General features: G+C 40.9%; 2 protein-coding genes across 2 annotated transcripts in view; one reads left to right on the top strand and one right to left on the bottom strand.

The window, feature by feature from the left end:
• Positions 1-1,788: 1,788 nt before the first annotated feature.
• On the bottom strand, positions 1,789-30,337 carry EFCAB2 (EF-hand calcium binding domain 2). The gene is made up of 7 exons (XM_041477259.1): positions 30,310-30,337; positions 12,377-12,461; positions 8,892-8,964; positions 4,773-4,852; positions 3,070-3,112; positions 2,903-2,969; positions 1,789-1,925 (listed from the first exon to the last, which is right to left on the bottom strand). Exons 1-7 carry the CDS (start codon positions 30,335-30,337, stop codon positions 1,789-1,791), a joined length of 513 nt encoding a protein of 170 aa, XP_041333193.1.
• A 17,642-nt stretch (positions 30,338-47,979) lies between these two features.
• The window catches only part of HNRNPU (heterogeneous nuclear ribonucleoprotein U), a 14,052-nt gene continuing 4,233 nt past the window's right edge, over positions 47,980-57,798 (top strand). Inside the window, exons 1-10 of the mRNA XM_041477163.1 lie at positions 47,980-48,947; positions 49,734-49,845; positions 49,967-50,040; positions 52,389-52,528; positions 54,127-54,226; positions 55,313-55,425; positions 55,821-56,084; positions 56,347-56,466; positions 57,072-57,200; positions 57,568-57,736. Of these exons, the coding sequence (XP_041333097.1) occupies positions 48,215-48,947; positions 49,734-49,845; positions 49,967-50,040; positions 52,389-52,528; positions 54,127-54,226; positions 55,313-55,425; positions 55,821-56,084; positions 56,347-56,466; positions 57,072-57,200; positions 57,568-57,736 (1,954 nt within the window). The 5' untranslated portion in view covers positions 47,980-48,214. The remainder of the gene's footprint in view (positions 48,948-49,733; positions 49,846-49,966; positions 50,041-52,388; positions 52,529-54,126; positions 54,227-55,312; positions 55,426-55,820; positions 56,085-56,346; positions 56,467-57,071; positions 57,201-57,567; positions 57,737-57,798) is intronic.

Raw genomic sequence — 57,798 nt, 5'->3', positions numbered from 1 at the left:
TCAACAGGAAGAAAGATTCATCTAGAGAAAATAATTTCAGCTTTGAAAGAGAGATTGAAGAAGACTAATACAAATGTATTTTCTTAATAGGCTTCTGTTGTTTTTGCTTCAATCTTAAAAACTTGTGTCTTCCCCCAGTGTAACACAAATGATAGCCTTTGTTTTTCCTTCTCACTGGCAATGAAGTTGGAACACACAGTAAATGTTTTAAACCAGAATGCATTGCTGAGTCTTAGGAGCAGCGCAACAGTGTTTCCCAGATGCAGCTTAGAACCTGGGCAAATGTTGTCTACCTGCATTCATTCTTCATTGTCCTGCTGTTTAAGCAAGTATCAGTGAAAGACAGCTTGGGTTAGAGAAGTAAAAACTGAATCAAAAAAATGGTCTCTTTCAGACTGCTTCCATCACCCCATTTAGATCATGCTAATCTCTTCTTTGTGAAGCACAGCAGGTCACTTTTAGCTGTGCATGAAAACAGTTTGTCTGAGCTTCCAGCCCAAAGGAAACAAATGGGTAGGACAAAAGACCTGTTATGAGGAGGGGTCCTAGGCTCTGTTCTCAGCACTGCCACTAGATAGGCATGACAGGGAGTGAGGCACTCAGTGCCCCTCTGTGTCAGTCTTCCCTAGATTTCATCAGCTGATGAAGGTTGTGGATGACACAGAGCTGGAATATGCAGATGGAACAAAGGAGGGGTAGAAAATAGTACAGGAGGAAAGCAAACTTGATAAAGAGTAGTAAAACAGAAATGGGGTGGAGTACAAAGTACAAGATGCTACTCTTGAGGAGCAAAACACAGAATCTCCTACAAACTGAGAAATCGTCAGCTGCTGGTCATGTGTTAGAAGATTATGTACAGCAAGAACTCAAGGGGAAAGAACTTGAACTCAAGTTAAAGAACAGCAGTACAGTAACAGAAAATTATCAACCAGGAAATAAGAAGAGCTGTGACGTCTGTGGTGGTCTGCTAGCAGGAAAAGCTGAGACATCTGTTCTACACTAATACCTTTCCAAAAATGGTCCTTCATCAGTTTATGAAAATCAAATTCTCATCCTGTGATCCTAAGTTTTGAAGAGTTGAAGTCACTGACTTTCAAACTGGTTACAAAAGGGGAACTGTTCCTTGCCTATAGTAACCAAAATGTTCTCAAGAATTAGGTTTACTATGGAAATGGTTGGAGTGTTCTCTGCACGTTTAAAATGAAAGTAAAATATCATGTCAGCAGATTAATAATATAAACTGGAACTAACTAGTCCAGTTCAATTGCCTATGGTAAACAAAACACAAATATTTGAAAAACACTAAGAATTATAGAAAGTTTATTTGATCTATTATTTCAAAAGGTGTAACCTACCTGGTTCCTTATTAGTTAAACATAGACAAGGACTACAGTTAAATATAAAAGCTTCATCTTATTATTAGTCACCTTAAGATACTCACTTACCTGCTTATTACATGTTTTCATAGGTCTCACTTTCTCTTAGTTTTTCAAAAGCAATCATAAAGTTATTTCTTAACTTCATTAACATTATTTTTCCTGCTATTTTCCAACAAAATTCCATTATTTCTTTTCCAGACCTTACACAGTATTTCTGTCAAGAGCACTTTTTCCAGGTGTGAATATATTTTTATATGTATATATATATACACACACAGAATCCAAGGAAACATAACTACACAGATTTCATTTTAATTATAAGCACCAAGTGACAAGCTGAGCTTTGTTATACATTAAAATACATATTTCAACTATCTGTCAAGCCATGGTGCTGTTACCAAAAGGCATCTCAGATATTAAAAGGGAAGGTCTTGGTTTCGTCTACTACCAGCTTTGTACGGTAATCTCTGTAGTGAAGAACATCTGTTTCTGGATCTAGAGCAGCGGCAAGCATGTCCTCCATTTCCTCCTGAGTAAAGGGCTCACCTGAAAGACAGCAAAGAATAACATTTTATCTCGGTAAGTATCCTGTCAAGGACTAGCAAATTCCGCTGCCTTTCCCTTGAAAGGATCTCCTTTTGATTCTCACACAGAGGAGAAAAGGAACAAAACTAAGTATCTTATTCCTTCCCTTTTGCCAATATAAGTCCTGCACACCAAGTGAGCCAGTCTAAAAGGAAGGAGACAGATGGTCTGGATCTATCTGATCTTCTAGTTCACAAACACCAAAACAGCCTGTTCCTCTCTGCCATGGATTTTGAAACAACCATTTTTGTCAATTTTTCTCCTGTGTAGATTAGAATTATTATCTCTCATTTGTCTATCCTTGCACTTCTATTCACATCATGAAAGACTTCTGTTTTTTTTCTTCAAAGCTGTTGATGGCCTACTTCATCTCTCAGAAAACCAGGTTACCATCTGATGCTAGGTGTTGCACAAAACCTGCACACCCTTTTGAACATGAGGCAGGTGGGCATGAGTCAGCCACACAAGAAAAGCAGGCTCTTCAAGAGATATTGAGGATTACAGAATGTACAACTTAAATCTCGTCTTTGAATCTCTTTGTTTGCAGGCGGCTCTAGAATTAAGATCAAGATAATGAAAGAATGAATGAGCACTGAAACCACTGAAACATCCGGAAATCTAAGCTGCAATTTTACAGGACAGCAAAAGAGTCACATACTTAGTGAGCACAGAATCACAAAATATCCAGACATGACTGAATTACAAATAAGGATAAGAATAAAAATCTCTATTCTATAATGTCTGCAAGCAGGCAGATAAATGCTCTTTCCCTGCATCACTGACCAGTGAAATGTCCTAGTCTGCAGCCACTCATCACAGCAACAGCATTGTTTGAAGACAATGTATCTACTCCTGCAGGTTTTGGCCTGCAGGTTAAGGTGCCATATACATATGTAATGCTTTTTACTTAAATACTGATATTACAAAAGTCATGTTACCTTCTTCAGTCAAATGTTTGACCAGGTCCTCTTTGGTAATATATCCGCATTTATTCTCATCCAAAGCCTTTAAAGAAAAAGAATAAATATTGTGGTTTTAAGCTTATTGTATCAAAAAGCAGCAACTTCTTCCCAGCAATTAGGTACTTGAATATTTTGTTACAGACCTCAAATGCATGTAGAATAACATCTTCTGGAATAGGTCGGAATCTGAAACCATGGAATCAGAAAAGTTAAGTTAGTGTTGGCCGGTGTTCTGAAAAAACGAAATATGAGTACTAAGGGAAAGGAAGGCTTATATTCCATGAGAATTTACTAAGTTTTGTCTATCAAACATTTAATTGCAGCCTGACCTTTTCGAACTGTCCATATTACATCTTTTGTAACATCTTACTCTTACATCTTTTGTTGTACTACTGCTTAATTTCCCTTGTGCTGAGGAGCCAGATGAATGTCCTCTGCATGCCTGGGCTGGCTTGGTGGGTTAGTAGGAATCAGCCACAGCTGAATCATTCTACAAAGCCAATGCACTGAACAGAAATGGACAAACCAAGAAAACAAAGTTTTGTCCAGGTAGGCTGGTAGCTAGGCAACAGATCACCTAGTGGGACTTGGGCAGCCTAATGAGCTGATGATGAGCAAAGTAGGCTGGTAGCTATAAAAGGTCTGTCACTAACAATTTCAGAGAGAGAGGAGAACTGGGCACGTGTGTGCATGCATATGCATGCTTGATTTCAGAGCAGGAAAGCAAGCTCAGTGCAGCAATGGAGACTCTCCATATCCCAGCAAGCTCTCAACAAACCCCCAGAATACTAAAGAGAAGGAGCTGAATCCAGGGAGGTTCTAACTGCTTGAGTGCTTTGTCTGGACCCGCCTCAGTCTTTTACTATCTAAAAATCAAATGTGCTAAGAAGAAGCCTTGGATTTTATGATCCAAATCTCATGTACCCTTGCTTAAGTGAACTATGGACACAGTGCCCCAAAAGATGAAGTGGGTCTTGACAAGCCTGCACTAGTCTGGGGAAAGCGTGCAGGGGTGTTTTTGTGTTTGTGTGTGTGTGTGTTTGAGTTTGCATGAAGGGGGTGTGGAGGAGGAGGAGGAGAAGAGCCCAGAGCAGCAAGGCATGATTTTGTGAAAGGGTGAACATCAGTGCAGAGCCACAGCTACTTCATGTGTAGAACACCCTCCTACCAAAGGCCCTCTGTGTGCAAAATAACTTCTCAGGATTGAACAAGACTGAGTTTCTCAAAAGCCTTAATGACCATCTTTAAAATGAAAGATAAACTCCTAGTAAATGATCTTGCTTTAGTACAAAATGTCAAAATAGCACAAGTCCCTGTGTACATGCAAAGACTTCTATGCACCTTTGTGACCACTTTTAGATGGGCAGTCTTTTAGAGCGCTAATTGTGTACATCCAGCTGTACCTGGCAGTCATTTTAAGACATGAATATGAAGCTTGTTTACACAACTTATTTAGAATACACTGTAACACTCAGTGCTTCTCAGTAACTGTAACTCATATGTTCAGAGAAAGCAATAGTTATGACATTAATTTGCATACAAAATATTTCAGAGGTACACAAAGCGTGTTGAATAGCAATTCTGATTCCAATTAAAAATACAAAAGCTACATACTATCACAATTATGATTATAAGCTGGTATTATTTATATCACCAATACTACATAATTTAATGTAGATGAACTAATTTTGAAACAAAATCTATATAGCTAATGTAAAATGAGTATAAAGGACAAAGAAGATCTATACTCCTTCCAGTTACATAAAATTTCTGTAGATATGTTTTTCAGAATCAACCCTATCAATCTGGAATAAACTACAGACACATAAAATTCACTTTCCATTACCTTCTATCAAGTAGAACTTTTGTCATCACTGGAAGAAATTTTTCCAGATGAACGAATCCACCCGGTTCTTCTACTTCTATCTAAAAAATAAAACTTAAGTGTGGCAAGGTATAGACTCATTAGCAAACTAACCCAAAAACCAGGAAATTGGGGTGGTCCCTGCATGAAAATTACAGCATTAAACTTTGAATATTTACATCAGGTCTTTGATATCACATGGCACCGTTACATCTGAGTGAAAGGCTTGTGATCAAATAGTAAGAGATTCAAGGAACAGCTACTATCCCAGGGAAATACAGGTCTGCTATTAGACACTTGCAGCAACTCAATATTGCCCTCTTGTGCTTCAAAACCATTCATGCAAAGGAACCAGACACTGAGGAACTGATCTTATCTGCCACAATAACTCAGCAGAGGTTTAAACATTCAGGCTCAAGCCACACTAGTAAAGTCTATCAAGATCTGGAGCTTTCCCAAGCAGTGTAATGTGAACACTCATTACAGTAAACCATGAGCATGTTCCCTTGGCATGATTTTGAACTGTGCCACCCAACATTTCCCCCAGCAGATACTGGCTTGGACCTTAAGGACTTTTCCCCAGCAGGATGCTTGGTGCAGCCACTCAGCATAAAGCATTTACCAGGGCGGGCATGAGCTGCTCTGTGCCTGCTGGCGTCAACACCCAAGGATGTTTCTGGGCATATTTAATTAGCTAGCTTGGATATAGCTCCAGTCAAGTGCACCTTAATGATGGAATTTGTTGCTTTCATGTTTCATGAAAGAAAGTTTAAGAGAGCTGTCAGGGGAAGGACCAGAGAGGCAGGCAGACTGAGTCAGGACCAAAACAGCCATAAGGCAGCCTATAAAATGCTACCCAAAAAAGGAAACAAATTAGTCCCAAAACATTGGGAACTTCTAGCAGCATTCTCACTGCATTCCTATACTTCCACAGGAGATAAGCAACATGGTAAAAACCGCTCTCTGTCATTGGGGTGCATCCCTTCCCTGAAAATTTTAAGTTTTGATCCCAAAAGTAGTCCTGTTAATTGAGCTTGCCTGTTCCTGTCTGTGTTGAAACTGGATGCATGCCTTGAGGTCTCACATGGCAGCAGCAACACCTTGCTAGGCCCCCTGAGACACAGCTGAGATTGAAAGAAAACTCAAACAGGCACTGATTTGAAATCTTCTAACTGAGCCAGGAAAAACTTGGTAAGGAATCTTCCTCCTGGGAGCTGGGTCAGAGCTGGGGCAGTTCCTGATACATCCAATTGCCTAAATGGAAAGCTGCAACTGCTGCAGCATGCTCTTTTCCAGTGTTATGGAAGGGGGCTGGGTGCTAAGAGAAGAGAGCCATCACGTCTTGCTGCTTTAGAGTGGAAACTGGCTTGAAAAAACACATTTTCCCTTCTATTTGGTGAGCCTAGCAGAAAAGATCTTCAGCAAGGAAATGAAGATGTTGTGTGCTTCATTCTAAACCAAATGGAACCTTTTACCATTACAGAATCACTTGTTTTGCTGCTTGCTTGATTGAAAAGATGTAACAAAATACCTGGAAAAACCTTGTCCTGGGAGGTGATCAGCAACCTCAGCTTCCTCTGATGTGGAACAAACAGTTTCCATTTCAGAGTCTCTATAGATCCAGCAACACCCTGAGTAGTTAAAATTAATCCTATTTCTAACACTTCTTACTCTTCCTCATGCTCACTCCTGTTCTACACCTCATTTCTCACTGATGTTTTTCTTTTTCTGTATTTCCTCCTCTTTTCACAGTAACAGTATTTGCTTGTTCAGACTCTGTGAGTTTCACTCAATTTCTCTCCTTTGGGCACATCCACAGCTCCCATAACAACTGTATTGTAGCATCTATTATGTTTTGTACTTCTGTTCTCCCAGCCATAACATTGGGGTACTTGAAACACTAAGAAACAAAAACATCTTCCAGAGTTACCAGGCAGAGCACTGTACCGAACTCCAGGCATTGTAGTAACCCTTAGGTAAGTTTCCACCATCTCTAGATTTAGCATTTAATCTTGTCTTTGTAAGTAGGCCTAGAGATACGATATTAAGTACAGAATTGAGTATAAGGCAATATAAGAAGCATTATATGATAATTTATAGAGATAACATAATTGTATGAATGCTGATTTTGCAGATATGAATAACGTGGTGGGAGCATGTGCTAGTTTAGCAATAAGGCTAATAGGAAGATGAGATGACAGAGACACAAGTAGTGAGAAACAGAAATTAATCACAGCTCACAATGGGCAACAATACTGGGGAAATAGCTCAGTTACAAACTGGCTAACAGACACAATTTTTACCTTATCTAGATTAAGATTAAATAGTATTACCACAGCAAATTATAGCTGCATCTTACATAAATTAAGATATGTTTGTGATTATCATAATATATGAAGGGTTCCACAAGAAGATAGTGTTCTTCTGGTACTAAATCTATGCCAAAGCTTCATTTACAGGCACCATGAAACATTATTTGCTATTTATTTTCCAGTGCAATGTTCTTTAAGGTTAACCATCACTCTGAATGTATTCTTTCTTGTTGCAGTATTTGTGTTTTAATATTCTTACAATCAGCATTTTCATACATGTTACACTGTTCTATCTCAAGGATCTTCTACCTTGTGGTTATATTGCACTGTACTTCTTATGTATTACTTAGCTCACATTTTTTGAGTAATATTGAAAATTGGGGGGAAAAAAAGTAAGTTGAATCTCTTCCAGAGGACGAGACAGGCCTTAAATTCTCCTGGTTCCCCTGGACTTGAACAGGGTTGTCAAAGCATCCCGGTTTCTCAAATCTGTGTCTTCAGTGAGGAGTTGCACTGCTCATTTGCTGTAAAGAAGAGTCACTGTGGGACACTAAAAAGTTCATCTATATTAAGCACCATAATTTCTCTTTCCATTTTGTCTTGTTTGTCAGTGGGAGCTGGGACAGTCTGGTTCTGAGAGTACAGAACCAGAGCAGACAGATTGCAGAATCATGTGAAAAGAGCTTTCTCCTCTAGTGATTCTTTGCACTTCCTCATGTGAAGCATCTGCATCATTTTCACAAGACTTAGTGCAAGACTTCCCACACTAAATTCAGATCTACAAGAGGCCAGACAAGTCTAGTGAGGAGAGACTATTACTGCAACTATCCAAATTATTGTTGGATCAGGAAGAAAACAGTATGAGACATCATTCCACATGGTATCCTGACCTACACAAGAATAGGAGAAAAATCCTTACCCCACCTCTCAGCTCTAGCACTGTTCACTCCTTAAAGCAGCATGCCTGTTTGCAAAGAGAATGTGAAGTCCTTTTCCCACTTCTTTGTCCCATTTATTAATCACACCATGCCAAGACAGCAGCACACCACTTTTCTATTACAAGCATGATGTAAGGAGACAAAAATTAGTGTAGGAAAAGACTGTGGAGAAATGTGATTAATTTCCTTACCTCACAACTGCCTACCACTGGGAGAATGAGAGCACCACTAGGTCGTGTGGTGTTTTATGTCCTGAAGCCTGATTTACAAGCTTAAGCAATCAAGTAAGAAAAGATTCTCACCTATAACTCAGAAATCTTAAGACTGAGAAAGACCTCATGAAGGACAGAATGTTGAAAGGTCTGCTATAAGATAGCAATAACAGGACCTAGTTCAAAAAATGGCAGGCTTTCCCTCTGGGTATTTTTGAAATGTGATGTGTAATACCTGCTCAAGAACTAATTTTTACTACCTAACCCTGCAATGTTTCCATGGCATGTCCAAAAGAATGAGATGGTTAGAGTTTGGATATCTGACCAAGGTTTAAAACATTATTTTTCATCAGTCAGTTTTTCCTCCATTTTCTATAAATGTCCCTCCACCTTGGCACAGTATCACAGTCCCCCTTTGGGTAAAAGAGTCCAAGACTCCTCATTTTAACCCATCAACATTGTTATGTCATCAGCCTAAAGATTTGCTTCAGGGCAACCTACCAGACTGTCTGCTGGAAACACTTCCATTACACTTCCAACATCTCGGAAAAGAGTTTAGGTTTCCCATTCAGCAAGACAGAAGGGCCAAACTTGTTCAAGTTGAAGACTGAAAAAAATACAGCAGATCTAAACATTTACCTTTGCAATCAGTTCCTGTACTTCTGCCTCATTTGGGAAGCAACCCAGTGACCTGACAATGCAACCAATCTCCCTGGAAGAGAAGAGAAGAGAAGAGAAGAGAAGAGAAGAGAAGAGAAGAGAAGAGAAGAGAAGAGAAGAGAAGAGAAGAGAAGAGAAGAGAAGAGAAGAGAAGAGGAAAAAGAAAGAAAGAAAGAAAGAAAGAAAGAAAGAAAGAAAGAAAGAAAGAAAGAAAGAAAGAAAACATCTTTATTAATAAGTCTGCAATACAAGACTGTTGAGAATACAGATACCATTCTGAGCTTGAATATAGGAGTGTGCACATAAAAGCACCAAAAAAAAAATCTATGTGGAATTTTAAAATGATGTCTCAGTAAGCAATGTCTACTTTTTCAGACATAAAATATTCTGAAGCTCCTTGAAATTGTTCTTGCAATTTCCCAAAAAATTCTTTACTATTGTGTTGCACTGTACTATGTGCAAGTTACTTTTACATTGCTGTTCTCTAATTGTAATGCTTATTTTCAGTAAAGTCTATATATATATGTAGTTAACAAATCACTTGGAATTCTACTGAGATGCAAAGTAACAAATAAAATGCATACTTCCATTAAATGCTATAAATATACAAATTCTAACTGCATTAAAGAACAATTACGAAAGGTGAGGAAGAAGGCAGCCCTGCTATGTCCATGCTGTGCTCTCAGAGAGTCAAATAGAGCAACAAAGTGGCTTATCACCACTCTGTTTATGCCATAAATATATTCATAGCTTGCTGAACCTGGTGCAGCTGTTCTGAGCCTCTAAATAAAATTCTGACTAAATTGGCAATGCCTCAAAGTAGTCTAAGATGAACAACGTCACAGACTAGAAACAAAATTATTGTAAGGCTGTAATAAAGCTTTACTGAGCCTTATTGTATGATTAAAAACAAAATAACAGAAGCATTAATATAGCTTGTGACTTACAATTCAATTCAACAACACAGAATTTAATCACATTTGAATATGTATTCACAGTGCTGGTTGTTCCCATGATCCAAACATGTGCAGTTCCTTCATCTTGACCAGTGGTAAAGAAAGTAGGTTTCCATTTTGTGCAAAAATCAGATTGCCTAATAAAAATGGTAGATACAAGGAGGAATGATCTTTGTAAAATCCTCTTACAATAATAAGGCCCTGAATGCAGCACACCAAGCATATGCAAAGTTATATGTATAAATCGATGACCTCCTCAGACTGGTCCCAAGGAGTTCTCATTCTGACTGAAAACATGTGAGAAGCACTAAAATAGACAAAAGAGAGAAAAAGGCTGGCTGCACAAAACTAGTTGCAGAGCAAAACCCAATCTCACACATCCATGTGTTCTGAAATGAAACCATCTACTCTTCACTGTGGGTGTGAATGGCCAATGGCCTCTGGAAAGTCACTCATTTAGACATAATCCTTGTTCATGCATCCTACTTCTAGTTTGTATAATATTGCATTTGTTGTTCTCACTCCTGCACTCCCTCATATTTTCCAGCTACTTGTAACTATTCCCTGCCTCCACCAGAGCAACATCCAACACAAATCCTGCCTCCTTGTTGTCCCACACTATTTCTGTTCTCACAGACTGCCAGGGATGGGAATGCTGCCATCAACCTCCTGCCTCACTTCACTCACACCCAGCAGAACTGTGATGTGACTGAGGTAAGTCAGACCCTAGAAGAGTCTGCAAAATCTGGCACTGCTGGATGCTCTATCTGGCAGTCTGCCTGCATGCCAGCACGAGAATGTTGCTTGAAGTGCTTGTGGTAAAAAAAGTCAGGACTCATTTGGTAATAACATGGAGTTTAAAGGACCTGGAAGGAAATAGGAAACTATTTTGCCCCCAGCCCCTTCCTCCCACTTAGTTCAGCAGCTGCAGTTTCTGCTGTGTAGTTACTAGAATACAAAAACGATAGTTAAAATCAAAGTTACAAGTTTTGTAACACAGATGCAATGAAAATTTTGGGTCATGGTTTTCACCTTGCATATAACACTTTCAATGACAAGATTTGTAATATCACAAGAGTCCTTGACTGAGTGACATGAAATATGCATGGAAAAATACCATCTTCCTCATGCTTAATTTCTTACTAATTTGAACTAGGAGTCATGAAATACCAATGTTGGCCTGTCAAACCAGTATCATTTTTCATTATTCACGGATATCTGATATTTCAGGCATTAATACCGACACAGCTAAAATTGTGGTTAAGAATTGTGCTGTGCTGCCACCTTCTGATACAAGATAATCAGCTATTAATAATCCCATTTGTGATACAGCCCTGCAATATGAACCTAGGTATAATTAGACTATAAGTTTTTGTTCAGTGTCTGCATCTGTACTACAAAAAAATTTAATGTGAAATTGTGCATTTACTACATTAAATAGACTTTTGGATGTTCCCTGTCTGAACGAATACATTTTTAAAAGAGTCTATTTGTATCATTTCATTGTTGTAACACGCTCCCAAGCTGTACATCCATATATAATGGAGAAGTGCAGAAGGTTCTACAGCTGTTTAGCCGAGACTGCAGATGTAAATGACAAACAAACAAGCAGTGAGTATGCCATACTACAGTGAGGGCTGGGGGTGGTACTGGTGGGGCTCTGCCCCAGGCCGGGCAGCCAGGGCCCGTCCTACAGCCCAGACAGGAGCAGGGCACCAGGGGACACCGGGACAGTCCCAGCCCTGGGCATCAGGCTCCTCCCTGGGCACGGACCGAGAGATTTAAGAGACCACTTTCCCCTATGGACAAGGGAACAGCAACTATACTGAGTATGGAGACATATCCTGATATTCTCCCCATCGGGTATAGCTGAAAAACCATTACTTTTACGAAATACCTGCAATTTCTTAAATTTAGAGGCATTAGTAAGCATGCATTGCTACAACCATCACATAAATAATTTGCACCTCCCTTTCCTCTCTGTAATGTAGAAAAGTTGTCAGAAATGTTTAAATATGTTTTTCAATTTGTCTTCATGCAGAATGTCTAACGACAACAATTTCACCAGTTCTCACACTCCATTGTAGAGTTTCTACTCAATAACTGATTTATAATTAAAAGGATATTATTTTGAAAATAGTAATTGTAAATATGAAAAACTACTCCAGTAAACTTTCATGACAACAGCTTATAACCTCAGAACCTGTTCCCTGAGAGGTAAACATGTGGTTTATGCATTTTATAACACAAGTTATACCGGTATGAATGTTTATGTTAAAATTAAGTTCAAGTAGCACTGTCAAATATTCAATCTTTAAAAATACCAGAATTAAAAGCATCCAGGAATTTTTAGGCATCCATCCAAGGTCAAGCCACTACAAACATACTTGTCCAAACAGGGCCAAAAGAACTGTTTCTATTACATTTTCTGGTAAAGCAGACACCAGTTTAGGGAGCTGTTTATCTCTATTGAGATTCTGTAATATATTTGTGAATATATTTACAAACCTGACATCCACAGTTTTATTGGATTCACGGTCAAACACCTCAAAAGCTTCTGTAATCTTTTTCTCAATTTCAGCTACTAGGCCATCTGCAAAAAGAAACATAAGAAAAAGAATGATTCACTGAGCTGTTACAACTAATATATTTCCAGTTTGAGACTTATGACAGTAGAAACACCAAAACTGACAAAGAGCAGACAGGAGAGTTACTCTGCAGAAGTTATGAAAAACCTCCACTCTAAATGCAGGACCTGTGATTTATATTAGTAATATTGCCTTGCTATGGCTCTGCAGCTACATCAAGTCTGCTGGCAATGGTATGCCTCACATACACACAGCTGCCCAGGTGTGGACCCTGCCCAGAGTGTGCCACCGCTCACTCTGGACCACAGATCTGAGCCCTTCCTGGATGTCATTGTGCCAGTGGAAGGAGCAAAGCAAACATTGGCCCACGCTTGCTCTGAGATGGGGCTGAGTCACTTCATCCAGGTTCCTGCATCCAGGAAAACAAGTGCTCTCATGTCCACTCAGTTAGTCATAATGTATGAAAAGCTGAGAACCAGGGATAAAGAGATAAGATGTATAAGATCTGTGCACAGTGAATGTGGATCATGGTAAATAATTCATAGTAAGAGTTTGGAAAAGAAGGACAATCTCAGCAAAGGAGAAGGAGTAATTTGCTGCATTTGCTTTCTATATCTCAATCTCAAAGAACGGGGAAAGAAGAACCACACATTATCACAGATATATCTCACATAAGCCAGAAATTGCATTCTTGGGGCACACTAAGAACCAGGAAATAAATTCTGAAGAAAAAAAAATATAAGGAGAGGGATGTGTCTATCTCAAAAGAAAATCTCCCTGGCAAGAAAGCCAGGGTAAAAAAAATAGTGAACTGGTAGCCCATTTATTAGTTTGACTCCAAATGACAGAATATAGGAAGCAGAATGACAAGAAGTTGACTTCTTGGTCCCTGTGGCTAAATACAACCCCAAACTCTGTTTTGCAAACCAGCTCCCAGGAGGCAGCATTTCTTAAGTTAGCCCCCAAGCCTCCACAGAGATTCCAGAGGGAAAATCTGAATGACAGCCAAATTGAGATTGGCATAGGTATGAGGGACATTTGTTTTCTCATTTTCATACTTGTCTTCTGTATTTTCAATATAATAAGTAAAACAAAGCTCTCCTCTAGTAGACAACACATTTCCTTCTTTAGCTGATGTGGTGTTAAGTGCTGTTGAGCAGCTCAGACCAACATTAAGCCACCAGATCTGTTTTCTACAGGCATAACAAATTCATACCTAGATTTCTACAGTCCCAATAGTTTGGGAACCCCTGGGGCTGTAGTGTGCAATCATTCTTTTCATTTGCTTTCTTGCCCTCATGACAGAAATGTCATTTTGCTGACAAAGGGTATCAGAACTGAACATAGCTGAATGATGAGATCACATTGGCTTTCTGATCTCCCTCTCTTTATCTTGACCCATGAGCTTTTTTGTTGTGGTTTTTCCTCCTGTGCAGTTGAGGAGTGCAGAGAGAGGCTGCATAGTGTGCCTGGCAGCTGGCCAAGGCCAGCCCATCACAGGCTACAAGCACTTCAATACAGCAGTGGATTGACCTAGATAAAAGGAACCTCTTCTGAAAGTAGAAGAGAGGTGCATCCCCCCATAAAGCTACAGCTGCCTGCTGCTTTCCATCTGTATTTGGTACTGAAGTCCCCAGAGGATACACAAAGAGAAGATAAGCAGGAACATATCCTGTATTTCTCTCCCTGACTTTATGCCCCTGATGGAAGCATGGGCAGGTATGTGTGCAATGGATGCTCACTGAGGATGAGGAGTCCTGTGCAGTCTCCAGGCACAGGACAAAACTGTATTCTTTCCACAGGCTGACAACAATGCCTACCTTTTCTCTGCCTATGTGCCAGTAAAATCCATATTTAATTATTAAAAAAAAAACCCCACAGTTAAATCTAAGTGGACCTGATTCCTTGTGGAAAAGTCTCTAAAGACTCTCAAAGTGCTAAATTTGATGGGGTTTTGTTTACTGGTTATTTCAAAGAGTCTTGCATCATGTCTCACATGTAGACTCGGAGTTTAGTTCTTGACATCAGGCACTTCAATTGTACACTACAACTTGCAACAGAGAAATATTGAAGGAATATTTATAGCTGCATATTCTTGACATGATGTATGAGACTTCCATAGAAATAAAAATTAGCCAAGAGAAGGCAGGGAGAGATTTTAAGTGCTGGTACTCTGTAGGCATCCAGCCTTTCCAAGCTTTTTTCCATGAAGACAGTATACTTTAATCTTACCTTCTGAAGAGGCCTGATAAAGAAAAGTCCTGAAATGGGATGAACTTGATTTAACCTAGGTACCAGATAATCTATCATCTTTTCCAAGAACTAAGAGGAAGTTGTGACTAAGAGCCATATCCCTGGAAGAAAACATAATATACTGTTGTCCTCTCAAAGACTCTCTGTGAGATGAGTAAACATGTAATAAGCTACTGGCTGAATTTGTTGACTTCCCTCCAGGAATTAAAGCCAAAGATGTTCAACATAGTTCAGGTTGGCAAAGCTGTTTATCTGAAAAATTCTACAATTCACTCTAAACCTCTCTTTGTGAGGGAAAAGTACACACATTCCAACTCTAGGATAAGAAATGGGTAAAGTTTTAAAATTATAGATTCAAGAGGGGCATCAAGAAATCAGACACACAGTTAACTCTGTAGATGTGGCACTTTAATGTACTGAAATAGTTCTGTACAAGGAGACTCTCCACCACAGGTAGATCAATGAAAGTTTCATGTTGCCCTGTGGACCATGTTCTAGCAGTTTTTCAGGACAGAAATACCTACGCTCTGACAGAAAAAGATCCCACTCACTTATTCTACTAACTAGAAAAACAATATACAGTGTCAAGGATGGAATTATCTCACTTCTTGTAATGGTTCAAATAAATAAACATTGAAATATAGCATGCTGAAAAGGATTTCAATAGCTACATCTATTTATTCCCTCAAAGAAATCCTGTAGGTATCATGTATTATTTCCATTTTTATGCTTGAGATGCTTATGCTTGTAAAAATGCTTGAGATACCTGTCAATGTTGTCCAATCCTAATTTATTATCCTACCACATATGCAATAAAAATAAAAAATGTCTTAAAATCTATTTCTCAGATACATTAACTGAAAATGTATTCACTATCAAGACTTCTCTCCCATACTATCCTTTGCTACTTCCCCATTTTGTTTAGTGTGAACTGGGTAAAACTCTTGATACTGCCAGTTAAGTAAAGACAGAGAGCTGGGACTCCAAAGTCAATTCTGATGGTTCTTGCAGAATGAATTGTCCCTCTTCAGCTTGTCCAGACTGTTCCCCAGCACTCTGAGGCCCATTTGAAGCCAGACCTTAAGCAGAATACCTGCTTCACTTGTGACATTTCTTCTTCAAAAGCCACACTTTCAGCCTTTGTAGGGAACAGAAACCACTTAGCTAGATGTGGCTCTGCCAGACTCTTGAGTAATGAGAATTTTAAGTAGGGATTTCTAGTTGATACAATTTGCTACATTCTACCATTGACTTAATTTATTAGCTTGCTTTCTTTCCTTCCTAGGGGCCAGTTGCTCTGATGGTTCAGAAACCCCTTCTTTCACTAAAGAGAAAAAATTAGTTATCATAAGAGGTAGTCCAGCATTAAACAACGACTAAAATGCTGGGGAGCAGCATCTGCCTGTTGCTCACAGGAAAAGATTTAGTCCCAATGCATCCTGATTAACTATTTATAGTATGAAATACTTTTAAACTCTTTTTATGCTACTTAAAAGAGTAAAATTAAGGGTTGATTTGTAGAAGTACCAGTGAACTTGATTTTATTACTTCGTGTTACTGCAAAGACCTGAAGCATTAGTCTTAATAAACATTAATTTAGGTGTATTTTAATAAATATTGTCAATTTTATATTTTAGCTCCTATATGCATGTGGATATCTTATTATTTATTAATTACTGCATCCTCTTGCCATAGTACTACGCTGTGGCTACAGGCAGGTGTGAGGAAACCCCTGAGGTCTCTGCCGACAGGAACCCTTTCTCATGTGGGCCCGCCTTGTGGAACTTGTCAGTCTGAAGGGACAAGGGACACAACCACGCAACCCCAACTCAGTGACAGTTTGAGAGTCATTTACGTGTTGCTATTCCAGTGTCATTTAAAGTGCGGTTATCAACAGCTCTTTTGTAGATTTCCCCATCCAGTAACTAGGGCTTATCAGCTGGAAGTACAAAATCTTATCGGTGGCTTTATACTCCAGCACCATGCCTTCTCTTTCCCACTAGCCATTATTTCAACCAAAAAAGTAGGCAGCAACCTTGGTCCTGTCAGCTGAACTGGGAATAAGATCCAAAGACTGCCATGAAGAAAAAGGAACATTTTTAAGAAGGTAATGGAGAGGATGTGACTGTGCAGGCAGCCACATGAAAAAATGTGCATCTTTAAATCCACTGGAATCTGCACTCAACTTCTGTCAGCATTCTATTTCTGCCCACAGATGCAATTTACTGTTTTTAACCACTCTCTCCACTCTACACCAACACTTCCATAAGGCTCCTATGACCACTCTTGGCATGCTTTTAGGATGAAAGAGACAAAATAAAAACCAAAATAGATTTGCCTTTAATGTTTGCAGACACTGTTTCATATGACCTCTCCCAGAATCCTTCCCAGAACCACAAATTGAAACAGGGGCATAAGAATTTGGGGAGCGGGGGGGGGAAACGAACGACAAAATCAAAGACAACAAACAAACAAAGAAACAGTTCCAAAACTAACAGCAGTTCTAATGAGAAGAAAGGTACAATGTATATTTCCTCAAATATAAAGAATAAAAACAGTAAGAGACTTCACAATGCAAACTCTGAGGAGGTTATCAGTGAGCTCTTATGAGATCTAATCAGGCTTGTAACCAAGTTTTAACTGACCCATCACCTAGGTCAAGATATTCAAAAGCTCTCACAATACTCAAAATCACCTGTACAAATAAATTCTCAAACATTCTCAAATAAGCTCATCAGTTTTATCAAGGCATTGTGTCTCCAGAATAAAAAGGGAAAGCCAGTGTGGTCTCATAACATGAACTCTCGTTGATGATATCAGCATGCTGCCATAAACATTTGGGTTGAATTCATATGAAGTGTGGGGAGCTTGGCTGACATAAAAATAACTCAGAAATCTTGCCCCAACCCAAAGAAGAAAACCTTACAGCATTTAACTAATGCTATTTTAAGGAAATCACTGAGGAACAGGAACATGGAGAAAACCATTCTGAGGCCACTTGAATCTGACTTACTGGCAAGATCCTTCTGCTCTGTAGAGGAAAAGGCATGTGTTAAGTTTTTTCCTAGTGACCTTCTCAATTCCTTCTCAGAGGAAGCTAAATGTACACTTAGCCTAATATGCTGAACCAGCAATTGTATGCCATGCTCTAAAAATATTGAGGTGAGAGAAATATTGTCTTCTCTACTCTATACCTGCAGTGGCATGCATGATATCAATATATCAGGAATCAGAAAAGAAAGGAACAATAGGATTAAGCTGCAAACTTGCAGAATACACAATGTTGTTTCATTGTGTCTTGTGATACATAACTAAGTAATTAAGAAATGTTATCATTGAAGAGTCGGCATTCTAAAAAGACATATCAAGAAGATTTTGAGGAAAAACAAGAGGTTTATGGAGCTTGATTCCTCCAAATAAGGGGTAAACCTATTCTTGAACTGCAATCTAAAGGAAACAGATTGATGCAAAGTATTGATGGCACCAATGGGAAATGTGTCACCTGAGTTTAAACATTCAATTATGTGAAGAGATAATATACACATCTTTGTGAAATGTCACATATGTCAGTTCCCAAGAATTGACCAGGCTGGTGTCTTCACTGGCTGTAACACCTGCTCCAGCTTGGGGATGCAAGCCACAGCCTGCAGACTCAGGAGAGGGATAATGCTTTCTCTCCTACATAGGAAGCATCCCATGTTATCACAGATTATACTCAGACAATCTGAATATTAGTCTGTGTGGGGAAGAAAAAAAAAAAAAAGCTTAACTGGTTTACACAGAGGTCACTTTCAAGCATTCCTAAAGGAGCAAAAATAAAATCTCAAGAACAGCAAAAACTTTTTCTTTCATGTCTTTCAGAATTGTTGAGAACTAGCCAGGTCATTGCTCCCCATTGCTTATGTTTGTCCCTATTGCTTATGTTTGTCTGGATACCTCACACCATGAGGTATCCAGATGAGAAGCAAAGCCCATCACCAGTGTGAATCAACAAAACCAAACTCCGCATCCATCATTGTGAATGCGAGCAACCTCGGCATCACCTCACACTGTTGTCACACCTCTTCCCCTAATGGCAGTACAAGTGATAGCTGAAAAGTTACCTGCTTGTTTCCACCACAGTAACTGCATTATGGAAAACTTAACAGAGAAAAAAATAAAGGGACTACATTAAAAACAGATAGACAGAACAGAGCCTTCAGAGTAGAGCAATCAGAATGATCTTTGCACAGCCCCATGACACCTAGTGTGAGCAACCATAAAAAAAACCTCCAACAGCAAATAGACTTTTAAAAAAAGTCAGGTAAATAATTTGATGTCTGATATTAAAATACAGGCTGTCAGTTTGATGAAGGCTGTGGAAAAAGTTAACTGCAAAAGCTACTTCATATTCTGAGAGAAAAATATTAAATACAATTTTTCCTTTCATAAGATAATTTTTCCTTTACATAAGATAATTATAACGTGGGCAAAATAGTGATGTAAAAAGAAAGCACTATCTTGACTCCAGTTTTGGCTACAAAAATGAAATTATTTTATAGAATTCTGATAGCAATAAAAAAAATTAAGAGTTCATATCAAGCACAATGGAAATATCTTTACTTCCTTTAGAATTAGACAAATTCATTAAAGCATTATAAAGCAACTGTGCATTTCAACCTTGAAGTTTAAAAATGTAATAATACATCACTTTGTAAAATATATCTAGTTTGTGCTAGTCAGTTGGCAGCAACTAATGAAGTTACAAGTTGCCAGTAACTTTTTACCTAATGAAACAAGATATTCTGAATTTTATCCTGAGTTTTGACTGTTCAGTAGATGGCATTTTAAATGCCATGGCATTCTAATCTACAACAGATTCAGATATTTCAATACATGTGGGAACCAAAACAAAATTAGTGGGACAATTAACCACTCATTCAACTGCTGAGAAACAAAGTGTAGAAACTATTGCTGCCTTGATAAGCAGTCAAGCTTCTAGTTGCTCAAAAAATTCTTAAACTACTTGACATTGTAACATAGAACAAAAGAGGACATGAAGAATGCCACGTCAAGCAGGGAAAGAAGCCACAGACATCCATCACCTAGAATTTCCAAAGGTGTTTAAACCCATAGTTCACACTACCTCTAAACACAGTTAATACTAAAATGTCACTGATTTGAAAGGGAATATCCACCATTGACAAAGATCTTGTCCCAGTTATCTCTCCCCAAAGATGCTGAAATCATGGACAATCCCATCTACTGCTCTCCCTTCTGAATCATACATGACTGTTCATCAGCAGGAAAAATATTTCTTTCCCTCATGGTACAGGTTCTTGTTGGTTATCAAGCCCACTTTCATGATGTCACTTCTGGCTGCTCCTGCAAGATGCCATTATTTGCCCTGGTCTGTGCTGGGCAGACTGGGCCCATAGCAGTTCACAGAGATCACTCTGTAGCCTCAGTCCTTGATCATTCATACCTGTCTGCCCTGAGTCATTAGGATATAGCACCTTCAACAGCTGCTCTATTAAACTTGACTCCCACATCCTGATCAGGATCCTCTTTGCTTCCTCTGTCCTCAGTCTGCATTTCTCTATTCTGTGTTTCTTGAAACTGGGGGATGCAGATGGCAAAGTATGCCAGCATGAAGCCCCAGTGGTACTCCAACCACTGCCTGGGCTTTCTACAGGTAATGCATTTGCCTATGAGAATGGAAAAGGGCAAAATATGATGGATACCTTGCTACCTCTGCAAATTCCTCAAGAGATGCTTGCTCCAAAATAAAATTGTCTGTATACTGGAGAGGACCAATAAACCATAATTTTCTGTATCTTTGGCTCTCTTCATGTGCCTACCCTACAGGCAAGGGGGAAGAAAATCCTTTCTTCCTGCTGCTCAAAGAGTTCCTGAGCACCTTGTTGGTGAGTGCAAGCTCAATCTACACAGTCCTGAGGAACTACTCTACAGGGAAAAATCATTCCCCTGTAGGCAGCTAGTCTGAGTGATGCACCACAGGCATATATCAATCCATGCACCTCATGTATCCCAGGAAAAGCTCAGCAAAATATGCCCTGATGTTTTACTGTACGCAATCTGTGTAGACATGCTATATCTGCACATATATCTATAGATACTGAACCATCATTCTTCATAAGCATCAGCAGAGAAGCCTGTATTCCTGGGACATGATCAAGGAATACTACCTGCCTATACTGTGATGGAGTCCAGTCTTCTCAAACCTGAAGCACTGAGGTCTGATGATTTTTTTTTTTTTTTTTTTCAGGGTGGGTGTTCTTTGTTAAGGGTTTTTTTCTTGGTTTGGTTTGGTTTTGCTTTTCTTTTTTTGGTAGGATGACATGAAAGGAGTCCCTACTTGCACTTCACAGAATGAATTTGTGATTCAAAGAGGAGAAATGGAGGTGCAGTGGGTGACTTCTTGGTATGACCATGCATCTGGGATGCAGCATGCATCATGTTCCAAGTCAAAGCAATTAAGATGCGACAGACTCTGTCGGGGATTCCTTAGCTAGCACAAGCCCAGGCAGTGGCCCATAGCAGCACCTAGCTGAGATGGACTAGCCCAGGTCTTTAAAGTGTGTAGGCTGGGGCCAGAACTTGGCTACAGCTCCAGATTCTCCTGCTGATTAAGTGTCCTGGACCTACCAGCATGTCCAGGGAAAAAAAAATCAAAAAAGTTGGCCCACTGGTGTCGGGGTCCGCTATTATGTGTCTCTGCCCCGACACGGGGAAAGGTGGTTCTGAGCGGCCGCGATCGCGAAGGATGAGTCTGGACTCTCAGATTCTCTGTCTTCAGTCTTGTTTATTATCTGGCAGTTAAAATTGCAAGACATTCTGACACGTTTTCTAATGAGTAATTTTTAAGCCGTTCTAGAGTATTCCTTTTACAACTGCAAGGAAAATGTTCCAGTGGAGGTCATCATCCACTACCTTGCCAGTGATAGTGGGCAGAAACCTTTCCATCAGAAAATGCAATGCAAGCTGGATTCCCACACATGCAGCTGCACAGGCAGGTTTTCTGCTCTCTGTTTTGACCAGCCAGGATGGCACTGGGCAGGGAGATTATTGTGATTACCTCCTTTAAGTAGCAAGGAAGTGCACAAGCAAATACCCAGCCCTTCTCCAGCTCCAATTTACTGTTGCTTTGCTCCTGCTCCATGGGGCTGCAGACCTGAGGTCCACCTGTCACCCACCATGGTCCCTTGCTGGGGGTACCACAGCTCGTGCCCAGTGACAGGCACTTTTCTGTGTCACTTCATAGCTCAGTCTTGCACCTTTCCCTGTAGCTACAGCTTAAAGATTTTATCACCACGAGTACAAAATCTTTCTGAGCTCTGAAATACTCAACAGTGAGAGCTAATGCTCTGACCTGATCTTCTTAAGCACCTTATTCCTTGTGTCCTGACCCACTGTCACCTCACCCCTGTTGTAAATAGTGCAGGGTCATGCTGTGAACTATAACATATATCTTATTGTCTATACCCTCTGGAGAATACATAACGCTGGGAAATAGAAGGAATGGGTGTAGTGGCTGCTCTGTGTAAGCTCAAACCTCAACCAAAAATTAGGGATAATCTCTTAGAGCTTGAATGAATCTGAAGTCATCATTACTTACAGCAGAAGAACTTGGCAATCCTCCTGAGCACCTTTCATAATACAACAGCACCAACCCTTGCCCTGGGGATTTCTCTCTTCCCAGATTTCACACAAGTCTGCTTGCCCACACTTTCTGCATTTGTTGTTGCAGAGACCTTGCAGAAAAGCCAGTTTCTTCTTTTTTCACCCTAGTATTTGGTCAAATCTTGAAACTGATTCTTTTTTCCTCAAGCCCATTTAGCCTTTTTGCTCTTCTTTGAAGGAAGTTTGATGATACGGGCCTCAAGACCCTGGGATGGGAAAGTTACAGTGGTATTACAGGACAGAAAAAGCTACTGACTCATGGATTACAGCGACACATTTTCATTTGATAAGCTGTCAAACATTTTATGCCAGAAGTAGCTGTAACATTTTTCAAGCAACAACAGAGGAATAGCATGAAATGTTCCACTGCAGCTCTCAGGACCTGGCCCTGCCTGTCTTCCCAAGCAGTCAGCCATAGCCACAGCGCTTGTTTCACAGGCCTCACAACTGTTGCAGATTTTTACTTTGGAAGCAGCACGCAATAAGGACTCTTAAGAAAAAGCATGTATCCAAATTGGATCTAATTGGTCTCAATTATGACCTGAATTTCAGCCAGCAAAGCACAGCCTCATTTTGCAGCTAGTCAACTAGTGGCTAAGTCTGACTTCACAAAGCCTGGAATCATTTGCACAGGTCCAGCTCTAACAGCAAAGCTCTCCTGCTACCTGGTGTCCACAGACAAGTTGCCAAAACTTGCTATTGCATGCAGCCAACACTGAGGGCAGTGAAACAACATGCTTTGTCACTCTAACTTGCAGAATGATGGGGGAAATCCTTTTAATACAAAAGACCTTCTCTTGAAGAGACATGGAGCAGATGGTGTGGAGATGTGCCACCAGTCATCCAAAAGGAGCAAGGAAATCAAATCTATGCATAGATCTGGATTGCTTTATGCACACCTGTGATGCATAGGTAATATGCAATGATTATTTTCTACTTCATTATGTTATCCTTCCTTCAGTGAAGTGAAAGAAATGTCAGTGCTTCACATTACCTAGCCTTCAAAGAATAACAGTGATACTTTTTTAAAGTCAATACCAGCTGCATGCAGTGTCCCTTTTCACAAGGCAAAGACAAACTCAGCATAAATCCCCATTAGGAATGTCTCACACATCCCTGAAATCACAACTCTGGCAGTTGCACCAGCCAGCACTCTTGTGGCAGCTCAGAGCTGGCAAAAACAGTAATCTCATTGCAATTTGTTCTATACCCCTCATCTCAGCCACACCTGGGATATAATGAAAGAACTATGTCTAGCCCATACTTACATCCTCTTTCATTCCCAACAGCAACCTACCCTGTGAGGATATATAGCTCTCCTGGTGATGCTGAGTCTTGCTGTATCTCCAGCTGCAGCTGAAAAAGAACAGCTTCCATAGGCTGTGACACCAGCAGAACGCAGGTCTGCTGCTGTGCTGTGCGGTCGCAGAAGGCATCTGGCATCTGCCTCCATTTCTCCTGCACTCTCCACAGTGCTGGCCCCGCAAGCAGACAGCAGAGCTGCAGAGACAACTCTGACACCCACGTAAGCACCAGACCAAGTTTCACCAAAATGCGGCAATACACATGCAGCTGTGGGACCCACAAAAGCAGCTCGCTCTGCCAAGGATGTGGGACAGTCTCAACAGGGCACCATGTCACTTGTCACTGACAATGCACACTTGATTACATGTGTGGCAGCAGCAAAGGTCTAGTAAATTGAATATTCCTCCTGAACTGCCTTGCACACTGATTGCTCAAGTGGTCCAGAATCAGGCACCAGAATCAACTGGATATGAGCGCTCTGAGAATTTATTTTAAACATTAGACATTACGAAGTTTAACTGCAGTACCACAGTACTGCTGCTAGAACAGAGCAGTATGTAAATGTTCTTCTTTTGAATCTGCAACATAATGGCAGAATGAGGGGTTTAAGTATGACTTAATACAGGCTGTTATTATGCAATATATCAGAAACCCTTCAATTTGGTGTCTTAAATGGATTTTTAAAAAATAGTACCTAGACTGGTTGCAATTCTATCTGCAGTGCTCTGTCTTTGCCCAAGCAATGGAAGACTGTTAGATTGAAACAAAATGGCAAAGAATTACAGGGGTTTGCTGCTGCAGCTGCTTGGTTTTTAAGGCACTGCCTTGAAAGTATCGCTTACAGTGCTAAATCACTTTCTTTACATACCATGAATGAATACAAACCTCCAATTTTCTTTCTGTTTACCTAAGAGTAATATTCTGAATCTGAGCAGCATTTCAGCTGACAACTGACATATACATTTAACATCAATGGGGAATAAGACACTTCTGGCATTCATCATTTCAGGCAGGCTAAGCTAAAGGAAAAAGTTAGCAAACTTGGAAAAGAAGTACACAAGCTGTTTAAAAATGAACTTCAGAATTCATTTCTAATTTTCCTGACCATCAGCAATACCAGTCCAGAGCCTCCTGTGAGCTTACACCAGTGACACAATAATCCATACCATTTTTAAGATGGTGCTTGGAAAGCTTTTGAAGGTTATGACTCTACACAGCCCTAGGCTGGATTCAAGAAAATCCCTTGCAATCTCACATTCATGAGGCTGTCACATCCTACCCACACCCTAAACAGCAACACTGAACAGCAAAGACAATACATTTCCAAAAAGTTGGGAGTCTGTATTTTATTAAAGATGGGCATTGACAATTTAAGGCTGTTTATAAAAATATTGCTGAGACCCACCAGGTAGCACGTAGTCCTGCGGTTGGTTTGGGACCTCCAGCCCTTCCCTGTGCCGACAGCTTTTACCTTCCCACTGGGCACCTGCAAGCACCGCTTCTCTGGCCACCTTGCAGCGCTCCAAGCCCCGTCACTGACTGTCCCATTCACTTCCCGTGTCACTGCCCTGCTGAGAACAAGGTCCACCTCCGCACAGGCTGAGCTGGGACATTGCTGCAGCTGCTGCTTCCCTCAGGATGCCTCACAGATGTGTAGGAGCTATTTTAAGCTTCTTCCCCCACCTCAGCCATTACCTCAAGGCAGAAAGCAGCAGCACCCCATGGCAGGATTTAGTCAGGGCAGAGTCATGATGTGACCAACACCACTGTCTGCATGGCCACCTGCCAGCTGGGGGCTAAACACTGGCTGTGACAACAGGTTCATGTCACATTTCCGTTATCCAAAAGACCATTTTCCTTCCACAATCTTTTGCCCAACACATTTTATTGCCAATAGCAACAAAGCAGTATCTGTTCCCATAAAATACAGGTACTGCTAAGCTGAAAAAAACCTCCCAACCCCTCAGATCTCAGAGTAATTAGTATGTAGACATGGAAATTCTTAATAACACGTTAACTATTGTTGGAAAGATAATTTGTGGGAGTTCTTAAGCTCACTGGTTGGCATTGTTGAAAAGACAAAAAAGTTTAAAGCCTTTCTTTGCACACCATCCAATTTTTATGCACTAAATCAGCTAGAAGTAGAGCCAAACTGAAAAATTTCTGCCATTTTATGCACCATGGAAACAAGAAACCTGTCAATCTTCAATTACCTATTCTACATCCATTTGAGATCGATTTCTGCTGTGGGAGTATAGCCAACAGGTTCAGATCTACAACCTGTGTTTGTCATGGGAGATTGACATAGTTTATTTTTTGTTTCATTCTCAAATAAGTACAAATATTAAAACATAAATCAGATTAATGTCACGGTGCATGTTAAACTGCATTGCAGTTTAATAAAGACTATAAACTTTTCTTCTCATGTAATTTCTTACAGCAATGTCAACAAGAGGATATAAAAATATTCAAAGTGTTCATCTATAAATCCCACTGTGATAAAACTGCACAATGATTTCCTAAGTAATCTCATATATTCAGATTTTCTTCTAGAGCTGAAATACTTCTTGCTTGAGCCCTATGAAAGCTACTTATTTTTAACAGCTCATACTAATTTAGTATTTTTTCCCCATAAATTAAACACTGCCACTTTTTAAACTAGAGATAATTTGTCTGATGGACTACTTTAGCCTGAAGGTCTACTGTGTTTAATTCAGAGCTTTTGTACCTTTCAAATGCTGGTGCTCATTTGTGAAACTGTCAAAAGTACATTTTAAAATCCTCAGTATAAGAAGTTCTTAAAAGAACTCACATGCTTCAATATCATGTGCATCATCCCTTTCAGTGGGATTCCCCAAAGTCATGCACAGCTTAAGTGCTTTTCTGTGTCAGGTTTGAATCTTTCATGTTAATTAAGAGTGCTCCAAGCAGAATGAATGGTTATGACTGCCTACCGTGCTCACAGCAGCTACAAGGCTCTCTCAGCTTTGACTCAAACCATTAAAACAGAATGAGCAGTGATAGCACATTTTCAATGTCTCTAGCAATACAAAAGGCAGGCAAACCCAGGTGAGGTGATGTGGACAGGAAGGTTTAGATCCTCCTTCCAGGCACAAGAAGATTCAGCAGGGCAGGTGATACAGGCATAACTCTGCTTCTTTGAAAGAGGGTAGTAGTTGAATGCATAACTAGCTCTCCCCAAATGTTACCTCCTGAATCTCTGATTTCACCAGTATGCCAGGCAGCAAACTGGGGCAGGCAAAGAGCAGACATGTATGTATAACTGAACACACTGTTTCTGTATTCACATACTAAAATAAGAGTGAAAACTCTTTCCCAAGATCCACATGACAGTGTGTCTTCATCTGTGGTGCGCAGAGATTTTGTGATTACAAATAGCAACCCAGAACAACAACTAATCATTTACCAGAGAAAACCATCGTTGCTGAACAGTTACACTCTGTAGGTCTTCACAGCAGAATCAAGCAACTTTCTGGAGACACCTGTTATCCACAACCAGGTATTTGGTTCCATACAGGTGTAAGTGGGCGAAGTAGCAGCTCAGACTATTCAATATACTTCCCTTTGGATTAAAATTCATTACTTATTAATGGCATTTTAAATATGCACTATCTGGCACAAAGAATATGGTCTTTGAAAAACTCTGATACTGATCAATTACATAACATTTCCATAATGATACAGGAACACTGAAGCGTTTTCTCCTTTATGTACTTTCATGTGATTTCTTAAATCCCAGATGGAGAATAATTTGTCTTCAGTATACTTGTAGTTGAAGCACTACCAGTCTGACATTTTGCTTTCAGGTTCTAGCAACATCAGTATTGAGATCAGAGGTATTAAAACTTAGAAAATCTGACATGTTATGTCAAATTACAAAGACAGTATCTGAGAGCAAATGGAAGAACAGACAGACTGAATTAAGTAGCAGAAAAGGGGAAAGTAACAGAATTATAGGAGGGAAGATAGGGACAAATGTACAAAAGTGAAAGATTAAACAAATATTCTAGCGTAATCAGATGGGTGTGAAGAAAAAACACTAAACATTGTTGAAAGCACAAATGTAGGGATACAAATTCAGACGTAAAACATGTAGCTACATACAGTATGGGCGTTGTCCCCTTAACATTTATGCACATACAAGATTTTATTTGCAACATTTGCATAAGCTAGAGGGTAATACTCATGTGAGTAATATGTACAAGAGGTAGCAGGATTTGGCCTCTCACTGTTTTTCCTTGTGTTCATCATGTATATCTGTAAAACATTTAAGCAGGCGTTTCAACTTCGAAGAAGACTGAACTTGGAAATAATGGGACCTAAGGGAAACCTTTCCAGGAAAGCTGGTGGAATTGCAGCTCTGCAAAGCACCGAGAGGAATACCCTAAGGACTAATTATTTGACAATTCAACTAATGGTATTACTTTGAAGCATAATAAAGTTAAACCTGCAGCTTGTGTGGATGTGCAGTACTTGCTGGAGGAAAGCACAATCGATGTGTGAATCCAGAATGGGAGAATCCTAATTAACCCTCTAACTGCTAGCAGCAGGAAGGCTAATAGCAACTCTGAAGTGGCGCAAGTGACTTAATCCTAAGGGATTGCTTCTGTTAATGAGACACTGTTAGCTGTCCTCAGCCGTGTTTACAGCACTGAGGCACCTTCAGAAGGCAATAAACAACTGCTTTGCCTAATAGCAGGCTGGGATTCTCCTGAGTGACAGAAGTTACTGTCCGAGTGACAGGAGTTATTGTCCTCGTCCTACAGATAAGAAACTAAAGTCCCGTATGCCACTTCCCATGATCCGCTGGTTGGGCCAGGGACAGACCGTTTAGGATGACACTACAATTCTCCTCTAGAAGATTACATCTGATGCTCTTCTGGGAATACTGTTTTACAGGATGTTAAAAAACATGAAGCATAAAAAAACCCCAAGAGAGTCTGTCTTTAGTAATACAATAATTAAACTTCTTACAAAGTATTCTCATTTTGAAACTACAAAAAAAAGACTTTAAAAGTCTTTAATCGAGTAATCAAAACCCATGACCTTCCTTCTCCAAGAGTTTCTGGCTGTGTCTTGACAAAACAGCACAAAATCTCAATATTATTCATATGGGTACCCAAAATATATGGAGCCAGGCTTCCCAATACTACTTCCCTTTCTCTCAGATGGTTCAGTAGTCTTCTAGGCTTTATCCTATCATTTCTATCCACCTCTGCTAGTACTGTGCCTCAGCTTCATTTGCACCACTAGAAAGATGCAAAAGATAGGCTTCTACAAGACTAAACAAAAATTAAAACCAATATAAAAAATAAAACACTTTAAGAGCAGTCCTCAAGGAAGCTACATGTTTTACTGTTTAATTTCTTCAAGATATCTATGTTGCAAAGTGCAGCTAGAAACACTTCTACAAAAATCAAATTAGTCATTTAGCACCATCCACAGCAACCACTTAGACAAGACTTTTCTGCAGCATACATTGTTTCCTAAAAAATATTAAATAATTATTTCAACTGATTTTATTGTTTCAATTACAATGTTCAGACTTCGCTAACTATTGCAAAATACACAAGTTTAGTTACAGAAAGGATGGATTTCAGAAGTCATAATATTGTGGGCTTTACAGAAAATATGTTTTCCTTGAAATGATACTTGAATATCCTTGAAGAAGGAATTACCTCCAGCCTATAAAACAGAATTTCTGGCAACACTCCATAAAGTAGAACACAGTGACCTCTAAAAATAAGCCATGGTGCTATCAGCAGCACAGATTACTTTTTTCTGACAGAGAGAGCCCAATGCATCCAGAAATTACTCAGAGGGGCCACAATCAGCCACAATCAGCCAGCAGCAGGTTCAGCCATCCCAGCTGCCCTGCCATGCCATGACAAGGGGCTCAGCCTTGTCACCGTCCAGCCTGGGCACACCCTGTGTGGTGGCAGCTCTGTCACAAGGGTGCCAGCAGCAGGCCTGTGGCAGGGAGTGCTGCAGAGCCACCGTGAATGGGATGGCAAGTCAGGAGGTGTATTTCTGTTTGTGTAAATATATGCACGTGTTTGTGCTTTCATACACACGGACCTACATACACACATCCATGCACAATGTGCACCAACAGATATGTAGACACACGTATCTAAAATCACAGAATGAGCTGAGCAGGAAGGGACAACAAGGATCATTGAGTCCAACTGCTGGCCCTGCACAGTATCACACCATGTGCCCAGAGCACTGTCCAAGCACTTCTGGAGCTCTGTCAGCCTGCTGCTGTGGCCACTGCCCTGGGGAGCTGTTCCAGTGCCCAGGCACTCTCTGGGTGAAGAACCTTCTGATACACAACCTAAACCTGCCCTGGCACAACTTCAGGCCGTTCGCCCGGGTCCTGTCACTGGGCTCCAGAGGAAACCACGGTGTTGAGTCCCCCGTTGCATGTCCCTGCGCTCCCCCCGCCCCCAGCCGCGGCCAAGGCTCCCCGCACCGCCGCCGCCCCTCGCTCCGCCCGGGGCCTGAGGCGGGCGGGCCTCACTCGGTGGCGCCCGGCCCCCGGCCCGTCCGCACACGGCGGCGGGCGGGGAGCCCCGGCCCCGGCCTTACCGCCGCCCTTCTGCCCGTTCTCCGCCATGGCCGCAGCGCCGCGCTGTCGCCATGGCGACGCGGGCCTGCTCGGGCCCTGTCCTCGCACCGCCGGCTGTCGGGCGTCGCTGCCCGCCGGGCTGAGGAGGTGACAACGTGTCCGAAACCCTTGCACGGCCCCCACTGCAGCCCACCGCCCTTCCAGATAGCGATCGAGTGAACCCCTTCGACCTGCCACTGCAAAGGACTCAATTTCTCTTTAAAATACAGCTTTCCCCAGCAGTTGTGGAGATTTCCATGTGTCTGAGCTTTAGAAAGTGAAAGAACACTTTATTCTAAATGCCATCACGCCAAAACAGCTAAAATATTCTGTCTTAGTGATATTAAATAAAACTGTGTGGTTTAAATTTAGCTGTGAGTTTTAGCAGACAGGCTTGCAATGCCTGGTTCTTCTGACTCTAAAACAACTGTGAAAGTATAAAAAATACAAATAATAATATACTGGTAAGATGCAACCATATATTCCTAGAAAATAAATATTTATTAAACTGCTAAAGCTAAAACCTTGTCCTACTACAGCAGGTGCTTGTCAGATGTTCAGTTTTGCAAAGCCCGCGTGGATGACTCCTCCTCACACACTCAATTCCACCTCTCGAACACTTAATGATGTTCTCAGTATTCATAGAAGCCTAAAATTTTAAAAAACACATGGAGCACGAACAAGTCTTCTTTGATTAAAAAAAAAATTAAAAAACAAAACACCTTTTTATAACATTTTAACATTTGCTATTTGCCTTTCAGCCACTTATTTTTGCAATTTTTTATTGAACATGGCTCAGAGTAAAGAGGGTATAATAGATACCCAAGAGAATACATCTTTATTCTGTTGGGAAAACAGCTGATTTTGCTCTCTAACAAACCTGATCCCTCTGAAAGGTTATCTACTGACTTGAACAGTTTATTAAAGTAACTAAATATTTCAAACTCCATGTCTGACTGCAGGAGTACAGATTTGTTTTCTCTCAAATTGCTAACAGAAATTTTGGTGAGAATAGCATGGCAGACGAATTTGGAGGATGCAGCAGCAGAAGAAAAAACCTTTATCTTTCAGTCTTACAGGGGTCCTATTTCTTATTCCCTTAACACCTCCACACAGATAACTTGTCTTTCCTGATTGTAGGTCTATGGTGGTGGGTCAGTCACGTGTTTAAAGCTGGAGAAAAATGCAAAATACATTGTTTTGGCAAGGATGGACCTCTCTTATCTCTTTCCTCCCCTAAACAAATGTAGAATTTCATGTTCTTGAATACTGTGCCATTATTTTCCAGGTCATTCATCACAGGACACTTATAACTCTTCTACAAATGCTACACTAATTCAAAGTATTTACTACATATCCCTCAAAAACCTTAGTGAAATCCTGTTCTAGTTATTTGGGTTTTCATGACAAATCCATGCCCAAAATATCAACAACTCTCAGTTTTAAAACAAATACAAGTATTGCATATTGTGCTTATTTATTGAGATTATTGCATGTTCATAGTAGATTTTGAATGGATGTGAGTCACTGCAACTGTGGCATGGTATGACAGTAACTCCACTTGGGCATCCACCTCTAACATCTTCCCAGCAATTTCTCCAGGGCTTGCACTTGGCTTTCCTCACAACCTCTTCCTCGTTGACGAGCACTAATCTTTGTTTCCTCCAAGAGAGGTGGTAAGAAAAGCAGTGTGTAAATGCTGATGAAGAAAGGGGACATCGTGAAGTGTACCACAGCTATGACATGTCATTTACACCACAACATCTATGGCCTCTGGCCCTCGTGAGCTGCTAGAATAGCTCATTGGGGAAAGTATTGTTGTGAGTGTATAAAGGCCTTGCTCAAATCCTGGATGTTCGCATCAAACTTGTTAAGTTTGATAACTTTAGCCTTGCTACAGAATCTTCACTGACTCAGAGCTCATACAAATTTCAGCAAACAGCATTTTGCACTGTCCTGCCTGTGCTGTTGAGACTCCACTCAGGACAATTACTGTAAATCAAAGTGATTCATTTGCATTGTCCGCTCTAGCTTGGAGTTTCCTTTTGCTTCCAGTAGTTTGCAGCCAAGCGTCCTTATTCTCCCAATTCCTAACACATAGCCTTTGGTGTCTTGTCTGTCTCCAGGAGCAGAACAAAATACTGAATGAGAAAGTACTTCAAAATGAGAACTCACTGCTTTAAAATTTCCTGGCAATGTATCTTGAAAAATCTGTGTAGGGAAAAAAATGTTAACAATTATAATGCAGATCAAACACCTGATATATGGACCTGAACCGTATAGCTGTTTCCCTTTTAACTTAATGCACAGATACCTCAAACCAAGGATATGAGTGGGCTGAAACAACTAATCACATTTTGGCACAGACAAGTACAAAAGGAAACCCAGAACTACTAATTCAACAGCTTGAAATATCAGCTGCTGCATGCAAGATCTTTACAGAGCTCCTCTGAAGAGAACATACCCTTTTAAAATTGTGAGTTTTCATTTTAAAAATGTCAGAAGATATCTCAGGAAAATTATAAAAGAATCCAGCATCATTGATATAAAGTGTGAATCCACTGAATTCTCATAGACATAAGGTTCCCTTACCTCCACTCCTAATTTCATCACATACATTCCTCTCAGCTATCAGGGTCCTATCACACATTTTGCATATTTTCCGTGCATATGTTCAGAAATGTTATTCAGCAATAAAAACCAGGTCTAAACTGGGAGAAGTGATGTAAGAGAGAGAAGTTCAAGGAGGTATATAATACCAAAAAGCTACAAAGCTGTGTCCCACCATGGCTTCAGGGCTGCGCACATCTCAACACATCTTTACTCCAAACATTTGCCAAGGACCTTCACTGTAGGACTCCCTCTGTGGGTCCTTGGGGACGATATGACTGAAAGCACAAAGAAGCCTATTCATTTGTCCTTCACAGAGAAAGTAGGTGGATAACTACGATTTTGTGTCAGGACTCTTACCTGTAGCTCCTCTGCAGCGAAGGGGGTCCAGCTCTGCTGTTCAGCAGGCATTTCTATGTCACTGTACCCTTTTTCACCAATGTGACATGAATGACCCAAGTGTACCTTCATTCCACTTTTCCTCTGGGATCAGCAGCTGACTTTAGTGACTCAGAAACAGATTCTTCTAAACAGAGTATTATCTAAACATTAGCTGTTCACCAAATGTTATACAGTAACCAGAAAAAAATGAGAAAAAGACTCTGTCGTTCCTTGCCTATAATGTATCCTTCCCTACAGAATTTAGGTAAATTACACTTGAGAACAGCTACCTCGTTCCTTCATGTGTAGGAGGGGAAGACAGCTTCTCCTCTGGCTTGTTCTCTTTGTAACTGCAGGCTTTGATCCTGTGCTCGGAGTAGATGAAGAGAAGCCTAACAGAGTGGGCAGAGGAAGACATACAGGCATGCCCTCCATTATTTCCTCTACCACTGACCTCTTCCAGGTTGCTGGTATATTTGTATTAACCTTATCTGTCATAATTTTTCTTTCTTTCAAAAAAATAATTCTTCCTGTTCTCACCTACAGAACAGCAAAAAGTACATAAATTATACATAAAAGTGCATAAATTGGCATAATTTGCTTTACTTTTTATATAAATAATAAACCTAGAAGCCCAATTACTGACCTCTTAAATAAAGTGTCAGCATATGCTTCCTTGACACATATGGAGTTCACCACTGCTGAAAGGGGAAGATCCAAGTCTTGTCCTTCCTTCCCTCCTGCTGGCTGCATATCTTCCTTCTACCTTGTGCTGGCTCTGCAAATATGAGTCAAAGAGGTAGTAAAAAATGCAATCCTTCAAAAAGTGAATAGTGTTCTGCCCTATTAAGAAACCCGGAAAAGGATCTGACAAGCATCTCAATCAGCACATCCAGGAACTTGGACCCTGCAATTAGAAGAGAGGAAGAAATAGAGGGGAGGGCAGGAAGGGTGAGATGTTCTTTTGGAGCGAAAAAGCTCAGTGGCTGTCTGAGTCCATAAGTAAAACACTGAAGGAAGAAAGGGGGAATATCAAGTTTGAAGGCTGCTGATAATAGCAGCATCTCAAACCCTTCTCAGTCCATGGGATGGCTTTGGAACTGTCCTGGCAAATATCTCTTACTGCTCATGTACAGCTACTGTCCTATGGATCTTTAGCTCCTCCTGTCCAGCTTCGACAAAGCTGCATTTGAGGAAAAGTGACTGAACATACATTAAAAATGAGTTGCTAGGAAAAAGGAAGCATTTCTTTACTGCAGTAATATTCTTCAATGTCAAGGAGCTGCTGGCAGTGCTCGGCCTCTGGGACTATGCCTAAAGAGCTACAGCAGAAAAAAAGCTCTTTCTTTTATGTGTAAGTGCCAGGATACTGTTCCCCATCCCACCCAGGCACAGAAATGGCCCTAGAGATCCATATATTTTAACCTTCAGACTTTATTACCATTAATTATATCTGGAAGTGAAGCCAGGATCCCCCAGAACACGGTAGCAGGAACAAAACACAATCATCCATCTGCCTAGCAACATGGGTTGCCATGAGTACTTCTCCGTCCTCCACAGGCAGCAGGGACTTGCCACTGAAAGCCAAGCCAAGCTCAAGAGCCCCTTGAAAAAGGGCAAAGAGAGCCTACTTCCTCTGAATGAACACATTCCATCTCCAAGACCTTCCTCTGGAGCCTAGAATGTGTCAGCAGCAGCCTGAAATTTGGAAATGAGGGACTTCTGGAGTACTGAGACAATGCCAGTGGAATTGCTCTCGCAAGAAGCAAAAGCAATGACGTTGGGAACATCAATGCTGTTAAAACTCCATTCTTCACTTCTCTGTTCTTCTGAGAAAGTTCTTTCCATGTTTTAATACCATGCCAAAAAGATTCCCAATAACGTACTGTCAAATCACTGACTTTTCACACTTATGAAGAAAAGAAGAAAAACCTGTGAGTGGTACTGAAGACATGGAATTACTTTATAACATCCCTAGCTCAGGAAATCTTTGAATCACAAACCGTTTGTAGGAGGTTGAGAGACAGAGTTTTTAAGATAGTAATTTGTGTGGTTCTCCACTGAGCACCTACTTTAGGCCTCATTAGAAGAAAGGATACTCAAAGAGACAGGTTTTGACATGTCCCAGAAGGTTCATTTTGCTGATCATAGAAAAAGCAAGACTACTTGGTAATTATTTAATATTTAAGGGAGCACCACCCCCCCAATAATGTGATTATCTAGAAGCTTTTTTAAAATAGTGATTTGTTAAGAAAACACAAATTTAAGGTTTCAGACTGACATTTGGACAATTGTAATTGAATGGGACTGTTGAATAATGGAATTATATTCATGTTGCCAATATTGTGGAGCTAACCTTTAAAAAAAGCTCTTACTTTGTTATTTGCTATATCATAACATGTAATTTAAGAGTATAAAGGCCATAGCAGAGATAAATAAGCCCAAAGTGCATTTTACGAAGATGTCAACCACGACACAGAAGTTGTTAACCTTGGGATGAGAGAAGGAACTAAAGGTTATATGTCTGAATGATCATATATGGCCCTTAATCAGTTGAGGCATGATATAGTACTTTTTAATACTTAGAAAAATCTTCCTAGCTCATGAGTAGCACAGCTACTTCCTTTTCTATCACCTGTAAAGATTATTTGGGCATGAAAATGTTGCTGTATTCACTAAGTTAGTAATAATCAAAACCAAAATGAACCTGGGTATAGAAAATCTAAGCACTTCTGATTATTCTACTTTTTTCACAATGCAAACCTTCATTTATTAAAAAAAAAAAATTAGACCATCTGCTTGTGAAGATAATGTTTGGATAACTGATGTAACACTATCCTTTTAAATCTACAGTGGATAGAAGGGAGAAAATAATCTTCCATAATAAGTCCCATTACCATGCTCAGGATTTTACTTTAGAAGTCTGACCCCGCTACCTGCTCAGGTTAACTTCAGAATTTCAGTGGGAATAAAGTTAAGGTCTGGGGGACTGATCTTAATTCACAATTTATTCATCTCCACTAACACAAATGGCACAGGATTAAGCCTAGTGTTATAGCATAAGCACCACCTTCATTCTCATCCATCTCAGTGTTTTTTTTATTCAGAAGACTAATTGCATGGCTAGCTTGTTTTTCCAGGTTCATGAATTTCACTTATTACTTAAATAGAAGCTTTAACTTTGCAGATATCAAATGTATTTCCATATTTAAATAAAGTTAACTCTGATACAACTAGAGATACTGCACAAGGTATGTTTTGTAGACTTCCTATACAGACTTACTATTGTAAAATGAAAGTTTTGAAATAAAAATAAAATGAAAGCTTTGAAATAAAAATATACTTTGTTATTTAAGAGGGGGAAAAAGAAACAGAACTAAGACACAGCCCAGAAATATTTTCTATACCTTCAGAATAAGAAAGAAATTGAACTCCTATTTGATTCCCCCATGAGGGATAGGGAACTTTGATGCACTGTGGCAAGAAGATATATAGCTGTATTAATGAAAATCTAATCTGTGCTCAGAGACTTTGCATGTTGGCTATAAATGTAAAATATTCATACCACAATAGCCTGTTAGACTGTCAAAAGCTGAAGTTCAGCCAATTTTACCAGAAAGAGTTGACATTTTGCTGTATTCTTCAGTCTAGGGAGCTGAGAAAATAAGCTATCAAAACCACTCCTCCACTTGTAAATTTTGCCAGTGCAACTATTTAGATATGGCATAAATCTAGAAATAGGAAGTGTTTGTCTACTGCACCATTTAGATGCAGTAACTCAAACTAAGAGCAATAACAAGTGCTTTAGATTGCTGAGGTTTTGTGTCACTGTGCCAGGACAAGCAGAGGCATCACCTCCTTTTGTATCACCTTCTCTGCCATGACCCAAGGAACAGCCATGAAAGGATCTGAGCAGAAAACTGATTCAGCTAGAAAATACTTTTTTTTTTGTCGTTGTGGTTACCAGGTTGTGAGCTGGGCTGTGTGGCAGAGAGTGTAAGAACAACTGACAGGGGCTGAGGAAACACAGACCTGCCACCAAGGAGCAGCGTGACAGTTTTGGTGCAATCCTCCAAGAAGGGGCCTGTGTTCCATCACTGGCCTTGCCTTCTCACAAATCAGATGGCTGCTGAACTATCTTCCAGTCATGCTCCATTCACATAAAGGTGCACCAAGGAAGCAAAAGCAGGTCTTGGAAAAAGAAACATCGTCATTTATTAGACTAGCTGACAGAGCTGAGAGGATTAAAAAAAAAAAAAAAAAACCAAAACAACACAGTGGTTTTGGACATATAATTCCTTTTTCAGCTCTGAAAAGAAACTGCATCCCTTCAACAGAGTACATTGGTCATAATTTCCAAATAACTGTAGCTTTATTATGTTACCTCATTTAGATTGTTGGAGTGAAATGGCTAGGTGGGAGCAGCAAGGTAGAGGTGAGTGTTTGCAAAGAAAAACATGGTAAGGACATTAGCCTCTGGGGACTAAAAGACAAGCAGTTATCACATGCAGAGCCCTAAGGAGCAGGGAAAAGTGCAACCTGCTAAACTGAGTCTGACAGACACCACAGATAGCTGCAAATAAAGGAAACTTAACAGGAAGAGGCACTTAAGAGTCCTGATAAAGCCATTTAAGTTGTCTTTGGTTTGGACATTCAGAGCTATATCATGTAAGAATTTATGAAACCGTGCAATGAACCACACCAGAGAAATGACATACAACTTGAAAAATAACCTAGGAAATACAAATTGGCCACAAAGTACCCAGGGCTTATTACTCTGTGAGGCAAGTTCGCATTTGCCAAATAGCTACATAAAGACACACACAGTGTAGTGTAGGGAGCAACAACTGCTCAAGCCATGGTTGCTGATGAGACAGTTGCTTTTCAGACACACTGATCACACACAGGTCAGTGAGTAAGATTATTCCAACATATAAAGATTTAAAGCATAGGAAGGCTGTGATCAATGACCTGCTCACTTAAGGAAGTCATGTCTAAGACTACACAGGATAGTAAAAAAGGACTATTTAATATATACATAAGTTTTACCTGTTAACTGAACTTTCCAAAGTGGAAATAGAAGTTTAATAATCCATCTGAAACTCTGGATCTGTAAACCCTAGATAGGTAAACTCTTCCCAGTTCTATTTCATTAGCACCATGATTTACCCTCAGGAACAGCTTGGCTATGGAAATGAACCTAAAAGTGGTACCACTTACAGTGCAAGATAATTATTTTTTTCCTAATTGCTTATTGAAATATATATTAAAACAGAGCACAGTTTTTATCTGGTTTATATATACTTGCATGATACAACAGTATTTATTGGCATTGCTGTATATATCAGTAACACCTTGAAAGCAGGAGTTATTGTCAGTTCAGATTAACTCAGCCAGACAGAGTCCAGTTTTTAACTAAACCACAAATTCTGGAAGCCTGAAGACCAAATCTTGCAGCAGTGGTTTGAGGCAATAATGTCTCTTAGTGACCTTAACTTATACTACCAGCTCACATCTCTCACTCTGTAACGCAAGAACCCGGTAACAGTGGGTGTGGATATCCTGGTATGTCTCCTTCCACCTCCTTTCCTCTCACCTTGGCTGTTCAATACAGCACAGCATATTTAATAATTTAAATTGATAGCTGTGGCCCAGGGAGTGCTCACACATCCCATTTTGTCACTTCTCAAACAGTGCAGCTGCTGGGACAGTAAAGTCTTAAACCACTGTAGCTAAACTAGAGACAGTCTGCATTGAAATTAATAAGTATGGGTTCTCTGTTACCAGACCTCAGCTGGGAGCCTGATGAGTATTTTAACCACCATTTTTCAAAGACCAAGACATGTAAGTGAATGTTCACGTGCAGTTGTTCACCAGATTAAGAACCAGTCTCCAAGAGCTCAGTATGCCCCACATGAAAAGTGTTGTATCGTATATCTGTTGCTTGTAGGCTGAGTATCAGTGTTGTGTATTTTAGGATATCTTCAAGATAGTACTTGTTTCTCTCTCCCCATCCTCTTTGCAAGTAGTTTGTCTTTTATGTGCATCTTGGAGCACCCAAGATGCGTTGAAGGTACAGATGACATACCCAAGCGCTGAGCCTTCTGAAGAGGTTCTCCTTTTGTGTCCTGTGTGCCTCTTTAAACATCCAAAGATGTTTCCGGAAGCAGACACAATATTGAAGCCTTCCTTTCAGTGGCACCACCACTTTTCCTCCTCCCATGGCAAAATACCTGCACGCTAGAAGCCGAGGTTTCACAGAACTGTAGACAGACCCGGGATCGCCAGATCCCAAGACACCAATCTGACCACACTGTTGATCTCTAGCCCTGACACCAGCAATTCTAACAGGATCTAATAACAAGGTGGTGCAGTAACATGTTCTCCCTTCTAACTCATAGTCAAATATTTGCAGCCTTCAGAGTGGTTAAGGTTGGAAGGGACCACAGATGGGGTCATTTGGTCCAACCTCTCTTGGTCTCCACAGCAAGCCTGCATGGCCACAGTAGTATTTTCATTAAGCAGTTTATCTATGAAACTTTCCAAAATGGCTACCAGAAATCTGCCAGGATGCTCATGAACTGATTTGGTAGCCATGGAGATAAACATGATCCTTCTAATCTAAAATTTCAGAAGTCTGAGAGCCTCTTGTTCTCCTAAACAACTCTAGCAGCCAATTTTTTAGTATATTTTCAGAAGTCCCATACCCAGAGTGACTGAAAAGCTCCTCAGTAAATACAGCACAGTTCCAGAAAGGACTAAAAGAGGCTTTTTGTCTTTGTGAATTACTTGCATTCAGTAGTAGAAGCAAGAAGATGATTTTCAGAGCTCTGTTTTTATCACATTCCAACCTATATTCATTGACATAAAATATAAATGCAAAAAGTTATCAGCCTAGAGCTACTGGCTTCCCTATAGATTTGAGAAATGAGAAACACAGAGGAGAATGTCTGATTTGAGGCTTTGAAAGAAATAAATACCCATGTCTTTTTCTCAGTAGGGACAATCTTCAGTAATATCAGAGTTAGAAAGGAGTTGGAGGTGATGGGACCTCCAGAAATTCACAGATCACATAAAGCTCCAGGCCTGGTATCTTATCTGCATAAGGTGTGGTTGGTTTTGAAGGGGCCAGTGCCATTAGCAGCAATTCAGTGGTTGGAAGGATATCTTTTGTTTTAAGAGAACTATTACCAAATCCTTTTCTCCATCCTCCCCACATCTTTCAATAGCCTGGTTGATTGCAGCAGATAAGAGTTGGGTTTATATTAAACATAAAGTTTCACAGACAAATCTAGCTTGTAAGAGCCCTTTTTTTAGTCAACTTTGTGATCACAAATAATTGCACAGAATTAATCACTTATATTGTCACTTGGAAATAAAGAATAAAAGTGCTAATTTCTGGAAGCTGAAGAGAGGATACGTGCTATCTGCTGAGAAAAACTGATGGAAATATGCACTGGGAAGAAAAAGATCTGTGAGGTATTACTGTTGGAAGAATCAGAATGAAACCTAAATGAGAGGATTTAAAAATAGAACAAAAATGAAGAACAGAAGTGAAAAAAAAAACCACAATCAAATACTTGAAACAGAAGCATCAGGGAAAAATGAAAAATGAAAGTAAAACTCCATATAGATAATTAATGGAAAAATCCCAGTCTTGAGGCATACACTCATACTCCATCCCAATCATAAGGCAAATACATATGCTTAGCTTTACCTCACACAACACCAGTGAGTTCAGCAGTAAGCTCCACCAGTGTAAATCACACTTCTCCCTCTCTTACACCCCCAGTTTCAGCAGATGCAGCCACAGTAGAGACTGGAGGGAAAAAAGAAGACAGGAATGAAATGCAATTTCCAATTCAGATAAAACATCAGACTGTTAAAAGTACTGAAAGAAAATACTTCTTTATCCTTACAAATGTGGTTCCAAACAGACCTAAAGGGTAAAAGGGGGAAAATCAACATACTATTACCCAGCTTTAAATCTTTTAATTTTGAAAAAGAGGCTCTTAGGGTTTTAATAGATCCTGGTGCCCTGCAATAAGCAACCTTATTGCTAATTAGAACACTGTTTCATAAATTTTCTTTTCTTACTTCTAAAGAGTTTTCTCAGTTTACACATTCTCTAGAATTAACAGAAACTCTGAAGTAATTTCAGAAGGAAAAAGTAATAAGTTAGTTTAATAAACTTGACCAAAGAAGGAAAGTAAATTTCAATTTTCAACAAAAATGCTTAAAATCCAGAACACCTTCTAGAAGAGCACAGTGTTTACCACTGGTATTTATTAAATATTTTTTTAAAACTTTGCTTTATTCAAACTTGTTCTGGATACTACCCAAGAAAAAACCCTGTAGCATCCCAGCATGAGGCAGCTGAGAGCCCAGCCTTGTGCGTGTGTGCAGGCAGGCTCCTTGCTGCTCCACCAGCCCTTCTCCTGCAGCCCACGCAGGCTGGGCTGCTCCAGCTCCTGCACTTCACTCTCTTCCCTCCCGCCCTCTGACTGAAAGCCACAGACTCCCAGTAAAGCCATAGTACACATCCAAACCAAATGCTTCCCTTTCTTCTGTCAGGCTGCAGGCTTCTTCCAGCCTTGGCTCAGAGGTACCTTTGGTCTCCAGGTGCTTATTCCTGAGCAGATGGGGCACCAAGCACTGCTGACTGTGGGTGATGAGTGCATACCAGCTCTTGGCTCCTGCAGGGTTTCATTTAGCTGTCTTGCAAAGGGAAGTGCTCTGTCCCTGGGTCCAAAAGTGCAAACTTCCAGTGTGGTCCCCCATCACACCAGTAACAGTTTGTGTGTTGAGGAGAGGAGGAGGAAGACATGAGAGAAGGAGGGGTAATTTCACAAGTTTTTCTGCTGAGCATCCAAATGGATTTCTGTGGATTTGTTACCTGTTCACAGAAAAGAAAGTGAAAAGTGACTCAGCACCCATGTTCATTCACTTCCTTCCCAGGCTGTCAGTTTGGGGGTTATCTGGGGTAGAGTTCTCCAAAGCAGCCCTCGTTCACTTGGAAGCAGACGGAGATTTTCAGCTCATTTCATGTGGGCTGCTGCAAGCTGCGATCCACTGCCAGCGCAGGTCAGGTTCAAGCCAGATTTCTCAATGTTCCAGCAAAGTTCTGCATCATTATGATAAAGTATTTCAAGTATATGAAAGCATTTGAGATACAAATGGATGAAGAATATAGGGAAAGCTATAAATCAGCAAGTGAGAAGTACAAAGGAACAAAAGGAAATATTACCAGAAATATTTCCTCATAATAAGTGTGCTTCAAATAAACAATGGACTTAAACTCTCTTCTGATTTATTGCTCTTTGCAAAATCATGACATTAGGTAGAAACTCATCTTGTTAAGCCTAAGAACTTGGACAGGGATGGCTAGAGTTAGTTACTATGGAGTTAAAAAAAATGTTGGCTTTTGTGATGAGACCAGCTTCAGAGAAGAAAGAGAGGATAAAGGAAAAGAAGCTGGGTTTAAGCATTCATTTAAAGATTTGTCATCTGAATGCTCTGCATTAATTTCCTTTAAAGCTGATCAGTTATAAGAGCTTTTCTTCATGTAATTGCTTGTTTTTCAAGTGTTTTGTGGTTATTTTGGTTTTGGTTTTTTTTACAAGAGTATCCGAGACTTTCCCATGTGGAACATACTGGTGATAAAAAAAGTCTTTCTAGATATCGTGGACAATCTGCCTCTTCTCTGTTTTGAAGGTGTGAGATTTGTGCTTGAAGTGCATGTCTGTTTTCACTCCTTTTTAATTATACTTTTGGTCGTAAATTTTTTCAAGTTTGTAAATGATAGACAAGCACACTGTTGTCACACAGCTCTTATTTCAGAAACACAATCCTGTCTATGATAACAGGATTGTTAAAACAGTTATTTGTTAAGCTAGGCATGCTGTGTTCACCTTGATTCTTACTTTCTTAACTTTTGCTGTTGAGGATGTCTCATTTTGCTGGTATGTGAAGCAGGAGAAACAAGTGCAGATGCCTAGTCTCATAGAGGAATCGCCAGGCAGTTCTATTTTCTTTTGTATGAAAAAGAAGTCATAAAATCCAGAATCTAATTGAGGCCCTGACCCCGTAATGAACTCAGCAGTCACATGGGTCTGGGGACACAGGGAAAGCTATAGGATAGAAAGCCTTGGATTGCAAATACTGAAAATTCAGGTTACTGCTCTAAACATGTTGGCCTGATGTTATTTGAAAGAATAGCTCTATGTTCCTATCAGAAAATCTCAATTGGAGAGTTTAGGAGCTTGTTAACTCTTGGATTAGCTACTTTACAGCAGAAAGCCCTTAGAAAATTTTTGACTCTCCTCCTCCCTGACTTTACTGGCACTGTTTCTTCAGAACAGTGTGACCTGATGGGATACCTGGCTGTGATTCACAATACATGCTGGAAGGACTGCCTGCCTTCTGGCCAGGGTGCACTCCCAGAAATATTCTTAGCCTATGGATGTGGAACCAGCAAGGTTACATGACAGTGCTTTTCTTCTGCTGTTTATTGTCAAATAATTGTTCTCAGAGAGTTTGTAGGAGACTCACTGAGTTTTTTTATGCTTTCCTAGGAAATTACCTGTAGTCATTTGCTAGCAGTTGCTTTAGTGTGTTGTCAGAAGAGTTTCTGTTGCTAAGTCTTTCATATGAAATTATGCTGGTTTCCCTCAGCCCGAAAAGAAATGAAAGGTTGAGCAGATTTGCTCCAGCAGAGTGGGTTAAAGAGCAGTCTATGACAAAGTGGCTTTCTTTCCAGAGAGCATTCTACAGTGAAGTTAACTCAACTAATGCAGTTTCCTAAAATGAATCAACTGACCAAACCTCTGACCTCATTTCTTTATCCCCCTTTTAAAAATTATACAATGTTCAGTCTTAAAGTTAAGTTTTCCTTTTCTTTTTTGAGCTGACTTCATTTGGGACTAAAAGAAAGGTAGCTGGGCTTGGGATACTGCTTCCAAAGGTAAAAGCCAAGAGATCTGCAACCAAGACTGAGGAAAGGTAATTTTGTACTCTCCAAGATACTTTCTGGTGCTTTGGAGTCTGCTTAGCAGACCTCAGGATTTTGTAACAGCTGCCTTGTAGGATTGCCAGGGCAGTGTCTAAACAGGGAAAGCTACTCAGGGTCTATCTATCTATCTGGGCTCCAGCTGTGTGTCACACAGAAGTGGCCGTCTTGAAAGCATTCTAACATGTATTAATGAATATTTTAAAATAGTTCACTTAGTCAGCTTTGCCTATCACAGATTTAAGGCATGCTGTGGTAGTACCTTCAGTTACCATAAAATATTCTTAAAAATTCTAGGAGGTTTATGTGGGTTTTTTAGCATGGCCTTCCCAGTCTGTTCACTTTTTTGTGAATTGAGTGGACAGAGGAGATGGTCTAAGAGCTAGCAATACTCTGGTGCCACAAAAAGTGTGTGGTGACTTTTATTTTTTGGCAAGAGCATTTTATGAGGGAAAGGAGAAAGATGTGTTGAAGAAGCTTAAAGAGTAAAGCTTATCTGTTGAAGGGCCCAGCCCCAGAAGACTTGGAAATTACTTTTGAGAGAAGACTGGTTTGGAGAAAAAAACAGTTTAGGTTAGGAAGTATCACAGATAGGAGAAAAATGCTGTATGATTGATTAAAAAGTGCACAGAATTGCATCTTTTATATATGGGGGCATGTTACTTTTCATTTAAATAGAAAGGAAGATTAAGTTTCAATATATTTTGAGACCAAAAAAGGCAATTTTAATAGAGGAGTATTTTGGTTACCAGCAATTATGTTTTGTTTTTCATATGGCCATCATCATACAAGTAGCAGCTTTGCACATTAAAGCTTAAAGTGCTTTTCTTTAGTGTTACCCTATTTCAGGATGTTGCATTACCAAACACTCATTTTTGATGTGGCTGGCATCTATCAATCTGCATGTTCAATGAAAAGCAGAGCTGAAGAATTCACTCAGTGAACTCAACTAAAAGAGGGTACAGCAACAAGGAAAGCATACATCCTTAACCTATTTTTGTCCTTCAAAGTATGAATAAGGAAAAGAAAAACTCCTGCAACATAGGACTCACAGAGGACAGGGTAGTATCTTAAGAGAGATTTTTCCCAGGGACAGATGTGTAATAAATATGTATATAACTTACATATAGAAAAAGCACTTTTATTTAACACTTTGAGGCAGTCATTAAAGTTACACATCTATTTCAGTTATGTGTGTGTTTTATTTACTTAGCTGTTTGATTATTTACAACTATTTATTTATTATTTACAATTGAATCACCTGACCAGATCTGAAAATCAACTGGGATTTCTGACTTCTGTAATAACAGGTAACATAACTGTAGTCTGAAAAGTCTTGCTACACCTGTTTGGTAGTGTAATTAAGTGTGAGGTTAGATAGTAAGCATTACTCTTATTATGATGGTATGAGTTAATCTCCTTTAAAAATAATAAGTTTATCCTTCTAAGTGGTTTAATAAATAGAAAGCTGTAGTAACTTTAAAAAATGCCTCAAGTTCATAGTGCTAAATTTCAAAGGGGGGGAGGGGAAATTATTTTTACTTTATCTACTTGTGCCATTATATACAGGCTTGGATGCTTTAGGGTAAGGAATCTCTCCATGTGCCTCAAAGCTGTTAGCTGTTTTGTTTCTCCATGGTAACAGGAGTATAAAGCAGTATGAGCATGTTACTGAAGTAGGGAGACATGACATCGTTTAGGAATGGGATTACATGTAACGACTGCAGCTCTCAGGTGATTCTGAATGAGGGTGTGTTCTAGCACAGAGGCACTGTCAATATGTGCAGATGTGCTCATTTAAGGCAAGGCTTAGGGATACAAAGCTGGCCTAAAAGAATCTATCAATCCATAAAGTTTGCAGTGATGGGAAGGATTATCAGAGTTTGGGGTTGATTAAACTCTTCCAGAAGTATGACTCGACATGTGAAAAGCCGTGTGCAAGATCAAGGTCTAAACACAGGGCTCTGACTGAGGTTCAGATAATACAGAGTTATTGATGTACTTTCTGTTTAAATTTGTTTACATACAAAAACAAAACAAACAAACAAACAAAAAAAAACCAAAAAAAAAACCCAAAAAAAAATATATAGTTGGATAGGCAAATGCCATCGAAATGAATGAAGAATTATCTGTAAGTTTCAGTCAGTAATACTGCAATATTAACTGGTTTAATTTTGTTGTCACTTTGGCAGAACAGTATATGTCAGGAGTCCCTCAGCAGACTAGCTAAGATTGTTCTTTCATGAAGAAATGGACAAAGGCAGTGATTTAGAGTGGTACAGCTTAATCAGACACGGACCTCTCCTTTGCATTGATGTACTCTTACCCTTTTCTTCTGATGTTGAGGTGACTCTGACTTACTGGACTGGAATAAAATCTACTAACTTGACCTTAAAGTAAGGGAAAGGTTCTGGCAACTTTTTTCTCATCTGTACACATTGCATCTCTTCCTGAATCTGTTCCAACAAGCTGTTGTGTAGTGCTGGGTTCAGCTAACCTTGCCGACCGAGTCGAGTTTTCTCCAAGTAGACGTAGCCTGACAGAGGATAGAGCGGTGTGTGTGTACGTGTGTGAAAGAGCCCTTTCCTTGCGCACTTAACACGGGATGACTTCCTTGTCTCTCTTCCCTTCCTCTGGGGCAGGCAAATGCAATTTGTTCTGGTTCAGGAGGCCACGCAATCTGTACCAACACAAGGAAACTTGGTGGCAAATGCACCTTCCCTTCTGTTGCACTTCATACTGATCCTCTGGCGGTTTGACTCGCTTTTCCTGCAATTGAAAATTAGCTTTTCATCTGGGCTCCCTAAGGAAGCCGAGATCCTCTGGCGGTTTGACTCGCATTTCTTTTCCTGCAATTGAAAATTAGCTTTTCATCTGGGCTCCCTAAGGAAGCCGACTTGTAGATCCGTGCTGCCTCTCTGCTCATGTGAAATCTTCTCCACTCTTTGTTTTCATGCTACTTTTGACCGAATTGGAAAAAGCTAAAATTCGATCACTGTACAACTTGTGTGGCTGGGGAGAGCCCCCTATTAACGCTGTGCAGAGAGGGAGGCAGGGGGAAGAGGGAAAGCTGCGCAGTTTTGGTGAGCGGCTTAGCCCCGTGCCGAGCTCCAGATTAGGAGTCCATGCACTGGAGAACCTTTGTTACCGCCGGCTCTGGTTAAGGCTCAGCGCCGTGCCTGCCTCCCGGTGCTGCGGGATCGGGGCAGCCCCGCTCCTGCCCTTACGTAACTGCGTTAGCAGGGCTGTGCCAGGGGAACTGTCTGGAGCAGCAGTGCCCCTTTTCAAAGCCTGAACGCAATAAACCGTGCGGGACTAGGCCCGACGTGGGCGCAGAGGAGCCAGGGGAATGAGGACAGGGTGCTGTGAGGCTGTGGCTGGAATGCGGGCCCCTGCTGAGGGGGTGCATTTCGGTAGGGCTGTGGCCTCACGCGGCCGGGAGCTGGCACGGGGGTGCCTCGCAGCCCGGAGCGGGTTCTTTGCGCCGGAGCGGTGTACCGGTCCATCGGGTTCCGCCAAGGAACCCGGCAGGACAAGGGCGGCGGGGTGCGCTGCGCTCGGGCGGGCATTTACGGTAATGCGGTCGTTACGGTAGCGCGGGAGGGCCTACGTGCGCGGGGGCGGGGCGGCGCGCGCGCGGCGCCGGTGCGTGCGCGGCCCCGCGAGGCGCGTCTCCCTCGCGAGCTCGCGGTGAAAGGATTTGGCGCCAGGCGGGTCCGGCTCCGCAGCTCCCGCAGCCGCACGAACCCCCCGCGCCTCCCGCCCGCACCCACCGCCCGCCGGGGCACTGACACACCGCACGCAGAGCCAGAGCCGCCCGTCTGTCCCTGCTCGCCGCCGCCCGCGCGCCGCCCAGGGACCGAGCCGCCAGTGCCGCCGCCGCCGCCATGAGCTGCTCGCCCGTGAACGTGAAGAAGCTGAAGGTGTCGGAGCTGAAGGAGGAGCTGAAAAAGCGGCGCCTCTCTGACAAGGGCCTCAAGGCTGAGCTCATGGAGCGGCTCCAGGCCGCGCTAGACCAGGAGGAGGCCGGCGGGGGCGGCCCCGCCAGCGGCGCGGCCGAGCCCGGCAACGGCAGCGTGGAGGGGGAGGCGGCCGAGAGCGGCGGGGGCGCCGCGCAGCTCCGCCAGGGGGGAGGCCCCGGCCAGGCCGCGGCCTCCGCCATGGAGGACGACGACGAGGAAGGGCTGGAGGCCGCCGATGGCGACGCCATGGAGCTGGGCGAGGAGAACGGCGAGCGGGCAGGGGCCGGGGGCGGCCCCATGGAGGAGGAGGCGGGTGGCGAGGAGGAGGAAGAGGAGGAGGAGGAGGATGAGAACGGCGACGACCAGGGTTTCCAAGAGGGGGAGGACGAGTTGGCCGACGAGGAGGAGGCCGCGGCCGGAGACGCCAACGGCCACGGTGACCAGCAGCCGCCGCAGACCCAGCAGCCGCAGCAGCCCCCTCCGCTCCTCCCGCCGCGCAGCGCCGCTGCCGCCAAGGAGGCTCCCGGCAAGAGCGCTGGGGGCGCCTCGGGGCCCGCCGCTGCCTCTGGCCCGGCGGGCCCCGCCAAGCAGCAGCAGCAGCAGAAGAAAGCGGAAGGCGGCGGCGGAGGCGGCCGCCCCGGGGCGCAGGGCGCCGGGGGTGAGTGAGCGTGGCGGCGGGAAGCGGGGTGGGGGCCCATTAATGCCAGCCCCCCCGCCATGACGGGGGTTGCCCGGCCGGGGGGGGTGGGGGGTGGTTTCCGGGGCGCGCGCGGGAGGACGTTGGCGGCCCCGCGCCTCGAGGGGCGGCGGAGGGGCCGCTGGGGCGCGCTGTGCATTGTGCGCCGAGCAGCGCGGGGCGCGCCTGACGTCACTTCCGGGCTGGGCGCCGCCGCCGCACGGGATGGCGCTGGGAAGGCCTGGCGGTACAATGGAGGCGGGAGGAGGAGGAATCCCTTCCCTGGGGCTCCCGCCCGCGGCCCGCCGGGAGGAGGCGCAGTCGTGCGGATCGCACGGTGCCCTTGCGAGCGGCTGGCAGTGTCCCGCTGCCTCCGTGGTGGGCGGGTGGTGATGGTGTTGCGGGTCTGGAGGCGCGGCGGGTCAGGACGTTTTTTTATCGTTTTAGAGGATTTTTTTCTTTTTTTCTTTTTTTTTTTTTTTTTTTTCGGGGTGGTTTCAGTGGGGCTCGTAACATTGAGAGCCCTACTGGCTGCTGTGTGGTGTATTGGCGACTTCCGTGTGCTAAATCATTCCTGGGTGGCAACGAGTTTTGAGTTTCCCGTGAAAATTCAACATATCTTAGTAACATAGTAAAATTTCTTGTTAAGATGTTAATGCTTATCTTATGCTGTATGCAGTTTGCAAAGTCGAAACCATGATATAGATTTTTATTCCGAATTAAACTAAAACTTTAAATAGTCAAAATAAATCATTATTTCTGTTACAGGAGATGGTAAAACGGAGCAAAAGCCTGGTGAGAAGAAGAGGGGAGTAAAGAGACCACGTGAAGATCATGGTCGGGGATACTTTGAGTACATTGAGGAAAACAAGTATAGCAGGTAAACAGAATTGGTGCTGGGCAGCATTTGTGATAAGGAGGAATAGAGCACAGAGGTGTTGTTTTAATTTTGAGAAAATACATGTAGCTTTATTATGTTTTGTTTGGTTTTGTTTTTTCAGGGCCAAGTCCCCTCAACCACCTGTTGAAGAAGAAGATGAACATTTTGATGACACAGTGGTTTGTCTTGATACTTGTGAGTAAACATGGTTTCCTTTGCTCTGGAAAGATGTGGTGTTAAGGCTTCTAATCTTAATGCCACACTTTCTGAGACAGGGAGGATAACATTTGTTGGTTTTCAGGTAACTTTAAAAAAATTAGAAAAATACTGTATTTCCATCCATTTTTAGCAAACAAAAGAACAGAAGGATATGAGAATGTTAGCAGTAATGAGCTTGGTTTTCCTGTGAATTCTGTAGTGATAGATGGTTCTGTGAAGAAATCTTAACCAAAACACTAATCTGGTATGGAAGCTTAGGTGGGTAAGTGTAGAGTGCACATAAACACCCTGCAGACAGCTTGATGAAACAGCTGTCCAGCCTATGGCCCAGAAAGCTCAGAGAGTCAACAGCCTAAGTGCTTACAAAGTACAGTTTGGGGAGTAAGCTTCCTGCATAAGTTCCCCTATTTAGGTACTGACCAGTGGAGTGTTCTATCTTCCAATAAATTTAACAAAATCTGGTAATGCCTCCTCAGAAATTACCCATTAATGTAACCTGTGAGTGTGTGGGCTTTGGTGGTTTGTGGAAGTGGGATGGCAGAGAGACTTGGTCAGCAGAGCATAGGAATTGAGAAGTATCTGCAAACAGGGTTTTTTGAGGCAGATTATGAACATCATTTTTACTGTAACATATCATTATGGCAGAGTTGACATTTGTGTTCTTGAGGGTAAGTATAAGGACTCAGTGCAATATTAGAACACTTGATCTTGAAGTAATGCTTGAACTTGTTGGATTCTTACAGTGCCATGGAAGGAAAGCTTAACTTTTGGCATTGTCTGGTATATTTGTTAGAAGTTTCAGGTGGTTTTATCCACAAGAAATGGTTTGAAATGGAAGGAGGTATTAGCTTACAGTCACGTAAATTGCTGGATATGCCATCCCTGACATTTTGCTAACTAAGTCTCAAGTTTCTAGCTGCTAACCTGGTGAGTAGCCACTTCTGTGGGAGCTTTGGATTCTTCCAATAGCTGAGTAAATAACTACTTTTCATTATTACTGTTTCTAGTAATAATAGTATTTTCTAGCGGAAAATATTGTTACTGGACAAATACTCATTTAAAGTGTTGGCAGACTCTTTAGAGATAAGATTCAAACACAGCTGTAAGGCTGAATTGTGTAACAAATTGGCACTCTCTCTTCTGGATAGTGATCCAGACATGTAAGAGGTTTAGCCACTCTTAAGTGCGTTTTATTACCGGTGTCTTACAAAGCTGTAACTTCAAATTCTGTTCTCATCTCCCGTTCTAAAGGTAGCCTGCAAAGGTGGGTTTCTAATGTGTGATTTTACCTGCTTTTCAGTAAATAAGAGTTACCAGTACTAATGAGAAGACACTTGGATCACTAATAGTATTTTTGAAATTTGGGATGGCTGTATGCAAACAGAACAAAATCTTGTGCGTAAGCGTTGTCAGTAGTACAGGGCAGGCTGCATTTTAGTGTATTCTGGCATCATGCAGGTTTTATACCAGAGCAGAATTCCTCACTGTTTGCTCCTTTTGCTCCTTTCTTGTAACCCCCAGGTAGGTTTGGAGCTGCTTCTGTGGATTCCGTGCTCTGGGGAATTCAAGTGTTGCATGCTGCGCCTCTTGTTTCCATTTGACATTGTTTTTCTGAAACCTCCTGGGAGATTCATTTGCAATTTCAGGGTGTGCAGCTCTGAAGGTGCTTGTAAAACCAAGGTTCTGCTTAGGTTCTTGGAGTGATAGGTGAATTCAGTGTGTAGTTCTTGTTTTTGGGCTGAAGTAGGCTCTCTTAGCACACTCTCTGCACTTAGCATATCTGCCCCTGATTTAACTGCCTTTATTTTAATAGACATAATCTGACTTGCTAATTGACTGTATTAACCAAAGACTACGTTCAGTACTTAAATAAAAACATTTGTGTTCACGTTTACTTCCTAGCAGCCCTTAGCTTTGGTCTTGAGCAGTGAGACTGCTTCAGAATCAGGTCTCTAGAGGGTACTGGAGAGCACAATGCAGATGGCTCGGTATTGATGGAAAGAGGTAACTGACAGAGGATTCAAACAGATAATATAGAACTTAGGGGTTTTTAAGCAGATGTTGAAAATAGAGGGAACTTGGGTGACAGAAGTGAAGATGGCACCTTGAAAATGACTTGTTAGCTAGCTTTTCCTAAGATTTTGGCTGAGCTTCAGTCTGCACTTCCATCTAGACATGTTGCTTCTCGGAAAGATCCTGGGTTCTTGCTGGCAGTTTGTCAGTTAAATCACCTTTAGAAGCTGGCATCATCTTTAATGCATAAAATTGGACACCTGTATTTAATTTTGTAATCAGAGTAAACAGAATGATTTTTATGTTAACAGATAACTGTGACCTGCATTTTAAAATCTCAAGAGACCGGTTTAGTGCTTCCTCTCTGACCATGGAAAGTTTTGCTTTCCTTTGGGCTGGAGGGAGAGCCTCCTATGGAGTTTCTAAAGGCAAAGTCTGCTTTGAGATGAAGGTGAGTTAATGTTTATGGGGCACTTTTGCATTATTATATTATATATATATTATATATATATATATATATATATATTATATTTGTCACATTTTTTGGACGTGGTTGAAACTAATTGATGTGAACAGGACCCTTAAATGGTTTTCTCTTAAAAGAAGGTAGCTCAGTTTGCAAAACTGTTTTCTCTAAGAACTTTGATTTAACCAAAAAAAAAAAAAACAAACAGAAATTAAAAAAAAAAAAACAAAAAACAAAACACTACATTAGTTCTGAATGTGAGACTTTTGGTCTTATTTTTTAATCACTAATTGTATTTGTCATCTCATGCATCAACACTGAAAGTATTTTTATACTCTCTATGCTTGTGCTTTCTGAAAATTACAGAAAGCTTGACTTCTTTTTTTAAAGGGATATAAATTATCTCAACAGTCCTTTCTGGTTCTGCTTAGTCTTTGAGTTTGATATGCTGTAGGCATGCATTTGGGCTGGATGACCTCTAAAGGTCCCGTTCAACATCATTGACTCTGACATGATGCATTGAATGTGAGTATTTAGCAAGTAGTTGAATTTTGAGAGCAAGAGTTCTCCTGAAGGGTCAGAATGGCAATCAGCCTTCCAATAAACTGATTTCTCCAGCTTGTTGATGGAAGAGGAACAAAATCACAAAAGCTTGAATTTATTTTTCGTATTCCTTTTTTACTTAACAGTGTTAAAGGCTTCTTTGTGTATGATGGGCGTGTATGTATTAATCTGTTCTCTTCCTCTAGTGCTTTCAAATGTAACTGTTACCATGAGAATTGGATAGTGATCCCATCATCCAAACTTTTGCATGGAGGGATTTCTGTGTCTGTTGATACCTGTAACTTTGGAAGGCCAGTGAAGGGAAATTTACGTCACTACTTACTGTCCTGTTTGCTTTCAAATGAGTTTCAGCTCAGTCACCTGACTGGAATAGTTGCAGAGGTTGATAGGATACTGATGGGCTTTACACTTCCTTTTAGTAAAGTTTCTAAAGACAGTTAAAAAACAGCTGGTTGCATGTAGTGTGTTTAGGTGGCTTTTTGGGGGTTTCTGGGGTGTTTTTGTTTGTTGCCTTTTTTTTAATCTGGTTATGTTGTTTGGAAGCTGGCAGCTTGCCCAGGAAGTCTGCTCACAGTGAAAAGGGATAGTGTAATACTTTCCCTAGTCTCTAAGAAGCAGATTTTTCATACAGTGCACATTTTCTTAGCTAAGTAATTTACTGTTAATCCCAACTTCATGGCAACTTGGGTTTTTTTAATAAATATTCATATTGTTTGTGATTTTGATACAATGTCAAAAGGATTTAAGGCTTTTGACCACTGACAGGGACTGCTGTGACAAAGTGATGAAGATTTATGGTATCTTCATTGCTAAGTCAGGAGATTGAGCTGTTTAGTCACTCATTGCAGTTTCATATTCTTGAGCATGTTTTATTTTTGCTGAAGGTGATCACTTAGACTTAGTAAAGATTTAACCAAAGTGGGGTTCAAAGTAAAGGTTCAAAGTGTTACCTTTTGTTCTTCCATCTTCTTAGTGTGTAATAAATACTGCTTACCTTTTATTGAATAATTTAAAAATAGGTTACAGAAAAGATTCCTGTTAAACACCTGTATACAAAAGATATTGACATACATGAAGTGCGAGTTGGCTGGTCACTGAACACAAGTGGAATGTTGCTTGGTAAGACTTAAATGTTTGATTGCTTTTGTGTTGATGTGGATTAAGTTTTAAAATTTTTTTTCTGAAGCAGGGGGAACAAGCTTAGTGACTGTAAGTCTGTGTTGTGAAAAGTGGTCTTAATTTGAGTCATTCTCTCGACATGGTGTGAGAAAGTTCATTACTAGGACCAAATAAAGTCATAAAGTATTCAGACCTATAAGGGTTAGGGCCATAATTTAGCAATTAATTCTTCCAATTATTATCTATGGGTTATGGACAACATTGTTAAATAATCTGATAAGATAAAGGATTTGTCTTGGTCATGTAGTGTTAAAAGTAGAAAAGGGGGAGTTGCCGTTCTCTCCTTCTAAGGGGTGGTGCATGGTATAAAATTTAACTCATGGTAACTACATTATCTTCTTTTTTTTTTTTTTTTTTTTTGCTTGGTGGGAAAATCTTAGTTTCTGAAAATAGCTGGAAACGAAGTACAACCTTGTTATATATATGACAAAATATTATAATAATAATATTTATAACTTGTTGCTGAAACACATATTTGGGGGAAATATTCGTGAGTTGGTATGTTCTGACATCAGCAACAGCTTTCTATTTAAATTACACCTAAGTCCTTGTGTTTGACACTTCCTGTTAGCTTGTTCCTTGCAGCTTCATCCTCAGCTGTTGCATAGGCTGACTGTCTGCTAAACTCCCTTTAAAATGGGAGGGGTAAGTGCTCCTGGAGACTAAACTTCAGAAAGCCTTTCTGACTACGTTACAGCAGGTATAACAGCGCATAATCAGGTCTTCACAGTTTAAAATACTTGTTCATGTCTTTATCTGACAGTTCAGCTTTTATTGTCAGCATAAATCTGGAACCAGCAGCATAAAGCTCTTAAACAGGGATGAGGAAACACTGCTGTTCTATTTCAAGTGAAAGTATTGAATAGAAGAATGAGCTTGTATAGCTGTTGGGGGGGCATCATAGCTTGTTTTGGCATTAATAAAAATACTCTGAACAGCAGCTTATTTAAGTAGCTGTAAGGTGATTTATGTCTAAAAGGTTAGATGGAAAAGCCCATGTGTAATTAGTTTAAATTTGTCCTTCAGGTGAAGAAGAATTTTCTTACGGTTATTCTCTAAAAGGAATAAAGACATGCAATTGTGAGACTGAAGACTTTGGTGAGAAGTTTGATGAAAATGATGTGATTGGATGTTTTGCTGTAAGTTTTCACTTATATTTTCTTTTGAGGGAAAACATCCTTGAACTTTTAGACTGCTTTGATGTTAGAAGTGGTAAAGCAAATACATAAAATCATGGGAGCAAGACAAGTTGTTTAACATAGGCAATAGAAGCAGCAGCTGTTACTAACAGTGACTGCTGGCAACATAATTTTATATTCACGGACAAATGTCTTTAAAAGCCTTCTAACAAAAAATCAGATCTTGAAAAAAATTATCATTGACAGTGACTCATTAGAAGAGAAAATTAGGTTTAGTTCCTTTATGAAGTAACAGTTACAGAAGTTGAGTGAACATAGCCAGTAGAGTGAAGTGACTCATTAACTGTATAAAGTGAGTTAATTTTATCCAAAATAATGCTTTGTCTGAAAAACAGAATTTTGATGGTGATGAAGTGGAACTCTCATATTCCAAGAATGGACAAGAGCTTGGTGTTGCATTCAAAATAAGCAAGGAAGTTCTTGATGGGCGACCACTCTTTCCGCATGTTCTTTGCCATAACTGTGCGGTTGAGTTTAACTTTGGTCAGAAGGAGGAACCCTACTTCCCTGTACCTGAAGAGTACACCTTCATCCAGAAGGTCCCCCTGGAGGATAGGGTCCGAGGACCAAAGGGACCCGAGCAAAAGAAAGATTGTGAAGTAAGTTTCTTCTGATGATCTCAAAAGTTGTTAAAGCACATGGATGGAAATGGTTAGAGTTAAGGAGACTATTCCATCTCACTGTCATTTTTGTTTGGGAGCTTTAATACTCAATATCTTGTGACCTACTTACTACCACTACATTCCCCACCCCCAAGACTCCCACATCCCCCCTCAGTATCCATTAGGCTTGCTGGGCTAAGTTGTGTATTAAAGAAAATCTTTGAACTAGTATCTCAAATACAGAACTTTTTTTTCATAGGTGGTGATGATGATTGGCTTGCCAGGAGCTGGCAAGACTACATGGGTTACCAAACATGCAGCAGCAAATCCTGGAAAATACAATATTCTTGGGACAAATACTATTATGGACAAAATGATGGTAAGTGGTAAGACATTTTATTTCTTTATATGTTGGAAACGCTGTAAATCCATGGTCTTTGGTTGCCGTGGGGTTATTTTGTTTAATGAAGCTGGCTACTACTTAGCTAGTGACCATTCGTATTGAAGAAAAGACTGGCTGTGGCCCTTAGTGCCATGGTCTGGTTGATAAGGTGGTGTTAGTTGGACTCAGTGATCTCAAAGGCCTTTCCCAACCTAATGGTTCTGTGTAAAGATTTTATTACCTTGCTGATCTGCTAATTCACACATGGCAAGATTCAGAAGCTTTTTTGTGGTAAAATGGAAGAAATAGTCAGCTGTTGTTGACTATTGAATGTATTTCTACTTCTCTATACATCACTATTCTCAGAGCTGGAATTAGTATTGTGATGAGTATACCTTGAACTGAATGGTACCAATTCTTGTGGAGTCTTTGTTTATAAATCTCTTACATTCTATGGAGGGTTGAGAATTTCAGTTAAGAGTTTGCAGCCGTTGTGGCCTTGAATTGAACAACCCTTGAAGTGTGGTGGAAAGCATTTAGCAAAGAACGTCAGCCACATGTATCAGGACTACACTGACTAACGCTGGGAAATTTCTCCATAGGTTGCAGGTTTTAAGCGTCAGATGGCAGACACTGGAAAGCTTAACACACTGTTGCAGAGAGCTCCACAGTGTCTTGGAAAGTTCATTGAGATTGCAGCTCGTAAGAAGCGGAATTTCATTTTGGATCAGGTAGAAGCTTCAGTGAAAAATGGTTAAGGAATTTTTTTATAGGCTGTATTGTAGTAATTAATTGGGATTAAAGTTATATTATAATAGCAGTTGTTTCAGTTACTGACTTACTACTCATTCAGGGGACACAAAGTTGAGATATTACTACAAATGCTTGTCTGAACTTCTCTAGATTTATGGGATGTGGGAGGAAGTGTTTTAACACATGGATACAAGCTGTAACTTTGCATTATGCAGCATCTTTATGTCCAGTTATTTGTAAACTTCATTGCAAGCTCTTGTAGAGGTGAAGTCTATACACCTTAAGTTGACTTCCTTAACTCTTACAATGACAGCTACGTGTAGTAAGTTACTGCATTTTTTTCAGACAAATGTGTCTGCAGCTGCGCAGAGGAGAAAAATGTGCCTGTTTGCAGGCTTCCAGCGCAAAGCAGTTGTTGTTTGCCCAAAAGATGAAGACTACAAGCAAAGAACACAAAAGAAGGCAGAGGTGGAGGGAAAAGATCTTCCAGAGCATGCAGTTCTCAAAATGAAAGGCATGGAACATAATCCTATACTGTGTTTTAGGATGCTGAGTATCTGTTTAAAGGATTAAGTA

This window comes from Pyrgilauda ruficollis, unplaced genomic scaffold, assembly GCF_017590135.1.
Source record: "Pyrgilauda ruficollis isolate IOZ18807 unplaced genomic scaffold, ASM1759013v1 scaffold4, whole genome shotgun sequence".
Classification (NCBI taxonomy): domain Eukaryota; kingdom Metazoa; phylum Chordata; class Aves; order Passeriformes; family Passeridae; genus Pyrgilauda; species Pyrgilauda ruficollis.
Note: the sequence above shows the minus strand (reverse complement) of the source record. Positions and strands in the feature narration are given on the sequence as shown.

What these genes read in the sequence shown, in the direction of transcription:
- EFCAB2 (XM_041477259.1), bottom strand. Translation starts at nt 30,337, where the DNA reads ATGGCGGAGAACGGGCAGAAGGGCGGCG. An exon ending in TACAGGAACTGATTGCAAAG is followed by an intron (nt 4,853 to 8,891) that starts GTAAATGTTTAG and finishes TTTATTTTTTAG; the next exon opens with ATAGAAGTAGAAGAACCGGG. An exon ending in AAAGTTCTACTTGATAGAAG is followed by an intron (nt 3,113 to 4,772) that starts GTAATGGAAAGT and finishes CCATGGTTTCAG; the next exon opens with ATTCCGACCTATTCCAGAAG.